Source organism: Aythya ferina (genome assembly GCF_964211825.1).
Source record: "Aythya ferina genome assembly, chromosome: 24".
NCBI lineage: Eukaryota > Metazoa > Chordata > Aves > Anseriformes > Anatidae > Aythya > Aythya ferina.
Genome location: NC_140322.1, coordinates 6762666 through 6834537, shown reverse-complemented (window position 1 = coordinate 6834537; position 71872 = coordinate 6762666). Strand labels below are relative to the sequence as shown.

Here is a 71872-nt window from a genome sequence, read left to right as displayed (position 1 = left end):
TTCCTCTGGACTCAGCTTGTCTTCATCTTGTCCTAATATTTACACCACAGTCTGCTAAGGCCAGATTGCATTTTTTCCCTTAAGCAGATCTCTTGCAAACAAAGAAGGACACAAACTACTTGGTTGTGCCAGGTGGTGTTGCAAGGCATGTTGGCTGAAAGTTGCAACTTAGGATGTTCATATTGGGTGTTCTCCAGGAGGGTGATGTGGACTGGGCCACCAGACAGGACGGAGATTCTCTGTTCCTGGAATTTTTAAGGGCTTGACCAGACTAAGCCATAGTGCTAGTAAGTCCTTTATATGCCCTGTGTTAAAAGCCCCAAGCCAATCAACTGGGTGACCCTCTTGGTCTTTTCAGATACCAAGTAGCCATCAGTCAAGCTAGAAGACTGTCAGCCTTCCTAAAATATTCCTGATCTCATGTCTCCACATGTGGATAGGTAACTTGCATGAGCTGCCAGCTGTGGGCAAAGGTGTAGGATACAAAGACAAAATCAGGTGGGATGAATTCCTGTTTCACTTAAAAAGTTGGTGATGTGGGCTTAGTCTGTGTATATGGCAGCAAATCAGAGCTAGACAAGCATAAAGATCTTAAAGGGGAAAAAATAACTTTTCATTGTGGAACTTCTCCCCCAAATGTATTGATTAAATATAAAAATTAAAGTTACTAAAACAAATATTTCAGAAAAGTACATTTATAGTATTGTGCTTTCTTTTAAAATTAATATCCATTTTATTTCTAAGCTTTTTGGTAATTCTGAAAATAAACATTTCTTTTCAGTTTGAGTTTGATATTTCCTGGTCTCCCTTAGGACTTCATTTAAGGTTTAAACATGTTGAGGTTTCTTGAAACCTATTTCCTTCCAGGGTATCAGAAATTACATATTTTCTCCTCCAAACTGTGACCTGCCTAAGAATTCAGATACCTGCACAGATATATTCAGATGCGAGTCTCCCACACAGACTTTGAAACATGGCAGAAACTGTTTTAATTTAAATCTTTGCTTTACATCAGCCACTTGCACATGATATTGGTATCACAGAATCACAGAATCACAGAATTTCTAGGTTGGAAGAGACCTCAAGATCATCGAGTCCAACCTCTGACCTAACGCTAGCAGTCCCCACTAAACCATATCCCTAAGCTCTACATCTAAACGTCTTTCGAAGACTTCCAGGGATGGTGACTCCACCACTTCCCTGGGCAGCCTGTTCCAATGCCTCACAACCCTTTCAGTAAAGAAGTTCTTCCTAACATCTAACCTAAAACTCCCCTGGCTCAACTTAAGCCCATTCCCCCTCGTCCTGTCACCAGGCACGTGGGAGAACAGACCAACCCCCACCTCGCTACAGCCTCCCTTGAGGTACCTATAGAGAGCGATAAGGTCGCCCCTGAGCCTCCTCTTCTCCAGGCTGAACAAGCCCAGCTCCCTCAGCCGCTCCTCGTAGGACTTGTTCTCCAGGCCCCTCACCAGCTTCGTCGCCCTTCTCTGCACCCGCTCAAGCACCTCGATGTCCTTCTTGTAGCGAGGGGCCCAAAACTGAACACAGTACTCGAGGTGTGGCCTCACCAGAGCCAAGTACAGGGGGACGATCACCTCCCTAGCCCTGCTGGTCACACTGTTCCTGATACAAGCCAGGATGCCGTTGGCCTTCTTGGCCACCTGAGCACACTGCTGACTCATATTCAGTCGACTATCCACCATCACTCCCAGGTCCTGAGGTGCAGTGCCTGAGGTAGTCTGTACAATGCCCTCAGCAGAACAGCAGATGTGGGGACAACATGACTGCACTTCAAGCTGGGATGGGTACCACGAAGCCAGGGAGGAGATCAAGATTTTAGGGGCTGTCTCCTGTTCCCTGGAGCTCTGGGCAACTTGGTCTTCCCACCACATGGAGATGTAGTCCCCATGGGAGTGGTTTTCTTTGGGTGCCTGGAGGGTGGCTTTCAGTCCAAGCCTATCATATGCAAAAAGTGATGTATGTTATCCCTGTGTCTGTGGGAACATGAGAGATGCTGGACCTGAAACCAGCTCCTTCCCATTGCCATTTAAAAGGTACCAATACCACCCTGCAGCCCAGGATGTGGGACTGCAGGTTTAGGGAAGACAGCCCAAGAACACTTTCCTGATGTGTGGGACTCTCACCACTGTCTTGGCACATTCTCTCTGCCTGGATATGAGGGGAGTCAGTTAATTCATGTGTTCAGAGCTGGTGGCAGTTACATCAAAATTAGGAAATACTCTTGGGCTTGCCAACTGACATCTGCACAGTAAATGCAGTACTTGATCTACCCTCACATCTTCTGGTGTGGAGACCTCTGGATTCAGATCTGCATGTATAGTTATTAACATAACTTTAAATGCAGCTATTATCTCTCATTTGGAATTTATGATGTAGAATAACCTCAATAAATGGGTGATAGAAGGTGGGTGAAACTTTATTGGACACATGGTATATTAACTGCCTTATTAAATATAAATTATATGTATATTTGCATTTCCAGTTCAAGGCTTTTAACTCATTATCTGGTTGTAGGTACCAAAAGTTACCCTCTGCAAGTCAATACAGCCCTGCAGCTGAGAAGTGATTCAAAGCTCTGCTTTGTTGGTGATTCAGCTGGCAGATTGATGGCATAAGGCTTGGTGCAAACAGTTCTGTGTGGCCACATGTATATGCACGCACCCACGTGTGCAAATGTATGTGTGTAATACTGTCTGCACAGTGTGGACACCCTGGGCTAGGGACCTGCTCATAGGAGTGAAGAGCCAGCTCATTGCTAAAGCAGACCATGATATCAGAGCTGAGTCTAGAGCTGTGTCCCCAGGGCAAAGCTCTCAGGGAAGGCCCAGAAAGGAAAGAGGCATTCCCACAAGGTGCCGGAGATACTGAGGTGGGAAAAGGGTTGCTCAGGGTGACCCCAGGTTGTGTGGAAGGGGGTTGAACAGTGCTCTCTTGTAGGAGGTCTGGAGGATGGAGGTGATGCATGGGATGGTGCATATTCATCTGCCATATTTAGGGTAAAGTGTAAGGCTGGTAACTCAGTTTGGAGTGCTTGTGGTACCACTGGCTTATGCTCAAGGCAGAATGAACAGAAGTACCAAAGTGGGATCCTTATAGCTGAGTTGTTTGCATCTTCCCAGCACTTATGGGTGCAGCGTGGTCACATGCAATCCCAGAAGGTGTCACAGGTGATTGTGCTGCACTGCATCTCCCTGCTCCCCTGAGAGATGCAGAAGCTCCTTGCTGGTGCATGCATGCTCAGGTTCCATTGCAAGGATGGTCTGGGGTCAGACACTGCCTTGGCTAGTGGATTAACTGAATGCCATTATACAGTGCCTTCAGAACACTGAGTTTTATGTAAAACTATGTGCTGAGCACATATGTGCAGTATATACAACCATATACTGTAATGAGAAGTGACTGAAATGGACTATAAAAAGAGTCCTGTGTAACACCTCCCAGTAAACAAAACTCTATCCTCTTTCCTCTGGCAACAGGGGAGTGGGTGAGGGATGCTGTGTTTGCTACAGAGAGAGACAACGGAGTGCTGCCTCTGAGGGATGCTGTGGAGGTGGGGCAGTGGCGCAGCCCCTTCCCCTAGCAAGATAAGGTGAAGGCAGGGACCTGAATCAGTGCAGAGTCAGGGCTACGGCCATAACTCCTAGGGGCCAAATAGCATGTTGTGAGTAATATGAGGCTGCTGAGCCCTGCTGAAAATCCCACTGAGAGAAATACCTCCTCCACTTTGTCAATGTAAGAGGAAACTCCGATCACCACCCACACGACACTGGGTGCAATAGGAGAAATTCTGCTTGCCAGCACTGTGCCCTCTTACCTTTGCTGGTTGGAAACCCCAGGAAGAAGCATCTGCTGTGCAGAACTCAGATGACTAAAGCATGTGGCGCGGAGAGATCTGGAAGTGAAAGTGCCATTCATAGTATGGGCTGCCAGCCTTTGTGACATTGTCTCTACCCTGGAAATCATTCCTGACTCCTGGCAAGGGAAAGCCCCAAAGGCATTTGGGATTTTTTGGGGTTTTAGCAATTTTTCCTGCTCAGTTGACATAATGGGGAAAAAAAATTGGGGTGAAGCAAGGGTTTCTCTAGCCCAGACAGTCCAGACAGTCCCTTCTGTGCAGGTTCTTCGTGTCTAACATCTCAGTGGTGCAGCTTTTTTTCCCTCATACTTACAGCACACTTGCCAGGGTCCTCCCTGCCATGATTCCACTAATGACAGCTGCCTTTTCTCTTCACCTTACCAGCATCACACTTGCACCCTCTGAGATCACTGCTCCAAGGACCATGCCATCGTGCTTCTTTCCTGCATCATCCTCTTTTCACATCCCTCCTTGCACCTCCATCCTTGCTCTGCCAGGCACAAGGTACTTGCCTTCATGTTCAAGCCTTCCATGAGCTGTCTCCCTTGCACCTATCACAGTTAATTGCCAGTGCCAGTCATTCATGCACTGGTTTAATTCAGCTGCCTTTTATGCTTTGGGCATTTCAGTGTGCTGTTGTCCATGTGCTGGTAGGTAAATAACAGAAAAGCAATCCTGTTTCCTCTGCCAAACCCTCCTTTCATGCTCTACTTTGTCCTACTGCCAGTGAAAACCTTGAACATGCCTAAGGCTGAGCTCACCCCCTATCAGTACATCAGCAGCATCTTGTGGTTTCTGTGGGCTTCTCTTCTGTACAGATAAATGCATGCTTCATCAAGGAACCAGACCATGAGTGTCCACAGTGACTGCACAGCTCCTGATACAGAAAAACTCTGCCTTACTGCCCAGGGTCATTGGCATCTCCAGTACCATGAGGCACTGTGCCCATCTCCAGTGCAGTCTGCACTGCACAGCCCTGGAGAAAAGGGGGAGTTGCTCTAGAAACAAGCCCTTAGCCTTCATCTGCAGGAGAGGTGGCTGGTTCTTCCTCTCTTCCCATTTATGACTTCATCTCTAGATTTCTTGTTGTGGGAGACCTTCAAAGCCTACCAAAGGCTACAGCTAGACAAAGATGTAGGTGACATCCTTTCAAGTGGGAGGCTGGACTAGGGAGCTCCAGAGCTTCCTTCCAGCTAATACTTCTGTGCTTCTGTGACTTGCAGACTGTGCCATGTGCCTTTGCCATGGCACACACTGTTTCTTCTTGCTGCCATGACATTCATCTCTTCCATGCAATCTCAGAAGTTTCAGGCAGAGTTGTATCAAAAAGAGGAGACTGGTCCATGCATTGACAGAGGCTTGGGGTCAGCCACACTGCAGGGACTGTGGGACCCATGCTGCTGCCCTCTGTTCCTCTTACTGTGAGTTTCTCCTGAAAGCATTCAGCTAGTTGTGTGCTGCTTCCTGATGTGTCTGTCAGTTACTTATTGATCTGTCTGCAAATATTGTACAGTGTCTTCACTATTGGAATGAACTCAGGACAGTGAGAAAAAGTATTAAACACAGGAACTAACATCTGAATAAACTGAGAAATTCTAAAGCCTTCCACTCCATCCCCTCTGAGACTCGTTGAGATCTGTCTGAAGCAGCCTGGGGTCATCCCAGTGTCCTCTGAACACTTCATGTATGCCCCAAGTGACTTGGTGGGTTTGGTCCCACTGTCATGTAAAACACACAGCACTATGACTCCATGCCCAGAACAACACAGACCAGGGTCCAGGCAGTATTTCGTCATGCCAAACCTGATTATTTGGAGGTTTTCTCCCAGACATCCAGCCATGCTCCTCATTCATGACTCGACTGCCACAACAAACATCTGTCTAGTGTCCTGATAAAAAATTAATTGGTTCCAACCTCCTGTTAGCCCAAAAAGTACTTTTTCTGTCTTCATTCATGCAGATGAGAGCACTGCTGCAGAACCCAATGCTGTATTTAAAAAAAAATAAAATTATTTTTTTTTTGGCCAGGCACCTGGGGAGAGTGGGCATCCTGTGCTTTTCCTGGAAATAGCCTACATTTTTTTTCTTTCTTTTTTTTTTTCTCCCCGCACCCCCAGGAAACCAGTTACAAATGTGAAAATCTGAGACCTGGCCTGGAAAACAGCAAAGTGGTTACTTGCCAGTTTTGAGATCATCCACCTGCAGTGTGCAAAATGCCTTGAGCCTGTCATCCCTAGGCAGCTGTTTCGTGGCAATAATGCAGGCACTTCTGCAAGAAGTTCACCTAGAAGCACTTTTCCATTATCACCCAATCTTTTAATCTCCTCAAGAAGCACCACAATAGTCTGACAAAATATGTTTCCATAAAACCATGTAATTGGGCTTAATTATATTGTTCTATATTAATTCCTCACGAAGAGTGGTTTATCTCTTGTTCCTCCGCCTGGGATCACAGGCAGACTGGTGAACCTGCAAGTACATTTGAGTCATTATTCCTTCCCTTTCTAAACATTTGGCCCAGTGTTCACTTCACCTGGTCTTTGGAAATTACACTGGGCTTCAGGAGTTACTGGCAATGAACAGTAACAGGCTGTAGAGCTGCTTGCCCAATCTTTTACAGAGTAAACAGAAAATGAGGTGACATAAAAATATTTGGTGCCTGTGACTCTTGAGGTGACACACTCAAACAGGTCAGGGGACATCAAATTTTCTACCTGTCAACCTCAGGTTTTACAAACCTTTTTGTGCATATTTGTTGGCAGTATAAGTTGCAGGTCAAACCACACCATGTGTTTGCTCTTACCCAATGTCCCTGCCTTTGGAGCTGCCCTCAGTGACGTGAATGCAGCCTGTTTGTCTTCAGCTGACCATGCAGCTTTGATTGCTCCTTGAGCACGTCACAGTGCGAAGCTGTAGACCGAGGAGGAGGAGGAAGCCACCCATGCCCCTGTGACAGTGAACCCCACTGGGCTGGCACAGAACGGGGAGGGAGGCTGAAGGCAGGAGGGGCACGGGTCTGTGGGCAGGAATGGGCCAGGCTTGCCCTCTCCCTGGCTCGTACTCTGATATGCTGTGGTTTGGTGCTTGCAGTTGAGCCAATGCCAGCACCCAGGCTGTGTAAGTGCAGCTTCAATTATAACCTGGGTTATAAACTGCTGAATCACTGTCCTGTGGAGCTAAAGTTTTATTTCCTTGGCCTCAGTCCAGGTATGATCTTTTTTAAATGGAAAATTGGAGGGAAGTCTCATTAGCCATGAGTTATGCAAAATGATGTCTATGACTGGAAGCGGCTGGCACATAGGCATTCCTGGGTGCTGGTGCCAGCAGTGCTGACTTTTCCACCACCCTGTTGTAGGAGAAACAGATGCAAAATAACAGGGAATGGACTCTGCCTGTGGACACTGTGACCTTTGCAAGGCCTGTGACAGAGGGGACACAGCCCATCTCCAGTGCTCAGGCTGGCTGGTGGTATCTGTATGAGTCGTGAGCTGAACAACCCCCCAGTGACCTTTGCAAAGTAGCTACTGACTGTGAAGTTGCCTTGTGTGTCCCTCTTTTGGAGGGATATAGTAAGAGTTTCCTGTGACTTGGGAGACTCCTGTGGGGCTGAGCAGTGCAAAGGTCCCTATCCAAACAAAAACTGCCCCACCTGTGCCTGCTGTTTCCGGGTCAGGATAGGTCTGGGATCATGCCCAGGTAACCCAGGCTGTTTTGGATTCAAGGTTGAGTACCGAGTCTGACAGGGCTACTAGAAAATTTGGGGGCATCAGTAACAGCATGAGCATGAACTTCCCTGGAGGGATGGCTGATGGACACAGGCTCTGCTTGGAGTTTCCTGTGTTGCCATGACACAGACAGTTTCTGCCTGCTATTGTCACTGGCAATAATCATAACTGTTTTTACAAAGCCCACATTCCAGAACAGAGCTGCTAAGCTGACCCAAACCTCAACTGTGCTTTGCTTGGGTTTGTAGTCCCCAGCCTGGTGGGTGGGTTGGGGCCCTTGGCTTTGGGAATGTCACAAAGCAGCATGTTTGGAAGGAGTGAAGGAGAAGTTAATCTGCAGTGAGAAAGCTTGTTTTAGGCACTGGCCAGACCTGGTGACCTAGGCTGCACAGGCCTCTTGCAATATGTGTGATCCCCTCTGGTCGCCCCACTCCTGATTCAGACCTGGAGCCTCGTCCCTACAACAGTGGCAGTGCTGACTCCAACTCTGTCCCAGCTGTGGGGTAGGTGGATACTGAAAGCATTCTGGAATAAACATGGCTGGAGGACCTGGGAGGGGAGGAGGCTGGTCCAGCTGACTCTGCTAAACATGCTGGAGGAGGTGGGATGGGAGGGTGGGAAGAGTGGACCTGTGGGCTCTGCCCTCCCCTGGGCCACTGCTATACAGTAGGGTGGGGATGCTGGCTGTGCTCCCTTTGGCCATGTCACCCAGCTGGTGGCAGGAGGACGGCAGGGACCAGCACTTCCCCTAACACAGGGGACAATTCCAATGCTCATCCTGTGGCTGTCCCTGTAGTTTGTGACCTTTGCTGAAAATTTACTTGCAGCTTAATGGTGAATTTTCAAAACAGAGTGAAAACATCAGTGGAGAGTATGCCTGCGTGCTCTTGTCCTGATTTTGCAGAAGGAGACTAATGTGCTGAGTGCACGGCTTGGCTGGCAGCAAAAAGTAAGGCCATGTGCTGCAGCTGCCTGTATTTCTGTAGATGAAAGCACTCTGTGCTTTCTGCATGATCCTGATCTTCAGGTCAAGCTTGCTTGGTGCTCTGGCTTCAGTGACATTGGGGTAAGCCATGTGCTGCCCCCCCCCCGCCCCAAAACAGCCTTGCTCCTGCTGTTTCACAGAAGCCTCAAGGAGTGCCTGGGACATACAGACAAAGGATAGGGGAGGGAGAAGATCTAACCCACTGGAGGCTGGCATCACTGTTCTCCATCTGCAGGGCAGAGATTGTGCTGTGTTGTTGGCCCTGTGGAAGTTGTATGCCATCAGTGTGGAACACCTGGGCAGCCCCAGTTCAGCCCTTTTGTGTATTTGTATTGTGTTCCCATCTATTCTGTGCTGGGCAGTGTGCAATGAGGCAAGTAACAAATCCACACTTCATTTCATTGCTGCTTCTTCAGCAGTGCTCCTAGACAGACTTTCTCAATGCCCATTGGGTTTTCTCTGCTATGTCTCACAAAGCAGCAGTCCTGCCAGGAGCATAATCCAAGCTTAACGTCCCTTCCCTCCAGACCCCTCCAGAGGCAGGGTTCCCCATGTGGCAGGGGCTAACTCTTGTTTGCCCCACATAAGCCCTACTGAGCACAGGATGGGGAGCACAAGGGGAGGCCGAGGCAAGCTACACCTCTGGTACACCCTTCAGGGATGTTATGAGGCTATTTCTCTAATCTGTAGCTGTGAAGATTCCACAGATTAGTGATGCACAATTGCTAGAGAGCAACTCTAGAGAGTCCCTGGTGGCTAGTGGCTGGATGGCTCATACTGGGGAGACTACCAGCCTCCAATGTTGGGTGAAAGGTGCCTTTGGGAGCTTTTAAACCCTTCTTGATGAATACATTATTTGTTGACCTATTCCTGGCAGAAGGAATTGTTGTGTCCTGAATGAAGACCCTTGCACAGCTGGTGCAGGCAGAGCTGCTTGGTGTGCCACCGTGAGCCAAGGACCAGCCCACAGTGGTGAGATTCATGGAGCTCCATCTTAATAGAGATGAAGGAAGGAGGTCCCAAATGTGGTGGGATGTTGGTGGAGAATGTGGGAGATAACCTCTACCTCTGTTTGTCAGTTCATTCCCTGTGGCACGTTTTGAGGCTGGAGATGTCATGTGAGTGCCTTCAATGTTTTCTGGTTTTCTGCACACTCCTTCCCCGCTCTAGAGGCTGTTTCAGCTTTCACATGTTATTCTCCATGGAGGGATCCTGGTTTGCAATCCCAGCCTCAGACCTGGCAGCAAGGCACCCAGGGGCCCATGGTGGACCTCAGCCCATCACACCAACCAGGGAGGTTGCATTGTTGTGAGGCTGTGCTGTCTACCTTGTGCAACTGCATTTATCCATCTGTGGTGCCTGCCCCTTCCTTGACTCATCGAGATACCAGGAGCCTCGCTTTTCTTCTGTTATTGAAATAGCTTTGGCCCCTGCTTGCCCCCTCCCCTCAACTCTCCTAGAGCTCAGCATTACCATAGCCCTTTGTCGAGAGCCACACTTCTGTTTGTCTGGGTGAGCAGCTGAGGCACGAGAAATGTGCCTATACCATTCAGGGGCTTACTCTGGGAGGCATTGTACCTCTGAAAGGGATGGTTAGAGCATTTACATTAAAATGTGCTTGATACAGATAATATGAGTGCTTGTGGGGGTGTGCATAAGGGGCAGGGCTGGGAGGAGCCACCCAGTCTTTCCTTTTCAGCCTCATTAATCAGCAACAGAAGGTGTGGTGCAATAGCAGTGTCTGGCTTCCCAGCACTGCTGGTGCTTGCCTACAGACTCATGGCTGCTCATTTGGGGACAGACAAGTAATTCCTTCACCTGGCACAACCAGTGAGCCAGCTGCTCTGGGTGGCAAGGGTTTGTCTTCAAGGAAGCTGCTCTGTCCCTGTCCCTGTCCCTGTCCCTGTCCCTGTCCCTGTCCCTGTCCCTGTCCCTGTCCCTGTCCCTGTCCCCCTCCCTGCAAGCTCAGCTCTGATCCAAGCAGATCTGGCTGGGATGCCCATGTCTGCTCCATGGGTACGTGTCTGGCAGAGCTCAGCGTATGGACCAATGCGTGCTGTGACTGCTCTGGGACCTGGGAAAGGTCCCCCAGCATGTCCTCTGTGTCCCACAGCCATGGCGTGCTGAGCGCGCTCTGCCCCTTGCCTGTCCGTATGGCAGCTGGGCCCCCCCACCCACACAGGCTGGTGCTGCCTTTGCTCTCTTGCTTCTCAGCCTTTCCCGAGGGACCTGGCACTGGCCATATTTCATCTGCAATGACTCAGTTGGTGGGTGGGATTTAAGAAACAAACTGAATTTTGACCATGCTCTCTTCCAACACTGGCCCTAAATTCATCCTGGGGTTGAAGCTGACTCCACCAGGAGCCCAGGTCACAGGAGGAAGTAGACAATGCAGCTTGGCTTCGCCTCTTTGCTGCCAGTTTTATTGCACTGGTGCATGTGTGGGTGGTGTGCCCTGGCCTTCTCAAGGCCACGATGTATCCTGAGTCCAAGCACCTTCTCAACACTCAAAAACTGTCCTCTGAGCTTATGACTCAAAGATTAAAAGTAAATCTTAGGAGTGACAACATATGCACACTGTCAACTCCAACATTTTGGAGTTGAAAGCATTGAACTGAATTGAAATCCTTAAGCATTTGAATATGTATAAATATATTTGTTTTTCCACATGTAAAATGCAACCTAACAAAATCAAGACCTTGTACAGAAACTCTGTCCCTAAGGACAGTTTTTCATAAAGCTTATTTGATGGGCCCTGAGTTACTCTCAGGCTGCAGCATCATTAAGTGTTGTGGTGGTGCCCAGAGGCTATGATGTTAATAAGCACCTAATTTTAGCAGTAATTTAGCTTCTGTTATAATTACTAGGTCGTTTTGCTAGGTGCTATAAAGACACATGTTAACAGACAGGGCCAGTCCCAAAGGGCCGTGACCGCCTGTGGCATTGCTGAGCTCCCATGGCTTCCCTGGCATTTTCTCCATAAGTGTTCGGTGGGACCTATGAGCACCAGTGAGGTTTGCAGACATCCTTTGGGGAATATGCAGGCTTCACAAAACAACACATAATTCACTGCAAGTCACCTTTGAAACATCCAGAATAGTGTCCAGGAAAACGGGTCAGTGGGAACCTGCTTTCAAGACAGCTCTTCTCAGGGCCTGAAGAGGCTTTCTTCCCAGGTCAATAAATAAGTCAAATCTGAGTTCCGTATTTAAATAGACTCTCTTGCATGCCTTAAAATTTCATAGAATATGAACCATGATTTGTTGTACCAGGGTAAATATATGTGCTGGGCATGTTACCCCTGGAGAAGAACTGAATCCCAGGTAAATCTTGCAAATGCTGCTAATCCAAGATGCTCATTGAGTGATTCAACCTCAAGTATCTTTTGGTGGGACTTTAGCATAGATCCTATCAGACAAGGCTGCTTCAGCCATGAGGAAATGCATGTGAGTTCACATCAGTGCACAAATTGGAAAGTGTCACCTAGTAAAAATGTAGTTGCAAAAGGGAAGAGAATGCAGAATGCAGTAATTTGGTAATGGTAGCTCATTTCAACTAAACTTACTTGGTAAATATCTAATGTGGATGCACATATATTATTCTGGAGCAAAAAGTTATTTAGCTATAAAGGTTTAATTGTAATGAATCATGATCAGGCAAAACTTTCTACCTCACTGAAAGGAGAAGAGAAAAATTATATGATTCATTTTGACTTTTTTTTTTTTTTTTTTTCCATAGAAAATGTGATCTAAATTGACACAATCCAAACACAAATTTCTATTTTGGCCCAACTGTATTTCCAGTGGAACCTCATCTAGACTAACAGGCCTAGATTTGCAGACAGGAAGTTACTGCTGACCATGTTCTGGCATGGCCTAAAGTTTCTGTGAAACTGGCCTTTAGTTCAGGTAGCACTTAGTGAAATGCATCACTGCCACCCTTACACCATTTTCTTGTTTTCATTTTGTCCTCTGGAATTGATTGTTTTTCTCCTAATTCTTTTTTCTTATTTATTTATTTTCTCTAACCCTTTCCCTTCCTGGGTGTTGATGTTTTTGTCTATGAGGTGGACAAAAGATGAAATGATCTCCCCTGCTCTCCCCCAGTTTCAAGTGCATCAAGTTACAGCTCTGTAGCTGTAATCCTAGATCCTAGCTCCTTATTCAGAGCAGGACGATGGCAAAGAAAGATGGGTCTCAGCGGCCTGTTTTACTCTTGCTTATTGGAAATGTTCTTCTAGGCTATAATCATGATATAGGATTTTTGAGATCCTTCAGTGTTTTGTCTGGCTGGACAGTAAAGAGAGCAAAAAGAGCGCATGGTCCCACCTGTACCTGGGAAAAAAGACTTTGAGCATTGGGAAAGAAAGGGAAACTTGTGTGGTGCTTCTGTGGCATGGGACGTGGGCGGAGATGCTCTGTGTCTCATTGGGGGTGGCTCTGCACTGGCACCGAAATCCTGTCTTTCTCCTATCCTGGTTTCTTCCAAAGGGTCTCTGGAGCATTGCAGACTTGGGACAACTGATACAATATCTGAAAGCATTTGAGATCGAATTGCTGCTCTTTATTCAGTGCTGAGCAAGAGCAGAAATTACTCCTAGCTCTTCCTTTGACACTGGGTCAGCATGGGCTGCATTTTACACTGCTTTGGAGAAAATGAACTCAATTGTAAAACTACAGGACTTAGAACTGGCTCCTCTGCAATAGGTCCCTCAGGTCCTCTTTTCCTTCTTTCATGCAGGCATTCCAGAGCAGAAACTCTGTAGGAAAGACAGTGATCCCCTTCACAACAACAACTGTGAACATAATGTAATCCTTATAACACCTGTACACAGCAGGGCAAATTCAGGGCTGAGCCATGGAAGAGCACATTAGTGTGTCACCATGACACCATTTAAAAGCCTCAGGAGATGTGCATGGAGTTGATGTACAAGGCTGTGTCCACATGCAGCTCACACAGGTGAGCTCACAGGAGGTGAGGTAGATCCTGTTCTGTGTTCGAAGCTCACTAAAGCAGTAATTCTTGTATTTTCTTGTATTGCACTATGGGACATTATGTGTTTTCCATTCTGTTAGGACAATTTCCACTCTTTGATGCCTTAATCCAAATTTCTTGTTTTGACAGTAAAGTCAATGTCTGGCTCTTGTACTGCATGGCTTGTGCCTGTGCCAGGAGACCCATCTGGATGGTCACCACTGTCCTTGACCTGCAGGCTCTGCTTGCTCTCCCTCAGACCCCAAAAAGAGGAGAGGGAAAGCACACAGCTAAGTGATGGATGGCCCACACCCAAGCCTCTCTGCTCTCATCCTCCAAAGAGGTGATGTTCCTACGTTCCTACCCAGGCAAGATAATATCCATGCAGCAGACAGCTCAGGTGAGTTCAAGCAGTCTTCAGTGAAACATGGACTGGGGCCACAGGTGGTCCCTCTCAGGAGAGCTTAATATAAACATGGTCAGTCCTGCTTTGCCTTGCCTGGGGAAATCTCAGTGCCTGTATAGAGGGGGACAACCCCACACAAGCATTACACCCCCTCTCCAGCTGGAAGGGTGAGAACTAGCTTCAGGCCAGTCCCATTCCCAAGTTGGGCTGGGAACAACCCAGAGCCACTGGCCCTTCATATGTCCCTGTCCTATGACGACTTTTTGCTGTTGCTCTGTGGATTAAAGATTTAAATGCTGAGTGAGGCAGAAAGCAAGGGAGAGGGAATGCCTTTGTACATTGCTGAGTCAGGCTCACCTGGAAGTGAGATGCTAGATTCCAGAGGTTTGCCCATGAATAGGTGAGTGGAAAAGCATAAGCAGGAGTGAATAAGCCCTGTTGTGTGGGTTATTCAGCTGAAAAATGAAGAAAAGGGGGCTTTGAAACAAGGCCCAAATCTCCTGATGTGGGCTTTCAGCTTCCTAGGTGCGTGGGTAGGTAAAAGATAACTGTCACTTGTCCTCTGGCACTGCAAGCCTACATAATAAAACCTTTTTCAGCAACTTCATGCAGCAAGTTAAACCCCAATATTGAACTTTAAAGGGACTAAAATCACATTTTTTAGCAAATAAACTATTTGCCAAATCAACATTTAATTGCCCAGTCCTGTCCCTATTAGCTGCTGAGCCCTTTAGAATATGGCTAGGGAACACCTCCATGTACCTTGCACCAAGTCAGCCCCTTCAGAGCAGAGGTGAAGAAAAACACACCCCTGAGTTGACAGACTCTAAACACTGGAAAATAGTCCCAGTGCCAAGGCTGCTTTTCCAACTGGGAATTACCCTTCAGTTAACAATTATGAGAATCTATGTGGAACCTATGAGAACCTAAAAAAACCCAAGCCCAATAGTCCTTTCATGGGAGTTCTGAAATAAGGTGTTGGTACCTGGAGTCCACATATGTGGGTTTTACTAGCCTGCCATTAGGAGAACAACTCAAGATCCCTGTCTGGCCTTCATGGGTTCAGCACATCTTGCCCAAGGCTTCCCAAGGGTGTCTGTGCATTGACCTTAGGTTTGCCTCCAGCCTAAAACCTTTGGGACCAAGAAATTAGGCTCACCATGCCTATGCACCCAAAAGAAGATCAGTCTCCTTGTGAACTTTGAGCACATGTAGTCATGGACAACACAAGCATTTCTGGATGGGAACTTCACAAATTATTCAATTTCAGCTAGAGCCTGTCATTTTGCTAATGGGATAGGAGACAAGTGGGAAGTCACACCAGTGCCTGCACATGACTTCCACAGGCCTCTTGCATTGGATGCCTAGACCATCAGAGGAGACCAACCTACGTATCTTCAACATAAGTAACAGCCTGGGAGCTGCCTTCAATAAGAACAGCAGATAGCCTGTCCTATGCATCCTTGACCATGTCCTGCTGCTTGTTGGTTGTAATGTTCTGAAGGGGCCCTAGCTAAAGGTGAGTGCATCCAACAGGGGAATATCTTGCCACAGGCCAGCATGGTCCACTGCCATGAAGTGCCATCACAGAAGGGATTTCTGCTCAGACCCCACAGTGAAGGTCTGTGTGTGCTTCATGACGGAACCTTGGTATGGTATTCACAGGCTCCTGGATCGTTCTGTGCAGTGTAGCATTGCAACCCAGCACAGTTGGGCAATGGCTGGCAGCAAGGAGAGGGTTGCACAATCTTCACTTGCACAAGTCCACGCTGCTTCAGGGGAGTGTTTGTCTGTGAACAGCATTGGACAAATTGAAGTTGCATAACTCCAACCCATGCTACTTTGGACTCTTTCATTTTATATTTTTTTCTTTTCCATTTTTCTTATTGTTTTTCCTCTTTCCTTTTCTCTGTGTTGTTTCTACTTAAGAAACCCTGGCACAGACTGGACACATTGTCCCTCTCATACCCCAGCATCATGCCTGAGTGTGATCCTCAAACCTGTCCACTTCTCAAGGCTGTTTCTTTCCATGCCTGTTGCAAGACTGGTCATTGCTTCCAGCTGAGGGTTTTGGGACTCCTTCTGTTCTGTCTTGACTTTGACACAGAGGACTGCAAAGGTCAATTTGTCACTAATGGCCACAGAGTAGTTGGGTCCATACCACAAAAGCTGAACCTGCAAAAGAGGCCTAAAATGCATCTGCACTCTGTGGTCACCCATATGCAAATTGCAAAGTGCAGGACAACCTAGGAAGATTTCCTAGGAAATGTGATATTATGTGTTCACAAACACAGCTTTGCACTTTTTTTTTTTTTTTTTTTTTTTTTTTCTCTCCACTGCATAATGTGCATCAAGTTGGAAGGCTCAGGTGGGGGGAAAAACATTGCCTCACCAAACCTCTCCCATTACCTGAGCCACAGCAAGGGAAACAGAAAATGCCTTTGTTGCTAAAATGGCAGCTGACTTTGGTGCTCTATCAGCCCAGCTGAGGGAGGAGGGGCTGGGGCAGAGGATGGATGAAGACTAAAAAGGGTAACAAAAATGCAGCTTATAATAGATCTCTAGGTTTTCTGTCACTGCAGAGGACAAGGTATTTACCACACAGCTATTGTTCTCAGAGATTCCTGCAGGACAGAAGCACATCTATATTCATACATGGGGATGGTCATATACACCTTCTATGTCTGAAAAGGTTCCTTGCTGCAATATTTAAATTCCCATTGCACTATCACTGTTAGATCTGAGCGAATAATCCACAATGAATAATGTATCCAATGAATCCATCCCTGCTAATTGTGGAATATTCACGAGCAGATGGCAATTCTAGGCAGGTTTTTTCACATTTCTTTTTTCTCTGCTCTGTGGACGGAGCTTTGCTGTAAGTAGGTGATATTTGAAATTCAAGCTGTGTTTCTAAGTTACGATTGGCCAGTTGTGACATGATGGTGTCCCTCTTTCTGCATTGGCCGAGCGTACAAAGTACTTTGGATACAAATACTCGCATGTGCAAATTTAAAATTCAGTTTCCATGGTTACTCATGCATGCAGCTTTGAACTTCACTTTTCTCCAACATTTGTGCTAGTAAAACTCATTCAGTCGAAGGTTCATGGAAAGTGAACACAAAAGATGCATGAGGCTATATTTGCATGCTCTAATATAGATGATTTCTCTTCAAAAATCTCAGCCTGGATATTCATTGGGCTTTTCTGCCACCTTCTCTGGTGTCTGCTTTCATGGATTTCAGCCTACAGGAATTTTCTTTCCCAGTATTATCAACCTTTGTGACTTCAGTTTTAGCATCACAAATACATGCACAGCTGGTTGATATCTCTATCTGCAGGTAGATACAAACGTCTTGTAATCAGTTCTGCATTGGGCAAAGCAATTTATTTTTTCTTGCAATTTAAACCTAAATTAGTTTTGCAAAATCAGATTTCTCTCCTTCTTGTTAATCCAATGTCATTCAGAAATAACAAGGAATTAGAACAGGTTCATCTTTGTTTTGTAGCAATGATAGAGAGAGAGAAGAGAAAGAAAATTAGCAAGAATTTTAAAGTCAGGGTAGCTGGAAAGAGCTGAGCTGATGGGAAAGTGAGTTTGTTTTGGTTTTGAAAAGAGCAAACAAGACGTCAAAGTCAGAGTCAGAGTGCAAAGCCCTACTGTACGTGAGTCATGAGGGTGTGTATCTGTCCCTTTCAAGATCTGAACACATACCTTTAACTGCTGATAAAATACCTGGTTTGCATTATTTTCACAAACACCTTCCTTTATTGTGAAAAGAACTGTTTCCAAAAACTCCCCCTTCCCTCCCACTCTGGGACAGTTTAATAAAAGTTATTTTTGTTTCTCTGGCTATCACGTGTCTTGTGCAATATTTCTGTAGCCTCTGGACAAACACATGAGAGAGAGCAAAGGTTAACCGCGATTTATGTCTGGGTTTGTAATCGCACTCTGGGAGCAGCATGGTGGGGAACATGCCTGGCTGGCTGCGGGTGCCTGTCATGCACAGTGCTTCCAGCACGCAGCCCATGACAAAAAAGCTCAGGCAAGAGAAAGCAGCGCCACTTTCACAGCCAACCAATAACCAGTGTTTCATTAGCATGTTCTGGCTCTACTTCAGACTGACAAAAAATTAAAGACATTGGTTACAGGGTCAGACCATGGCCGAGCCCTGCCTCTGAGCCCTCGGGTCCTCCCAGAGTTCATCTACAAGCGGCTCTGCTATTTGCCTTTGCGATGGTGCTGGCTTTAACCCTGCTGCACAGCAACAAGTTGCAGGTCTGGAGGGTGAATGGGGACAGGGAACAACGTGCACCCGGGCTCAGCTGGGGAACAGATCAAAGCTGCAGGACTGGGAAGGCAGCGAATGTTCAGACAACTATTTGCACCTGGGAATATTCACATCACGCTCCAGTGCTGGGAAAACACCCCACTGCCCATGCTCAGTGCCTGACCTTTTTAACTATTCAGAGTGCAAAACCAAATGGCTTTAAAGTGCTATCTGCTCTGAAATGGGTGACAAAGCATAACAATGACCCCTTCTTATTCAGCAGATGTGATCGCTAGTCACTTTGTGCCCAGCTGTGTGTATTCAGGCTCAGAGCTGTTGACTTTAGCAAGAAAATGACTGCTGTTGCCCTGCAGTTTGCCAAGCTGCCCCTTGGAAAGCCCTGGGCTGTGCTCCATGTGCTCCATGTGCAGCTCCATGTGCTGCAGCACTGGAGCTGTTCCCAAGGGCTAGCATCTCCCATCTGTCCTAAGGTGGGGAGACACAGGGTGTCCCTTGCAGGTGGATTTCCTCTGAAGCACCTTGGGCTGTTTGGAGGAATGGAGGCGGGCACCACCGTGCTGAGGACCTGGTGGTTTAATACCCGAGTTGAGCTCAACTGTCCTGGAGCATTGAGTGAAGTCCTACAAATGTGGTGTCATTCCTGCCCAACTTTAGATATTTAGAAATCATATGGGCAGTCCTGAATGGCAGAGGACCAACTGAAAAATCAGATGAATGCCAAGGTGGCAACAGATAAATTAGCTTGAGGAGAAGAACAGCAAGGAGCAGGGTGCTTGTGATGAGCTTGTGTGCAGCTGGAGCACAGTGGAGTCTAAGTTGGGGTGTCCTCTCCCTCCACACTCCTCCTTGGGCAGGGGTTGCTGTTACAGTGGAACTGGTGGGTTTTGGTAATAGTTGCTGACAAAATTGTCATCAGTTGCCTTGTGGGTTGAAAATCACTTTAAACCCCTGGTTGCACAATCTAGGTTTCTCAAGACTTTCCCGAAATTGCCTCTTTGGCACTAGGGAAAAGTCTGAGAATTTCAGTGTGAGAGGAAATTCCCTCCAAAAACCCAGAGAGATTCAAAGAAAAGAGAGCTCTCAGCTTTGCTGCTTGCACTTCTGCTGTTTGTTGCTAGCAGATGGTGGAGCAGCTTTGCCCTTTGGCCAGGACGGTGGGAGACAAAAGTCCCTGGCTTGGGACACGGCAGCAGGAGACAGGAGCAGAGTTTGGAGTGGACACGTGGTGTGTGCCCTGAAGCCTCTCACCCCCTTTCCTTTCTTCATGTGGTGGCATCACCTGGTGAAGGGGGACAATACACTCCTCATTTTGGTTTCCCATCTTCCCCTGGAGATCTACTGCTGAAGCCATCTGCCCGAAGGAGAAGAGAACATAGGACTGCTCCAGGCTCACGCTCACTCTTCTTCCTCTGTCCCTTGGGGCTAAAAGCACCAGCCGTGTGGCTGCCTTTGTTTGCCAAGGCACTGCTGGCCTCACTCAGTCTTGGCTGGGGTTGTGGGAGGAGGGGCTTCCCAGCAGCAGATGGTCCTGATGGAGGGGCTTGGCTGGGTGGGCTGGGAGTGCCTGCCTGGGGGGACCCCTTTCAGTGCTCAGATGGGGGAGGTTGCCTGCCCCTCAGACAGTCAGCTCCCAGCGGAGCACTGGATGGGATTACACTGCTATTCATCTAATTGCGATTGTATTGGGAGCAAAGAGACAGTACCTCTGTCCTCCGAGGATGTTTGGCCATGCACAAAGGCAGCCTCCTGCTGCCTGCAGACCCGCTTGGCTGTGTCCCGCTGCGCACACCGCATGGCCAGCCTCAGCTCTCACTCCCCACAGGGAGTGCGTGGAAGCTGCACTCCCTCACCCTGCATTGTTTGGTGCTGCATGCTGGCAGCACCGTGAAACCCACAGCTTGCTTGAAGCCTCCAGCAGGAGTGTCCCACATCACCAGCACCGTGCCAGCCCAGCCATCATACCCACATCAGGCACAACTTCCCAGCAGAGTGCGAAAAAACTGCAGTGTCATTCTGGGCTATCTCTCTGAGGTTAAAGCAATTCACGGCTCCCACCCTGCTGAGGATGGCCCGCCTGTACTTGCAGCCTGGAAGTCATGTTTGCAGGTGAACCTCCCTCAGGAGGTGTAAACCCACTGAAGCCCAGGGAATCTGTAAATCAGTGCAAGTGAGTAAATGGAGAATGAGGAGGGTAAAAAAAAATATATATATAAAAAAATCACACCCCACCCATGAGGACTTTATGGCTGAAATCACCATGCACACGCCCTCCTCGAAGATCTGCCAGAGTTCATCTGCTATCAGCAAACACCTGCAGATAAGAACTAGACCCATTTCTCTGAGCTCTGTGGGAGCAGGATAGCTTCTAAAGAAAATGAAAGGAAAGCTTCTAAGGAAAAGGAAAATCTTTAGAAAAAGAAAAAAAAAAATAAAAAAATTGGATGACTGTGCAAAGAACCTGATGAGCATCTGGCATTAAGCAAAGAGCTTTTCTCTTTGGCAGGAAGGAAGCATGGCACCCTTAAGCCCCTTCATAGGGGTTGTGGCTGGGGGAGCAGAGGCCAGCGTGGGACCGTCCTGAGTGAGACAGACCCTTCAGAGACTGCACGCGGTAGGACTAGAGCAGGTGATGGTCCCTTGACTGTACGGTGGCTGCTTTGGGAGTTCCTGCTGGCAGAGTTCATTTGCAAGCATAATCCCCTTGAGAACCACTCATGAAAGGTGCCAGAGGCTCTTCTTGCAACCCGGGAATGCTGGCCTGTCTGTTCAGGGCTTGTCCTGTCAGCTGCAGATTTGCAACCTGGACTGGCCTGCTGGGCCAGCTCTGGCAGCTTTGTTGCAGTCTGTAGGTGTGGGAGTTACTCGGGCACTCAGCAGCTTTTCCAGCAGCAGCTCTCTATGGCAGGGAGACCCTGAGGTCACAGACATGGTGGCTCAACCAGGGACAATGCTGGCTGGGCCAGCAGAGATGCCTCAGCTGTGCAGTGAGAGCACACACAGAGCCTAGGGCCAGCACCAGGGCAGGAGATGGCCCTTCTCTGCAGTTTTGCGTGAAGCATCCTGCATTGTGCCACTGACAGTTGTCACTCTTCTGTTTTCAAAAAACAGAGAGGGAGGAACATGCTATTCCTCCCAAAGCCTCATTCTCGTGGTGTGTCCTGTGAGACAGCTCTGTCCTCATGGCTCCTTCTCATCTCTCCTCTGGAAAATCCCCTTCCTCTGCTAATAATCCTATCCCTTCTTTTCTAGCACCCTGTTATAGGAGATCTGATAAAAGTGTTCAGCTTCTTCAGGCACCTCATTACTTCTCATGCTGGTCTGAGGTATTTTGGACAGATTGTGAGCTCCTGTGTGTGCAGACACCAGCATGTCTGCTTTTGGCTTCCTAGCATGGAACAGCCTGTCTTTTTGAGAGATCTGTGGCTCCAGGCAGGGTACACATGAAGGGGAGGACTGCAATGTAGTGCTAGAGCCTGTGGCTTGCTTGGCTTTTGTTCCTGAATGGATACACTGATGGAGACACTGGGACAGGCAGCAGCATCTGGGTAGTGAGAGGTGAGATACATGTGACTGATCTTGTGCTGCTGGAATTCCTTTCCAGTAGGATCCATGGGCCTTTCTTGAGGTTCATCTGTGTTGCACTGAAAATCTTGGTGTTCTCCTTCATCCTGCTCTTGTGTCTCTCTTCTTTCTTTGCCCCTTTACCTTTTGTTGGTCATTTTTCACTGTATTTTGTAACTATTGGAAGTGCATCTCCACGTGGCTGGTTGGTTACCTGAGGCCATTCTACTGCACTGTGACAAATGGCTTAACACTCTTTGACCCGTCTTAGTTTTCTGCTTTTGGTCTTTTATGTACAAACTCTTTGGAGGTGGTTTAAGAGAGGCTAGACATGTGGTGGTTTTACTCAGCTGGGCAGCTGATCTCTACCACAACCACTCTCTCACTCCCCCTCCTCAAAGGGAAAGGAGGAGAAAATATGATGCAAAGGGCTCAAGGGTTGTGATAAGGATGGGGAGATCGCTCAACAATTATTGTGACAGGCAAAACAGACTCAGCGTAGGGAGATAGTAAAATTTATTGCCTACTGCTAACAAGCTAGAGAAGTGAGAAACAATGGAAAGAAACCCAAATCACCTTCCCCCTAACCGCCCTCTTCCACCTCCTCCCCCTGAGCAGCGCAGTGGAACAGGGGAATGGGAGCTGTGGTCAGTTAATAGCACTTCATCTCCGCCGCTCCTTCTCGGTCACTCTCTGCCCCTGCTCCCCATGGGGTCCCTCCCACGGGATGCCATCCTTCCCAAACTGATCCTGTGGGGGCTGCCCACAGGCAGCAACTCTTCAAGAACTGCTTCCACATGGCTCCGTACCACGGGGTCCATCCCCCAGAAGCAAACTGCTCCAGCACAGGCCCCTCACGGGCAGCAGCTCCCCCCAGGCCCCCTCCTCCTGTGTGGGCTCCTCTCCAAGGGCTGCGGCTCTGGCCCGGGGCCTGCTCCTGCGGGGGCTCTCCGTGGGCTGCAGCCTCCTCCAGGCCACATCCACCTGCTCCACTGGGGGCTCCTCCATGGGCTGCAGCATGGAGATCTGCTCCATGTGGGACCCATGGGCTGCAGTGGGACAGCCTGCTCCACCAGGGGCCTCTCCACAGGCTGCATAGGATTTTTTTTTTTTTTTTCCCTTCCTTAAATCTGCTCTCACAGGGCTGCAAACAACATCGCGTATTGGCCCAGCTCTGGCCAGCGGTGGGCCCCTTATCTAACATGGGGCAGTCTCTGGATTCTTCTCACAGAAGCCACCCCTATGGCCCCTGCTACCCAAATCTCCTTGCACGTAAACCCACTACAACACAGGAAATGAACAGGCAGGAATAATCCAAAACTTGAATGTCAAGTGGGAGAGAAGAAGCTACACGGAAAGAAGCTCCACCTAATCAGTGCCTGTGTATGAGTTTGCAGAACCCAGAACCTTTCCTGATAACATATTTTAGGCCAAACCTAATCTCCTTTAGATGAACCAGATGTTCATCTATCCTATACATCTCTATATCTCTGTATATCTAATATATATATAGAGAGAGAGATAAATATTTCTGCATGTGAATCTGACTAAACATGAAAGAGCTCCAGTCTAAAAGCTACAGGCGATTTTTCAGGAATCTACTGAACTGATGAAACAATGGATTTCAAAGGAGACAAGAGGGCAAACCAAACCGTGGTGTTATATACTCTCCTGATCTCCCTCCATCATTCTGCAGAAAGAATGAATGGCTAAATCCAGCTTCACTGCTGATGTTGATACTTTTCCAAAGATCTGGTAAGTAGGAAGTGTATTGTCATTGTTTTTGTGCTAAGCAAGAAACTGAAGTCAATTGTGCTTTTACTTTTTTGGGGTACTGTGGTGTCAGGAATTTGGAGTTCATCTCAAACTGTGGAGTAGGAACTTAAGATTGACCTGAATGGTGATATCTGGGTGTGAACACAGCAGGAAAAACTGTGAGAAGAAGGGTTAAAAGAATGGCACGTGCTGATCTACTAGATCAGCAGGTCTTCAACAACAGAGCAATCCACATGCAACTTCTCAAGACATCTGGAGCAGTAAAACAAAGGACAGCTTGAAACAAAGGAGAGATTACACCCAGAAAGGAGCCCAACCAGAGTGAGTAAATCAGCAGTGCTCCTAATGACTCACAGAGGCGGGCCAGAATGAAAAAGCAAAAGATCACAATCACTATGAGTTCCTAAAGGGTACAGAAAGCATGTCCAAGATCTAGTGCATGGCCACCCACCTAAGAAGAACTCAGGACCAGAAACGAGGAATTGAGAGATGTTATCCCTTATTTTCCATGCCACCACAAGTCCTGACTGGGCTAGCTGGGCTGTGAGTTTGAAAGAATGAGTGAGTGAAACCTGGGAGAAACTGAGTGTGAGTTGAATCACCTTTGACAAAAATAAAAATCACCTTCCTTTCCTAGATGATCTTGCACTGAGCTTTGTGCCGCAGCTGGCATTTTTGCATTCCTCAGTGTCCTCCACAGCCACTTCTAATTGCTGTTGTTTGCATTTTTTTGTTTCCATAGATGATAATACAGGCAAGTTTCTGTCCTCTGGATGCTGCTGGAGTCTGACTTCTAGTAGGCAGATGGTGTTTGGATACCTACCTCAGATGAGAGTAGGGCACAGCAGGGATTAGTAGAGATAACAGCTAAAGCCAAACAGCACTGCACACTACTTAAACATGTGCACACAGGCACACTGTAGCATGGACTTTTCCATGCCTTGCAGTGTCAGCTCTGTTGGTCTGGGCTGGATCTCTGCAGCCACAAATGACATCTGCATCTTCTAGCAGCTCAAGGGGGCATGGTAAGTTACAAAGGATTTGTGCAATGGGGATGTTTTCCACTGTCCCAGAACTCCCAGGATAGAGGCATTAACCCTTGAGCATAGAAATTAAATGGCTTATAGCCAGTTTCAATTGGCCATGGCTTCCTGTAATAAAACATGTGCATGTGTATGTAAGTCAGAACCTAGCTATGTGCATGAACTCTCCTCTGCTAGCATGGAGCTGGTGCTAGCCACTAGTCTGTGAGCTGTGGTACACTATGGGGACACTGAACCAAGACAATCCACCTGCAGTGTCCATCTGTTCTTGCTGTTGGGGTGCTTCAGGTTGGGGGCCTTCAGGGTCCCCCCTCCCAGCTTCACCCCTTTGGTTTGCCCCCACTGCCAGTCTCAAGTTCCTGGGCTGGTTGGCTGCATTTTTCTGCAGTCCAAGTCACCTCCGTACCCTCTTTAGTCCAAGAGCAGCTCTTATCCACATGTGACCGCTCTGCACCTTTTGCTGACTTGACATTAGCAAATGTTATAGTCATTATAAGGCTGTTACTGTTTGAGTTGTTTAACTTTAACTCAGAGCTGCCTGGAGTCTCTTGGCCAGCTTCTGCTGTTATTAACTAGACAAAATGTGATCTGCTTACACATTAGTAGCCTCAACAACATAAAAAGGAGTTTCACTTTCCTGCTGGGTCCTAAACACAGCTTGATAACAGTCTTAAGAGTGCACAAACACGGGCTTTGTTTTTCTAAGTGCACCTGCCCCAACTCCCAGTGACGCACCAGACACAGAAAAATATTTGGTACTGGCTGTGCCCCACAGCCCTCTCTCTGTGACCAAAATCCTACATTTATTATGCATTTATTTAATCTTTTGAGTCATATGCAATGCTTGAAATAGAGGAAAGGGCAAGGCCAGCAGGAGATGTAGCAGCATTAGCAGGATCACTGATGCATGGAGCCAGGCTGTCCCTGTATGCCAGCAGTGGGGAGATGAGTCCTAATTAGTTCTTGGAACTTGTTTGAAATCAAGCTTTTTTTTTTTTTTTTTTTTTTTTTTTTTTTTTTTTTTTTCAAAGTATCGGGTGACTCGTTGCTTTCTTGTCTTTCTGTAACTTCTCCATCCTGAGGAAAACCTCCTGAACCTCTGCATGTGCTGGTCCCCAGCTTCTCATGGAGGGGTACTATGCCATGGGTTTTCTTGGTACCAACACAGTGTGTTTCCTAACCAGGCACATCGTAGACCCAGAAACTTAGTTTTCATCCTCCTTTTACAGTGACAACTTGCCCCTCTAACCCTGAGTCAGGCCTTCTGGCCAGTGCTGCTGGTTATGGAGCCACCCAGCTCCAGCATCCACATCCACCTGAAACATGAGATGGTCTCAGCTCTCCAGCCAACAGTATTTTCCCCTCCTGCAGTGCCGAGGCCAGTTGTTCTCAGGGGTGTCTGTGCACTGATGGTGCTGCTAGCATTTTCTTTGTGCCATGCATGCTCCATTGGCAGTTGCAAACTGTTGCAAAGCAATGTCATCTGCTGTGGTTCCTGCAGCTGTTTCCAAGTGCAGAGCTTGATCTTGTCTTGTTTGTCTTATACAGTACAGCTCATTATGTTCTGATCTGAGCTGCCTTCCTCTTTTGACTCCTATCTCCCTGTAACACAGTGGATACTCTTCACAGGGCAGGCTAAGCAGTTTCTCCTTTGCTGGTTGCTTGCTTACAGCGTTTCCCTCTGTCCATTAGTAACTTGCAGTGATATGGTAAAATAACATGGCGCTGCCTGACTTGAGCTTCCCCTTTCCTTCTGACTGATTTGCCTACCCAGGAGGACTGAAAACTTCCTTGGCAGAACATAGAAGAGGTTCCCTACCCAAGGTTGCTTAATGCAGAAAAAAGAAAGGCACTACTCATCCCATCAGTTAGTGCAGTGCAGGAGAGTCTGTCCCAGCATGGATGATGACAAATGCAGGTTTATTTTATACCTATGGCCTTGGGCTGTCAGTGACAGAAAGGACTACATGTTCATCCAGAAGTGGTCCAGTGCATCACTGGTGCCAACAATCAGTAGCAAACCACCAGCCCAGGCTATTTGAGAAGACAGTGGAGGGTAAGGCTGTCTCTCCTTGAAAGACTGGACGACTTCATGAGCATCCACCAGCTGGGAATGATCTGGGATCACTTGGTGCTGGCATGTGTGTTAGGGCCTCCAGAGCTTCTTGTCCAGGTCTGCATCCCCCAGCATGGGGGTTGCTGGATGCCAGCCAGCATCTCTGGTCTCCTTGGGTGTCAGTGTTGTAAGATTGGCTCCTCAGACTCAAAGGAGTGGCAAGCTATTTTGTTTTCACCCTCTGTTTGTAGGCTAAAAAAAAAAAAAAAAAAAAGCCAATTAGTTTCATTTTTACGTGGAATATAGTAATATAGTGCTCAGATGTCTCTACAGTTTCATACCCTCTCCTGCCAGAGCTAACTGAAAAAACATTGAAACCATGAGGTGCACAGGAATAATCCCCTCTGGGTTTTGTTCATCTTCATTGCTCTCAGCCATGATATCAGCACTCCTGATGGTCCTTCAGCTGTGCTCTGGCCCTCTTACCTGGAGATGCTGTCAGCCTCTTTTTAAGCTCTTGCTGTGGTTGGTTTTACTTAGAATGAAAGTATTTGAGGGAGGTCAGTCTCAGTGTTAGAGAAACCTACATTGTCCAGCTCCTGCTGGCCAATGCCTCTGAATGGTTCCTGCATCCCTCCCCTGAGCCAGCACCTGGCATTGTTTAAAATGTCATTGCAGAGCTCCAGCGAAGAGGTAGGGAATGAAATTTCTTCTGCAGGAGCTGACAGGCTGTAGTGAAGACCCCAACACCCACTGCGGCTCCCTTTCTGCTTTGTTTTGAATTAAGGTAGACAAGGGCATCTAGCATGCTGCTTTGCCTGCCTGGCACAGACACTGCCTCTGGGGACAAGTGTTCTGCTGGAATAGCTGGGCTGAGAACACAGCACAGAGTTGGAGGGGTCCCAGCAATTAGGAAAGAGATTTATCCTGCAAGGGATATCAAAAACGGGGCAACAGTTACAGCATTGCAGGCTACTGGGTAACCTTGTCAGGGGAATTTCTAAAGCATTTGTTCATTGGCTGCAGGGAAGTTATCTGGGTTTCTGGGATATCTGGGAAATGTTGCTCCCAAGGTGTTGCATTGGGCAATTTATTTTAGAGGCAATTCATCCCCAATCTGCCCTCCAAAATGTGTGTGAAAGCAATTGCAGGCTGCTGGTGGCTTTGGCAAATGGTGAAAGTAGCCATGGGTATCCCAGGATTATGAAGGGCCAACCATGCTGCAAAGTGGGCGGGATGAGCAGAGGTGGCCCTGTCAGCCAGGAGCCTCCTGGCTCCGAGCAGACCACCAGCGGTTGCCTGTGCCCCAACAGCACCATGTACTGCTTGAGGAGACATAGGAGGAAAATGGCAGCACAAGTGTCCCCTGCCCCCATCTCTTCCTGTTTGTGTGCTTCAGCTTTCTAAGTCTTACCTGTGTCTGCTGCCAGCATCTGCCTCAGAGCTCCTTCTGGTCTGCAGAGTGTGAGACATCTGAGAGGAGCACTGCAGAGCTGCCACTGTGCGCAGACAGGACTTCCAGAAAGCAAACTGTAGGCTGGGGAAAGGCACACAGGCTGTATTTGCATGAATCAAAAAAGGGGAGACAAGGAAGAAAACACCCTCTTTCAGAAAAGCCCATGACTCACTAAAGCCTCTGGCCTGTGCAGACCAGGCAGTTCTGTACTAGCTGAGCTCATTGGTATGCATTTAGCTTGCTTTACCCTCTTGATTCTCTTTGGCATGAGTTGTTTTTTCATGAACACTTGCCAAGTGATTTAGGCGAGTGATTATCAGCTGATTTTCAGTAGATCTCACTTCTCATCCCATGTGGTTATGAGTATCTGAAAGCATTTCCTGATTGGATTAGGACAAATTGTGGAAAATTTCATGGAAGAGACCATTTAAAAATTACTTGATTTGAATTAATCACACATTTAATTTGAATGATCTAGAAAAAAAAAAAAAAAACTTAAAAATTGCCAGAAATTTCTATTTGAAAAGTCATTTTTGAACCACGGAACAGTTTATTTTCTTACGGTAGGTTTTTTTTTTTTTTTTTTTTTTTTAATAGCCCCCCTGAATGAGGATTGGGTTGTTTCCCAACAGCAGTTGTAATTTTTGTTCGTGCCCATTCGCAGCAACACATTTCTGCTGGGCAACATCTATCCAGGTTCAGTGCGCACAGACAGACACACTCCTGGGGTTTCTTGGGACAGCTACTGGCTTATTGTTATTTGTGATGTGATTGACTGCTAAATGATAGAGTGTGGCTGCTTGTCTCCATGACAGTGAAAGTTTGCTGAGGAGAGTCTTAACATGAAGCAAATGGGATTTTCTTTATGGATAAACACCCACACGTGTATGGGAGCCCAGGCAAGGCTGCCCTGTCCAAAGCCATGAGCACATGGGCTGGCCTGGCCAGGTGAGGCCAGCAGCCACCCATAGCTGAGTGAGACATTTCCAGGAGAAGCACTCTCCTGCTGCACAGAGGGAAGGATGCTGCTGCATCTTGCTCCTTGGATCCTCCCTCCCCACGAGCTCCCAGCCAGCCCAGCTTCCTGTGCACACCAGCACGGCTCAGTTGTTCTTCTCCTTCATTATACATGATCTGGTTTTGTCAGAGAGAATAAACGGAGAACTGAATAGTGCCTGCTCACAGCTCACGTGTGAATGAGAGCAGATGGCAGTGACTGGGAGCTGCCTCTTGTGCTCTTGCAGAGAGAGAATTTAACTCTTCACTCTGCAGTGGCAGTGGTGAAAAACGTTGCTGGGCTTCTGCTGGCAGCTCTTGACATCCCCTCTGGCAATAGGGGAGCTATGTCTTGGCTTGGCTTAGTATGGGTTGGCTCCTGCTGGAAAATATGGCCATGGTCACAGGAAGAAGAGGTAGCTCTTCTGTGGTGTAAGAAAAACCCTCAATGTCATCTGCTGGATCTCAGAGCACCGTTGTCACTGCCCTATCTTTTCCTTCTATTTGGCCATTTATGGTTTGTATTTAATCAGCCTGGACAGCAAACAGGATACCATTTGTTTCCCATTAGCGATCCAAACCTTTCCATGGTGGAGCTTCATGTCCATGGTGCACCTGTTGCAGCTTTCTGGTCCCCTTGAATTGAGCCATGTGAATATTGCTACTGCTTGTCCATCGCAACAGCCTCTCCAATTGTAAGAATTCTAGTTTCAGTCCTCACAGATGTTCTTACTAAGCACCAACACTGGAGAAAATGGGACCAACACTTGGAGAATTCAAGAGGGCAAATGAAGGTGACTGTGCCATGGCCACCCTACAGCCTGGCAGCAAAGGCTGTGTGCAGGTCACACAAGGCATGAAGTTCACTTGCAAAGTGAGGATCATTTTAAGTTTCTGTAGGCCTTTCCACACTGACCTGATCAACAGGGAAGTCCTGGACACACTCTATCTTTTCCTAGCTAGATCCCTCTTTTTGGTCTGGCAAGCAATGAATAAAGCCCACACTATCTTGTGACAAGTAACCACTGAGATACAGGCACCAGTGTTGAGATTCCAGATGTCCTCCATGACCAACTTGCTTTGGCTGTGCTCTGTGGTTCATGCAGGTGACTCAGACATGCCCTTCTGGATTTCTCTTCTGGGATGGATCTCGCACACCTTGGATTAGCAGATAGAAGCCCATAAAACATGACATGGCTCAATGTGTTGGAGGGCCTTTGGAAGGGAACATGCCCTAGAAGGTGAGACAATGTGAACAGTTTCCAGGGCATATATTTTCATACCTCTCTACACTTGTTTGCTGGAAACTGGATCCTCATCAAGGAGAGCATTAAGAAACCTCTGGCTTCTTTGAGCACAGCTGGGCTTTTTTCTCGGTTCAGCTCCTGGGATTTGCTGGGAACGCTGCCTTTCAGGTCTGAACGAGGCTAGGAAAAGGAGGGTGTGATTACCTGCTCAGACTCCCCATCACAGCTAACCACAGTGCAGGTTCATCACTTGTCTTCCAAGGCTCTGCTCCTCCTCTGGGTGAATTTAGACCTACACAGGAATAATACTGCAGAGTGCCAGAAATAAACTCAGCTATCAGCCAAACTGAGATGTAGTTTACAAGAGTACAATGACCTCAGAGAGGGTCTGCTGAGGAAAAATAAATGGGCTGTGCCCTCTTTCACTTCCTTAAAAAGCCTGCCTAGTGTGGCTTCCTTGTTTTTCACATTTGATTTGCCAGGAAGGTCACAACTGACATTTCTTGGTTTTCCTGCAGAACTTGTTAGAAGACCCATGTGCAGAGTATGAGCTTCATCTGACCCTCACTGCTGAGCACTGAAACTTTCAGGACTAAACATTTTCTCCCTGCTGTGCTTTTTGTTGTTGTTGTTGTTGTTTTTAACTGATTGAATTGAAACAAACATCTTTAACTTTTAACTATTTTGATGCAACTATGCTTTCTTGGTGCATCTGATGACACAGAACCACCTGCTATTTTCCCTTCAAACATACCGCAAGTGAGGCATACAAGATCTGACTTTCTGATGTTGAAAGAAAACAAGCAAGACTCTAATTTCCCCTTCAGGAAAACAAATGGTCTTTGTTATTCCAGCATGGTCCTCTTTGGCCAGCTCGAGACTAGAAATTCAGAATTAGCATTTAAGGAAGAAAAAAAAAAAACATAACCCAGGCATGGATTTTGCAATCTTGCTGTTGCACTGCAATCCTCACCAAAACGGAAGAGCAATGAATGGAAAGTCTTTTACTATCATTTATAGCAACTCCTCCCTTTCTTCCCTAGCCAGTCTTTTCTTGGCCACTTGGCACTTCCATAAGAGGAGATTTTGGGGAACATCGGGGAGCTATCTGTGACCATACCATGAAGTAGCTCTGCTCTGCTTCCTATCCTCAGCCTGAGAAATGGGGTCAGGCTGCCCTGGCTTCCTTCTTCACCTCTGCAGGTTCCTGCTGGTGCTGCCCCAGGCTGGGTGAAGAGGACAAAGCATCTCTCTGGAACTGGGTTGTGTCCATGGAGGGTGAATGAGGATGAGGCAGTGATGGGGGAAGCCCTGAGGCAGGACAGAGACCTGTGGTTGCTTGCCCAGGCTGTAACCACTCACCTTTCAGAGCCAATGCATGCACCAGCCAGACCTGCTGCTCAGCAGAGCTGTGGGGAAGGCAGGGCAAGTAGAAGTGGTGGTTAAAGGTTGAGGAAGGGGTAGGCTTTATGGGAAGGTGTAAAGTCCCCATCCCTGGCAGGGGCATGGAGCACAGCACGGAAAACACTTCCTCAGGGTCTGGCATCCCTATGTCCTCTCAGCACTGGTATAAAGAGCACAACAGTGACTCACCCATGAAGCGGGGCTGAGCTGGCTCTGCTTGCCCTGTCCCATGTCTCCTGACCCCATGTTCCTACTAGCGATGCATATTTTCCATGCAAGTCCCACACAGTGGCTGTGAACACCCCAGAGGGGATTTTTGAATGGATGTGGCCAAAGGGCTGCGACCTGGGAGCAAGTCAAAGCACCCTGGGAGAGAGAGAGCAACTGGCTCCCAGCGCTTCCTGCTCTCAGACCAGCCGATCCCATGGGACCTGCGCTGTGAGGTGTGGGACCTGCTTGCAGAAAGCACCCAGGACAAGGCCAGCAGTTGCTACAGCATAGTTTCCTGCATGCTGGCCCATGCCCCAAAGACAGAGACAATGGCTCTGCTCTGTGCCCCTGCGTGGAAGACATCTCTGGAGCCTGCTGGCAGGGTCTAGCCTGGGCCCACTGCCAAAAGGGAATACCAGGTGATACCATCTCTTTGCTGGGAAGATGCTGCAGAGGCCTCCCCTCAGGGTGCCTGGTAAATGCCAGAGAGGGCAGTTACTAGGACATCTTCCAGCAGACTCTGGACCACGTCTGTGCCCTGTAAATGCATTTGCTTGTAGCCTGTCTTTTTCTATGACACCTGAGTCCTGCCACTATTCAATCCCCACATCGTGCGCCCTTTGGGTCAAGTAAATAGTTGAACAGGAATGTACCCAAGCCCTGTGTATCTGTGTTTGTGCAAAGATTGTTTGGTCTGGCAGGTCATGGATCTTCTCCCATGGTGGTTTTGTGTTGCCACAGTCCTTTCAAGAATAACTTTCCAGGTACCATCTGCAGGTGGGTAGCACTATTTCTACAATGTCTTTGGGCCAGATTTGCAATGCATTAAGTACAGCTGTCGGTGAAGTGTCCCCATCATTTTAATGCTCTGAGTAGCACAACATTAGAGCTGGGTCACAGCTACCTCCCAGGGAATAGATGACCTGAAAAGTGTCCTCAATCCAACAGATCCTCTGTATTAAGCCCTGCAAAAAGAGACCAGTAACAAGGCCAATAAAGGGACACAGTGTTGTGCAAATTTTACAGGCTTATCTACTTATCTGGATTATGCAACAGGCCTAGAAGAAATGCTTCTATCCTGTGAACTTCTATAATGCGTCTTCTGAGCTTGTAGGAGGTGTTGCAACACAGTGGCATACTCCACTCCAAGGTGTGAGGCATGTTCTGAGGAAATTCTTGATTTACAAGCTGGCTCCCAGACAGACGCAGTCAGTATGTGTTGCTCAACCCTCACATAGCACTTGCTCATAGGTCAGCGTGTGACTTTCCTGCTTCCTGAGAGGCAAGGTAGGAAATGGATCCAGTGCTTTCAGGAGGTGGAAGGGGCACACAGCCATCCTGCTACGCTCTGATTGCGGCAGCCCTTGGAGAAAACAGCATCATGAGGCCATTTTGCTCTCTGAGCTCCCACATTGCTTTTCTAACTTTACTCTGCCAGCAGGGAGCCTAGCAGGACAGCTGTCCTGGGATGAACTGGATCAGGACACATAAGCTTCAAAGTGTTAGCATCAGCAAAGCCATTTATGTCATAGAGGATGAGTGGCAGAGGCAGTGTCTTATGTGCAGGTCTTCAAAAAAAGGAAGAGGGATGTGTTGTAAGAAACCACCATCCTTTGCCTTTCTCCAACCATTTCCACCACTGCCTCTCCCCACCATTAAAAGGGGGGGGGGGGGGGGGGGGGCGGTGCTCATAGAATCATAGAATGGCTAGGGTTGGAAGGGATAGGATCCTCATAGATCACCTAGTTCTAATTCCCCTGCCATAGGCAGGGATGCCACCCGCTAGATCAGGTTGCTCAGGGTCTCATTCAACCTGGTCTTGAACACCTCCAGGGATGGGGCATCCACAACCTCTCTGGGCAACCAGTTCCAGTGCCTCACCACCCTCTGAGTGAAAAATTTCCTTCTAACCTCTAATCAGTCTCCCCTCTTTTAGTATAAAACCATCCCCCCTCATCCTGTCAACATCTTATTGAGCAAAGAGTCACTCTCCATCTCTTTCATAAGCCCCCTTCAAGTACTGAAAAACCACAATGAGGTCACCCCAGACCCCCAGCTCTCTCAGCCTTTCTGCATAGGAGAGGTGCTCCAGCACCTTGATCATCTTTGTGGCCCTCCTTTGGACCCGCTCTAACAGCTCCACATCCTTCAATGTGGTGATTGTGGGAGGGCCCCAGGGACATTTATTTCTAAGACTAGGTGATGGTCCAGTCCTCTCTGATTTGGCTGAGACTGGTAAGGAGCATTCAGAGAGGTGCAGCACCATGCATACCCTATGTTCTCTGTGGGGTTTAGGAGCACTCAGACTTGAGGCAGAGCCCATTCCCACTGCTTTGCAGGGTGCAGGCTTCTCCACCAGCCTTTCCCAGGAGCAGACGTAACAGCAAACCACACCCCACACTGCCAGAGCTGTGAGCAGCCAGCACTGTCTTGTTATTTCTTGTTATTTATAAGTCTCTGGGCTCAGTGCTTACTGCATGCTTGCAAGGCTCAGCTGCTGGTGCAGAAGCCCTGTTTATTCTTGCCCTCCTGGTTATCTCCCATTCTCTCTTCTAGTTTCTTCTCCCTGGAGCAGGTTTGCTTCTCCTGACCTCTCATGTCAGAGTTCTTCATGTCCCATTCTAGCCTTTTTCTTCCCTAGAGGAGCTTTGGACAAGAGCTCCCACAGGAGCAGGGTCCACTTGTCCCTGGATTGTCTCCCAGCAGATGCACAAGGGCAGGAATTGGGACTTCCAGCTCTTTCCCTGTTTGTCTTTCTCTAATTGACATATTTCTGGAAGCTCAAATTGAGCTCTTCTCTGTGTCAAACTGCACAAATCCCCCCGAAATAAGCCCTTGGCACTAGAAGCTCTGATTGTCCCTGATCATAAGCTAAATAGGATTTTCTTCAGGTTTACCTTAATACAAGGACCAACTGCATACTGTCAAGCTGGATGGGCTTCGCTTTGAAAGCCTTGAAGAAAAGAGTGAGAAAGAACAAAATTAAAATGTTCTTGAGAGAGGAGAGGATGTGTGAATAGCCCATGTGAAATGGCTTGAAATGAAATCACGGCAACAAACACAGCCTCCACTAACCACTTGTAAACCTGTGTTGTTTCCTTTAATCAGATACTTTATTTAAGCAAAGATTAAAATGCAAATTTGAGTGGACAGGATTTTTTTGTTGTAATTTTTGTAGAATATCACATTTCTCTAACTAGATGAAAAAGAAATGAAAGATGATAATGTTCTGGAGAAACTACAAGAGTTTTGTTTTAGGCTTTTGATTTATTTTGCTCAGTCTAATAAGTTATTCTCTTTTTGAATTTGATACACATGGATTTTATTATTGCTTGTGGAGAGCTGCCTGCTTGCACCTGAAAACTAATCCAGGAAGTAATTCTTAGAGAGAAGGCTCCAAAATTTTGACTTCTAGAGAGTCTGAATGCCCTTTTTTTTTTTTTTAGTGTTTTAGTTTTGGTTGTTTTTCTGTGTTTTGAGTGATTATCCCATTACTAAGGGTAGCTTTGACCTGCTTTACTTCAAATGGAGCTGTCAGAATGGCCACAACCAGGTTGTGTCTGTGTTGTTCCCTGACCTGCCCCTTCCCCCCCCCCCCCCCCCCAGCTTCTGTGCTTTCTATATTTTGGAAAGTTATTTTCATTAGTGGCACAAATTCTGCATGAATTCTGGTGGGAAAAACAAACAAACAAAAAACCGCAGGATTTGATGGGGCTGTCCCTGTTGCCATTGTGGTCTGTAGTGGGGCTGTGACAATGGCTGTTGGATGCCAGTGTGGTGCCTTGCTCCAGGGAGCCCTTTCCTATCCACCTGCAGCAATGGGGGGTTTGCAGGATGGCGGAACCCTCCATGGGGCAGCATGCTCCAGAACTGTGCAGTGCAGAGCTGCTTTACATTTGCTTCTCCTGAAAAATGCAGGGGAAGTGACACTATTGTATTTTTTCTTAAGCACATCAAGATGTGAGCCATGAGGGTATTGTCTCAGCTCCATCAGAGGAGCAAATTGAATGACAAGCCCAAGTGGGTACAGAGCACATACAAAGGAGAAGGATCAATATTTAAGTGGACTACAGACCTGGGAAGCTGAAGCGGAGTTTCCCAAGATAACATCCTGATAGCACAGAGAACTGGGATTCCTCCTGTTCCAGCAGAAAGCATTCTGTGAGTGGGGGCTTTTCTCCAGCTTTTTTTTTTTTTTTTTTTTTTTTTCCACAGGCTCAGCACCCACCTGCCACTTCCCTGCAGTGGCAGTGCTTGACATGATGTCTTTGGTGAACAGCATCACCCAAGGCTGGGTGATTCAGAGACCCTGCATCAGATAAAGAACTTCCAAATTCTATGGGCGTGGAAAGCCGCAGTGTCACCTAGCCACGCTGTCCTCCATTGGCCTTTGCCAGCTCCGCCCTGCTGGTGGGTGCAGGTGGCCAGGAGGGAGGGTATTTTCAGACAGGCAGGATAAAGAAACTGAGTATGGATTAACCAGACAGGCCTGGGACCAGGTAATCTGCCTGTGCTCTGTGGGCTTTGCAGCCTGCGCAGCTCTGGTCAAGTGGGGGATAAAGCTTCAATACTTGTCATAGAGAAGACTTGGAGATGCCTCGGGCACTCAGTATGTTCTTATGGTGAGCCTGGGTTTTCTTTTTATCTTCATGTGACATTTGGTCCCTGTGAGTGGGAAGCGCTGTGACCCTTGTGTGGGGAGCCCTTCTGGCAGGGGACCTTGGGAGTGCCCTGTCTGTGCCCAGCCAGACTGTGGATGTGGAGCTCTGGGTGAGCATCCCTGCTCCAGTCTGGAGATGCTAGTCACAGAATCACAGAATCACAGAATTTCTAGGTTGGAAGAGACCTCAAGATCATCGAGTCCAACCTCTGACCTAACGCTAGCAGTCCCCACTAAACCATATCCCTAAGCTCTACATCTAAACGTCTTTTAAAGACTTCCAGGGATGGTGACTCCACCACTTCCCTGGGCAGCCTGTTCCAATGTCTAACAACCCTTTCAGTAAAGAAGTTCTTCCTAACATCCAACCTAAAACTCCCCTGGCTCAACTTAAGCCCATTCCCCCTCGTCTTGTCACCAGGCACGTGAGAGAACAGACCAACCCCCACCTCGCTACAGCCTCCCTTGAGGTACCTATAGAGAGCAATAAGGTCGCCCCTGAGCCTCCTCTTCTCCAGGCTGAACAAGCCCAGCTCCCTCAGCCGCTCCTCGTAGGACTTGTTCTCCAGGCCCCTCACCAGCTTCGTCGCCCTTCTCTGCACCCGCTCAAGCACCTCGATGTCCTTCTTGTAGCGAGGGGCCCAAAACTGAACACAGTACTCGAGGTGCGGCCTCACCAGAGCCGAGTACAGGGGGACGATCACCTCCCTAGCCCTGCTGGCCACACCGTTCCTGATACAAGCCAGGATGCCGTTGGCCTTCTTGGCCACCTGAGCACACTGCTGGCTCATATTCAGCCGACTATCCACCATCACTCCCAGGTCCTTCTCTGCCTGGCAGCTCTCCAACCATTCCTCTCCCAGCCTGTAGCTCTGCTTGGGGTTATTGCACCCCAGGTGCAGGACCTGGCACTTGGCCTTGTTGAACTTCATGAACTTCATAGTCAAATGAAGGGGAGCAAACAGCCAAAAGTCTTGGTGGATGGCAGCAGTGGGATTGTACCTTTATTCTAAACTTACGCCTCATGGTGTGAGTAGGAGCTTTGCGGTGAATAATGTCTGTGCAAGACAGAAGTGTAGAAGAGGCAGTAGAGCTCATAGCTTGGGAAGGGAGACTGTGCACTCAAGAGCTTTCCTCTCCCTTAACATCTGGGATTGAACCAGTTTGTGATCCAGACATCTGCCTCCAGGAGCCAGGTAGGTCTCTCCCCACCAGCCAGTCCTGGCTCCAGATGTAGCTGTGGGATAGCTGTTTGATTCAGATCCAGCAGAGACACAAGAGCAGGTCAGTTCACCCTGAAGTAGGCACCTTGAGCCTCCCCCTAAACACCACTGACTGGTGATGACACCTCAGACTGAGTCCCAGCCCTACATACAGGTGAGTTGGACCCTACTGTGGTTTGTAGAGGGACGCTCAGGTGACTGTGTCCCCCCATGGCCAGATGAATCTCACAACAGGGGTCTCCAGGGGAAGTTGGGATCAAATCAGAAGCAGAATATGTTTAATTTGGGGTGTAGCAGGTGCAACTGTCAATCAGGTGTGCTCTAATTAGCATGGCATGCACTGCACAGTCCTGCATGTGGCACTTGGGCTGGAGCAGGATCAAATGTGTCCCAGAGCTCCTCAGCCCAGAGGGGAGCTGACTTGCTGAATACCAGAGAAGCTGTTTGTGCAGCCTTTCTTCTTCCCCCTGGTGCTTTAATAGAGCCTTTGCTGACCCTGTCTAATGGATTACCCCTTTTGCTGTAATCAGCAGATTTCATAATTGCCACATTTCTTAATCAATTACAGTTGTTTGGAAATTCTTTCAACAAGCAACTCCAAGTGTTTGGACCTCCTGTCCAAACCCAGTTCCTTCCCTGAAATTTTCTTGGCCTGAGCTGTCAGGCAGCTCAGTGCCAGTGGGTCCCATGTACATTAAAGCAGAGCTGAAAATACACTGAATGCCCTTCAGAGAGTTTGCTGTTTGTGAGCTGTTGCTTCCAAGTCTGATTTGCCTTGTCCCTGTTTCTTGAATTTCCTTTCACTCTCATACAAACAGAGAAGTTCTGGCACTGGATGGCAACAATGGCAAGCCATGAGGAGTTGTGGCCCCTGTAGACTTCTCACTGATGCCTTCAGCCAAGGAGTCCTGCAAAGCCAATATTCAGCTTAACTGCTTGAGAGCACTGGGAACACCCATTGCTCCTCCGTTTTGAAGCTGTTAAGTAGCGATGGGTTAATGCTCAGGGTGACAGTGCAGCACCCAAGCTGATGGAAGGAAGAGGGAAGTTGGTTGAAGAAAGGCTCATGGCTGGTATAGCTACCCTTGATATTATTTTGTGAATGCAGATAAAAGCCGTGAAGAAAACTGCAGATGTGTTAAGAGCAATGTGGGCTTCTTCACAGTAACTAAATGCTATGACTATCCTGCAAACAACAGGAAAGCATTTCAAGCTCAAAAAGGAGTGAGCTCAACAAAGAAGACAGGAGTTCTGGAAGTGCAGGGGGCCTTGGGTGGGGACAAAAACTTGCACACTTGCACCAAATACCAACATGAGCCAGAGGGAGAAAAAAATAGATGAAAGAGAGGTGGTAGTAAAACAGGAGATATACAAGATATATGAGGCACTAGTGCACAGCCTAGCCTTGGTCATGTAGCTCCTAGCACAGCCAGTTAAAGATCCTGCAGCCAGCATCCAGTCTGTGACTGTAGATATCCCCCAGAAAGCAGTCTAGGCAGTAACCAGGAATAATCTTTGCTCTAGGCCTGCATTGTGTCCATTGTGTCATTCCCTCCCCCGACCCCCCCCATCCACCCTACCTCCCCTTCTCAACTCTGTAATCAAGGCTTGGCTTTGTACAACACTGTGATCAACTTGCTTGCTCTCAGATTCGTTGTGCAGTGGGAGAAGGGAAGACAGATTGAAGCTGAAAATACGAGGCTTCATCTTTCTTCAAAAGGAATGGATCAATGCAGAGGGAAATGTGCAGGAACACCCAGAGCTTGCGCCTACTCTCTGTGACTCAATTACAATGGCTAAATGACACTTCTGGTTGCTGCCAGCTGAAGTTGCATCAGGCGGCACATGGATGGAACACCTTGCTCCAGGTCTCCAGACTGGCTCTGAGCATGCACAGCGTGCTCCATAATTAGACTGCTAGGGTGAGATCCTTGTCTCCTCAGACTTGTGGTTTCCTTTATGATCACAGCTTTCCTGGCAAGTTACTATCACATGATAAAATCAGAAAGTATATAACACGAAGAACTCCGGGATACCATAAGCTGGGAACTTTCAGCTTGAGGTTTAAAATACTTTGCAAGAATCAAATTGGAACTTTATTCTGAGAAATTCTAGGGCAGACATGCCTAGCCTGTGACTTTGCAGGTTTTCTCCACTGTGATAGATATCCAGAAACAGATCTACTAAATGAAGTGACAAAATATAAGACTTCAACTGTTTTTGACTCTAGTCTGCCTAGCTGACTCAACACAGCTACCAAGGTGGGTGCCAGATTATATTATTGCACATACTAAAGCGATGCAGTTATGACCTAAATTCTGACTGCAGAGCTCCTGTCATTGACTGTGGATGATTCAAAGCCTACTTTTTTGATTTGTTATTAGTAATTTACCTTTTACTCCTTAGCTTAAGCAGTGCACTCACCTAATTTGGGCTTGGAAAATGCCCTTTGGCAAGGACTTTTCAGACAGACAGTGAAATGTGTCTGCCTTCATTTTTAGGTGCTCAGCTGTTTTTTTTTTTGTTAGCTTGTGTTTATTTTGTTGTTGTTGTTGTTGTTTTGTTTTGTTTTGGTGGGCATGAAGAGTTAAGGATTTCCAGTCACTTCCAAAGCTCCTGGTCCACATGGCATCTCAGCTGAACAGAAGGCAGAGTCTAGGTAAATCCATCTGCAACTCAGTCATGAACAGCCTTTTTCCAGAGAAGGCTTGTCCAGACATTGTGGGGAAGTGCTATTGACTCACCAGCCTTCCTAAACATTGGGAATAGATTAGTAAGGCTTTGAAAAAAACAACAGAAGAAAGACCAAATTGATCATATTTTGGAGGTGGGTTGTGAAGCTTCCAGGGCAACTTTATCCTTGAAGTGTTACAGTCTGGGTCTGATTTGTGTGTGTGTGTGTGTTTTTTGGGAGCTGGATACTGAGTAGCTGGGCATTTTCAGACGTCCAGGTCCTGTGGATGGAGGTGATGATTCCCCGGAAATACTTTAAATATTTTTCTTCATCTCTCTTCTGGAAAGGGAGAAGCCACAGAAGCATCAGCCACACACACAACCTAGTACAGCTGACTGGGCAAACAATGTATCTGAGAATCCACAGCTCCTGACTGCCCCTCTGGGTACCAGTCCCAGCAGGTGGTCCTGGGGCACAACCAGTGTTGGTGATTTTGCACACCAGTGACCTCAGAAACCAGCCGTGCTGGCAGGTGGCCCCTCCATCACCACTCTCCCCAGAAACAACCAGCCCAAAATGAATCATATCTGCCCTTTCACTCAGCAGCAGCATTGGCTTTTGCAGATTAAGGGCAAGACATTACATACAGAGAGGTGAGACAGAGGCTCAGTACAGCTTGCAGACAGTCAGCACCCACTGTCTTCAGGGTAGAGATCCATGTCCTGGACCTGTTGTCACTGTAAGCTTCCGCATATTTCAGGTGCCACATTTATGCCCACAGTGGTGTTGCAAAGACTTTGTGACAGTGGAAAGATGCATTTTGCTATGAAAAAATTAAGACTGGCCATAACTGTCTGGGTGGCAGAGAAGGAGCAGATGCTAGAGCTTGTTTTGCTATCATCCATTCCAACCAGCAGACCACATCAACTAGGTATGTGTCTGCTCCTGATCCGTAGCTAAAATTTGTATTGAATCACCCTGGTCAGACAAAGCTGCCCTGGGAGGCTTAGTAAAGGATCACATTTCTTTGCTGCTTTGCTGTTGCTTCGTCCCTGGCCATACAGTGCCACAGTGTGTAGGAGGAGTGGTGAAAGTGGCTCCTGGGAACATGCTGTGTGTGCGTGTAGCTTTTGGGATGTGGAGGTGGAGACAACTTGTTCTGCTTTTTTCCATTGTGCATGGGTATGTAACCCAGCTCTCAGCCTCCTCTACAATAACGCTTTGTTTCCCTTAACCAGAACCACTCTTTCAGTGATGCAAATAATTTTAGTGCATCCAAACAGGAAGTGGCTGAGTGTCTGAGTGTCTGAATCAACATCCTGGAGGCTGGGCCTTTGCCACCAGCACAATTACTAAATAGAGGAGTTGCCTATGGATGGAAGCACAGGTCTTGGAAATGGCAGAGCCAGTAAGACCATGCCAGAATGTGACCATTGCCAAATAATACTGTTGCTTGGCCAGTTCAGCCCTGTTTGTGTGGCCACAAGCTGCTCCATCTCAGCTTCTCTATGCTGATGCAATCACATTTCTTCTCTGTGGCACTGGGTTGGAAAGAGCAGAATAGAGGGATCATCACTATTGCTTTGATGAGGGTGAGCAGCTCTCAAAGGTTCCCAGCATTGCAAGCTCAATGGGCTTGCTAACAGGGAAGCCATGTACAGAACAGGTTTCAGAGTTACTCGTCCTTCCTGGGATATCTCTAAAGGGGATGGTGCTTACGTGGAACTTCTGGAGTCACTTACAGATCTGGAGAAGAGCCACAAGAAGCAGCAAATCGTCAGCTGCTTGGCAGAGGTTACCATTTCAAATTATGTTTTGTTTTTTTTTTTTTTTTTTTTTCTTTTTTTTTTTTTTTCTGTCATATAAAGAACAAAAGATATCTTTCAGACTTTTGCTGCAGGTTTTCCAGGAAATCTAACAATCCCAGTAGATTACTAATCTGCCCCCTTTGTGTGTGTGTGTATTTGTGTGTGTGTGTGTGTAGGGTAAAAACTGTAACTGGCAGTACTGTCCCTGACTGCTGTCTACAAAACTGAAATACCTCCCTAAACCCACTTGATTTCCTGCTGATAAAAATGTTTATGTCTCCTGATCTAAACCTAGAAGATCTTCAGTAGGTATTTTACTCATTGTTCTCCTCTTTTCTCTCTCGTGAAGTGATTGAGGAAGGAAGGAGAAAACGGATAATTTGAGCTATTGAATACCCAAAAAGATTCCTGTGGCTTTTCTTTTGCTGCATGTATAGTCATGTTTGACTGTGAATCCAGGGCCTGTATGTTGCTTCATGCCAGGCATCTGTAAAGACTGAGCTGGATTTGGGTTTGGTAGCTGGGCACTACCCCAATGTTGGAGGTCACCATGCCTGGAGACATGAAGGTATCCCCAAGGAAAGCAAGACAAGGAGCCCCAAAGCCAGTCCCTGGGGCACTCACCTCGATCACTGATATGGTTAAACAGCTAATCTGATCTTGAACTTGCCTTTCTGGCTACTGTAGATGGAGTCAGCCCTACCAAACACATTTTTGGTTGTGACATGTCCACACACACCAGTGTGAGGGAGATCTGAGCTGTGAGACACAGGGTACTAAGCTTCACTAAACACTGAAGAAGCTCTTCAGAAAAGAGTATTTCTTCAGTAATCCCAATTCTGGACATCCAAACTTAGCCTTTCAATCACATAGCTGAGATGGAGGAGAGTCATGCCATGGTAGAATGGTGAGAGGCTGACTTAAACCTTTTGAAGGGACATCACTGGTCCCCAGGGGTCCAGTCCTGACTTCAGCCAATGGAGAAGGGAGGAGAGGCAGAACTGCCACGCTGACCACATCAGTAGGAAGAAGACCTTCTTGCTTTGATGATGTTCTTCATCAACACCTTTGATTCCTTTTCCTGAGATTGGGAAACATGGATTTAAAAATAAGCATATTCTTTGATGCTTGGAGCTTTCATACTGTGCACTGCTCAGGGATGGTACCATTGTTTGTTCATGGAAATTTAGAAAACCAGTGGTGGCAAAATTAAATGCATTGAGTACTAGCAAAGTGTTAGCCATTATACAGTGGAATTCTGCTGCAGTCTGGGAGGAGTGAGTTGGAAGTTTAATTTTAAAGGCCAGGAAAAATGCTTTTCTGAGCAAGTTCTCTTTTGAGTTAATTACTTAAAAAAAATAAATTAAAAAGCCAAAGAGTGAACTAAAGAGCATAAGAGCATATAATCTCATTTTAACATTATTATCATTAATAAAAAACAAAGAGATGCAGAGGGAACAATACACTGTACTAGTATTGTGTTCTCACCTTTCACAAACATGTTTTAGACAGAGATGCTAATCTCACAGGAGCACTTCTGCTTCCTGAATCTGACACTTTAAGGCAGATGTGGATAGTGTTTTGTGCTGTGTTGAAAGCATCAATTAATTTTCTGTCATTTCACTAAAGAAAGTGGAAGTATTTAATGATGGGCTGGTGTGTGGGAGCTGTGACATTTCTGTGTTCCTATTCATCAGGAGCATTTTGGGCCCACTGGGCTTCTCAATTTGTCCCAGTGCCCTATTTCAGAGAAGACTAACAAATCTACTCTGGTTATTTGTAACACAGCAAAAATATGGCATTTAAAATGCTGCTGGCAATTTCATGGGGGATCAAACTCTGCCTTATATCAACAAATTTCTGAAAACTAACCAGGTCACCCTGGGGGTTGGAAGCTTCAGAGGAGAAACAGATCAGATTTGGGATAGAAAATACAAAACAAACAAATAAACAAACAAACAAGAACAAAACAGTTCCAAAATTTTGAAGAATAAAATTAAAAGAAAATCTTGATTCAGATCAAAACAAAATGTTGTTTCATCTCATGTGGGGAAAAACTCCCAGGGTTTTCCACCAACTCAAGTATCATTATTAACAGAGTGGCTTTTCTCATAGTGAATATGGTATTCGTCAAATGCCAATGATGGCCATAGGAAATTGGACAAGAGTTTTTGGTCTGAATAAAATGTTTGGGGGCTGGTACTCCCACAGCTGCAGAGCTGTGGAGTCCCATTGTCCTATTGTGAGTGTACACAGTCAGGGGGTGAAAGTCTGTCTCAGTCCTCTCTGCTTTGTGAAGAATAATTAAATATTTGTCGGTCCAATGAGTAAGAACATCTTGCTAGCCTGGGGTTTATGGTCTTTCTCATAGGGCAGGACAGGGGTCTTTCTCCTGTGTGTGACAGTTGACCTGTAGGGAAAGGTGTGAGGGACCCAGGGAGATCTTCTAACCTGCTGGTATGGGAGATGTCCACTGATGGATGCAGGACTTGGGCCAAGCACTTGATGTCCTGGTTGGGACTGGGTGCTGGGGCCTGAGATAGAAGTGAACCATTCCTCCCAGGGGACCTGGTTGTGGTGCAGAGGGCTATGATAAAAGATACTTTGTTTCAGTGGGAACTAAATGGTCCTACTAATCCCAAACATAATGCGTGGATGGTGGAGAAAGAAGGAAAATAAAGGTGTCTTGACCCGAACTGATTATAAAATAAATTTCTGGTTCAGCGATTTAATTGAAAATTCAGTTCTTGCAGCAGAAATTGTTATCTGGGTTTCTCAGAGTCAGAAAACTGATAACAGCATGGTGTCTTGACCAGACTCTGGCTGCAAGACCTTGGCACAAGTGAGCTGAAAGGTGGGCCTGGATCTTGCACCCACTTCTACACCCAAGAGCCAGCAGCCTCCTCTGCGAGCAGAGGCCACCACACAACATTTCTTCATATGCCCCATTTGGCTGTGTTTGTGGCAGAACCAGCTTCAAGATAAGCTCATCACTTCCTGAAGGACTTACTAAAGCCTAAGAGGGTTGTTAGCAGGAGATGACAAAGCCCACACCAAGGTCATGGGAGCGGTGACCACTTACATGCAGGGGACATGTGTAACCTGCATGCAGTAACAAGGGGCAACATGCTGTCTCAACGACCTGCTCTTGGACGTGAGCAAGGGGTAGGTAAAGTGATGATGGGTTTTGGAATGAGAATGGCCCAGCCTGGAGTGCACAATGGATGGTGGATCTCCACTCTTAGCACCAAGCAGAGGAGCTTGCATGGAGCTGGAGGAGCCATCTACACATGCAGTCAACAATCCTTGCTACTGATGGCTCTGTCGTGCAGGGTCCACAGGCCATGGCAGGAGGCAGATGGTCAGGTCATTTAGGTAGGTTTGATCATGCCTAACTGGGAAGGGTGGCCTCCTGAGGTCTTTCTCATCTCAGCTGTCTGTGGGAATTACTGGCATTCTGTTGATCTCATTTTCACTGGCTCATCCTGCCCTGTGTTACAGGGAGCTGAGGCACAGAGATGTGCTGGTGATCCCGCAGGAGCTTGGGATGTGCTCTAGCTGTGGCTGCAGCCAGGCAGCCCCGTGCTGTGCTGAGACTCCTCCCCAGCTACAGGGTCCCACCAGCTCTGCTGCAGGGCTCTCTGCTCTGGGCTGCCCCTGCAGAGGGCTGAGCAAGGGACTGAGTCAGGCTTCTGCTATAATCATCCTTACAGATCAACTCTTTCCTCAGGCCTGTGGGGATTTAATGCAGCAAGGCTGAGCATTTAAACACCCCTTAAAGTGCATCTGCTCATGTTTTCCTGCTCCCTCATGGTCTAGAGATGGGCTTTCTGTCTCTGTGCTGGACCTTAAGCACGGAGCTACAAGAGAGCAGAGAGCAGCAGTGAGGATGCTCTTGCCACACTGAGTGCAAGATGGACCCATAACACAGCTCTTACACAACTACATGCTTAATTGCTTACACAGAATAAAGCAAATTCAGCTTCAGTTTTGTTTTCTCTCAGCTGAAGCCTGGCTTTCTTACCTTTGAGCACCCAAACCTTCACAAGTCAGTTGACCTTCAGAGCCCTGTACATGCAAAAAGGAAACACTTGTATGGCCATAGTCTAGCACAGGCACCAGCACAGAGCTAGCCTGGGCTGTCCCATCCCTGTTGCTGGGGACTGTGTAGGGAAACAAAGAGCCTGGCTTGGTGCCCAGGTCCTCTGCGGAGGTGGAGCTGGCAGCATGGACATGGGGCTGCCTTGTGAACAACGTGCTTTTGTCCTGGAGTTGTGACTCCTATGTAGAGTACTGCAGCACTGCCACTCCCTCCAGACAAAGAGGGATGAAATGAGTCTAGCTGGAGCTTGAGAGAGAGCATGAAAGAGGCTCCAGGAGCCGGCTGCTGTGGCCTGGTCTGCTGCTCAGCTAGCGGGCTTGCCAGTGCTTTCAAGAGTCCATATTGTACCTGCCAAGCTCTACTAGGCATGAAAGCCTTAAAGAGGTTACAAAACTATCTAAGAAAAATTGTGTCTGGAAAGGATCTCTGGAGGTCTTTAGTCTAACCTCCAAATGTCAAAGCTAGAACAGGTTGCTCAAGTCCAGCTGAGTTTTGAAAATCTCCAGTGATGGAGACTCGACCACCTGCTCCACTGCTCAACCACTTGACCAAATGACCTGAAACTGTGGGGCAGGTAAACAGAGAGCCTGGAAGGAAGGATGTGCTTTCCTCATGGATGGTATAGTGCTGAAGGCAGTAATGCACTTCCCCACATGAAGTGCTCTTCTTTTTTTTTTTTTTTCTTTTTCCCATCAGGAGCCTCAGCTTTCAGACCACTGTCACCTGTGGCACGGCTGAAACCTGAGTGGTGCTGGCTGGTGCCCGTGAGCTGTGGGAAGAGCAGAGGGATTTAAAAGACTAAAAGATCTCTGCCCTGTGGGTGTTTATCAAGGCCAACTGGTGGATAAGGTTTCTTCATATAGAGTTAGAGCTCTCTGGTACATTTACTGTATTTCCCACAAAAGTTTCAGAGGACTTGCATATCTTTCACTTGCACTACCATTCCATGGGCTCTCACAAGTCTCCAAGAAAGAGCTTAGCAGACAAATAGTTTGGTGTGGTTTGCCAACTAGAATTAAAGAAAAGAAAAAAAAAAGAGTAATACATTTGTGGCCAAGACCTCTTCTAAACTCAGACAAAAAGAGAAGTCTTCCCAGCAGATTTGGTGATGAGAGATGGTGTTTGTTTTTTTGGCTGGCTTGTTTTTCAAAAAGCCGTTTTGTGTCAAAACAAAGTTTTAGATGAAAACTTTTCAATCAGCTCAAGGGACAGCCAAGCACAGAGCCTGCGGGTTTCCCTTCTGCATCTCTGAGTCATTGCGAGAGTGGTGGGCCTCTATTTTTAGTCTCTGCACACACTAACTGATACCAGCTACAGGACCAAGCTGCTCTTCAGCACCGGATTACTGTTGCGAAACCTTGACACCAACATGGAGTGAGTCCAGGTCTGGGTGCATGGAGTGGCACAGTCATAGAAAGGAGGACACAGCTGTGCTGACCCGTCTTGCCCACCCTGGGAGTGGAGCAGCACAGCCTCTCACATTCCCTTGGTGACAGCCACTGTGGCTGTGAAGGCAGTTGTCCCTTCCTGACATGACCTCTGTGCCAGAGCAGGAAGGTGGCTAGGAAAGGAGGGCCAGTACTGCAGAGGGATTAACAGTGACGTTAGGCTCGTGTCATTTTACCATGGAAATGTTAGGGTTTTATTTTATTGTGTGTGTTTATTTACTTATTTATTATTTTTTAAGGCAACTGTTTGTAGTAGTAAGCTTGGAGTAGAAAGTAGAAAGCTTTTAAGTATCTCTGCTAAAAGCCAATGAGCACAGGTGATTGGAGGTGACCTGTCTTGGGCCTGACATGACTTTGCAGACACTTGGGTTGGAGTGGCCAAATTCCTGGAAAGATGGCTGGGAGATGTTGTGTCTTGTAGTCTGGAGAAGAAAAGCTAGTTCACAAGCAGCAACAGTCTACAGGAACTCGACATTATTATTTGTGTGTGTGTGTGTGTGTGTGTGTGAGAGAGAGAGAGAGAGAGAGAGCTAATCTGTATGGAAAAAAAATGACTTTCTTGGTAAAACTTTTGGATTTGCCCATAGTTATCAATCAGGCAGGAGAGAGACTTCCACAGCCTAGCAGGGTGGTTGTGTATGGGGAAACAAGATGCCGCGTAGATGTGTCTCTGTAGGCTGTATGATGCGTGGGTTAGCACAAAGAGGAAGGCAGCAGGTATGTGGTCAACCCAAATGATTAAAGAAAAAATGCTGTAAAAATAGCTTGCCAGTGAAGTGAGTTGAGCTGTAGGCAACCTGTCTGGAACACGCAGCTTTTGTTGTATGATGAGGTTAGTTACAGTCTGTCTGAGAGACACGTAAATCTCCCTTTCTTCGGCTAGCTATGAATTACTATATGAAAGACACTGCATACTATCGGCTACACAGCAGTGTGCTAATTAAACACTGCTAAAATCACCACAAGAACATTTCCAGCCCTAAAAGAGGCATGAGAGATGGATGAGATGGAAATACATTAGATGGAAAAAAAAAGCCAGGCATGTTCTGACCAAAGAGGTGCTGTATCTGTGCTTGAGAGAGAGAGGAAAAAAAAAAAAAAAAAGCAAGCAGAAAGACAAAGCAGGGCCTGGAGGAACTCAGTTCCTCTCTAACTCATATATATTCACTTTCTTCCCTGAACCATTTTAAGAAACAGCGGTATTCGTTCACCTTACGTAACTCTGGTGTTCACTCTTCAATAGCGAATGCAGCATATTACTTTCTAAACACAGTCTCTGTGTAGAAGGCAAAGTGTTTTTCAAAGCACATTAGCTGCTAGGATTCAGTGTCAAGAAGTCCACAATGCTACAGCAGCCCCAGGCTGGTGGACTTGCACAGGCTTCAGAACCACTCTGCCTATGGGCAGGACACAGCCTGATGCTGAGGTATGCCAGCACAAATGACTTCCCACTGGACTACGTCTCCATTTTCATCTTCCTGGGGAAAACAAAATGTGAAAAATATTTCTTCTATCTCCTCCGCTGTCTCCTATTGCTCCTTAGTTTGAACTTTCAGTGGGACACAGGACAATGGAAAAATCTTTGTAAAAGATCTAGAATAAAACTTCGATTTGTTTTTCCAAGTACAGAAATAGTACTTTTATTTAGACATTTTTACTTCAAACAGAACAAAATGACATTTTACAATGGAAAATCCCATTGGCTACCATAAAGGATATTTTGTCTGATTCTGGTAGTTGGTAAGGCATGTGAACTTATGCCTAGGCAAATGAGCTTCCCTGCTGCTGATGACAGATTGTAGTATGATAGGGACCTGCTTCTGGGCTGTGTTTGGTTTAGGTGTTGCTGCCTTGGTGCACAGAGTAACTGAAAACCAAACGAAGTAGCTGGACGATAACTCTTTTCAAACTGAAGATCCCTCCAGCCTGCAACTCTGCTCACTTTGAGGAAGTCATGGTGTTATACTTCATGGTGTTTGAAAGTGGTTGTGATTATACAGAAATTACCTCAAAGATCTGTGTCTCAGGTCCAGACCAGTGTGTGCACTGCAGCCGTGTCCGCAATGACAAATCTCATGAGGAAGTTTGCAAACAGACGATCCCTCAGACTGTCTGCTTGGAAACCGTGGGTGTCTCATGTCCTCTGGGGACACACTTGCATTTCCCATATAGACTTTGCTACAACTGTGACACTATCTTGTGAGGATATATGGTATGAAGTCCATTTTCAGTGGTCAGGACGGAGTTGCCAGGAGGGATGCTGCACTGACCCATGTTCTTTCCCATTGTGTAAGCGGTGTGAGGAGGTGGGCAGTAAACAAGCACCAAGAGGGCCTCTGCCAAAGAAATGTGACACCCTGTTTGCTCTGCTGTTCAGGCTGTTGGTCAGTCCTTGCAGCTCATACAGAAATGTGCAGCCATCCAGGCAGCTGACAGGGCACAAGACCATATCTAGAGTCTTTGGGAGCAACAGGAGGACCAGAAGCCCTTGAGCCTTCAATGTGACTGCTGCATGAACTGAGATGGTTTCCTAGCACATGAAGGATAGGTCCATTTCCCATTTCTCAGTGGATCTGTTTGTTCTGCCCCATCTCAAGGCTTATCTAGCTCTTTCCTGGCCCTGGCACAAATTGAGTCACCATTACACCAAAAAAAGAGCAAATTTCTCTTGGCTTCCCTGATAGTGTTTTGCACAGGCAACAGAGGTCTTCTCAGGGGAATTGCTCCCAATATGTTCCAGAGGTCTCTCAGCTCCATTCACCTGGTTTTCCAGCTCTGAGCAATGACGTAGAACCTGAAAAGAGATTCAAGACCTTTCTCCGAAGGAAAGCAGAACACTGCACACAGTTCTGTGAATACCTGAGATTCTGTGAAACACTTGACTCTGGGAACAGCTTCCCATCTTGGAAACCCCAAACCACAGACAACAGCCCAAGAAATGAAAGCCTACCAAGGGAGGTAATAACTACCAAGTTATTTCTGTGTTTCTAGGGAGAATTTCTGTTTCCCAGGATCAGAAATGTGCTTTCCTGTGGTTGTGAGAGTGAGCCCCAGGCAGTCGTTGACACTTTCACACCATCCCACTGCCCTATGGCACATTTGTTAATCCACAAAAGAAGACAAAATCAGGAAACCTAAGTTTAGTTTTCAGTTGTAGGCAATGCAGCTGGGACAGGGGTAGGCCCCAAACTCATCTGTTGCTAACCTTTGCTACTTTATAATTAAATTCCAAAGCAGCACAAAGAGATGTGAGGCTGCCCAGTGTCAAAGTTCCCCAATTGCTAGGTGAAGATGTTCCACCACTGTCACTCCAGCAATTAACAACCAGGAACATGTCACTCTTTTAGGAGGCTGTACTGTTGTCATCTTTATCAGATATTTGGGAGCAGAATTTAATTAGCTCTTGCTGCATGTGTGTGCAGTGTTATCTTTTGGGATATTTGCATAGATCAATGCTAGTTATTTGTATCTGTCTCAGAGGGTGTTTTGCCTGCTAACGGCTCGGCTCAGACCTGCTCAAGTTGTTTAGAATGGATTTTGTGTTAAGTGCGCCAGGTGTGTTTCTCCCAAGCTTACTGGAGTAACGGTCGCAAAGACTTAGACCTCTGGCTTCCAACAAGAGAAAATTTCCTCATTCTTTACTGGCCTGTTTTAGTTGGTTGCATTCTTATTTTGGAAGAAGCCATTCTTTTCCCTCTTGCTATTCCTGTTTCAGAGCTGTTTGTGCTTCTTCTAGGCTAGCCCAATGAGTCACTTTTTTTTTTTTTTTTAAATTTTTTTTATTTTTTTTAGAGTTTGTTTTACAGTATAAACTCAACAGGGATTCTTAACTGCTCTTTCCAGCTTGCATCAATTCATGATTGTTAGAGCCATTTGCCCTTCTGCTTTATTAATGCCAGAGATTTCTGAACTGCAGGTACGTTTATTAAGCCCCATAGCCAATGTAAACTGCCTTTTACAAAAGCTAATTGCTGAAGACTGCATGTCCATGATCTCCTAGGCAGTCCCTGTGATACTTTCTTTGCTACATGCGTTTATGGAGTTCCACTGAAGTGAGGTGGGATCTAGCATTGAGAGACACAATGGATGGGGACCCTGGAGGAAAGATCTCCTTCACAAAAGCCTCAGTATCCATGTAAAGAGAGATCTTTTGCTCTGGAAGACTTCCCCTTACTGAGGTCAGGAAATGTGATTCCTTGTTACCCCAGGGCATAAGGAGGGGATTTCCACTCTGGGTAACTATAGCTTTTGAAAAGGCTCAGTACAACTCCTGCAGAAGCCTGTGGGACCTTTCTTTTGGCAAGGGACTGAGAAGACCTGAGCTCACGCGTGGTTGTTTTTGCTTTCTCTTGGAGCAGGTCTACGGTGTCTCACATTGGGGTCTTTGGAAACTGCATTTTCCTTCCATATAGAACTACCTATGCACCTACTGCCTTCTGGAAGTTGGGAGATAACGTGGGTCAGTAAACTCCTGTTTGTAAGCTCTGTGTATATAAGGTGTCCTTTGTTCACACCATCCTTTTCTGATGGTGAATGGCACGTCTGCCATTCACCAGCACTCAGTGGCAGTTACATGTTTTGCTGTAGACCTTTGGATTGCGCTTCATTTGTGAATGTATTAACAAAACTCTTTGACAATAATAAGCTTTAAGTAATGAGTGGCAACTGGTGAATGGAGCCTCCATCTGTTCTCACCCACAATGTGCAAAGTCTACCAAAGTCAATGGACTTCTCTGATGAATTCAGTGGGCCTTTTGCCAAAATCTCTGTGAATAGAAGATGCTTGTGCATATATTTATGAATGGTGAGGAATGGAATATGTGCAAATCCAGTATCCACTAAGTGCTCATGAAACTGCTCCTAATGCACTTTTTTTCAGACTCCCAGCAACTGTCTGTCTGAAAACTTCATGCGTTCTCGTTGCAGAAAGAGGAACATTTCCTATAGAGCTGGGGTCAGTGGTGTTGCTTTATCTGTTTGCTTGAAGTCGAACAAGCCAGTACTACCAGTACTGGAAAGGGGACTGGGACTCATGTGGGGTTTGTGAAGAGCCTGCCTGGCTTGTTCGGTCCTGCTACATTTAGGCTGTCTTCACCACAGACTCATAGTCCCTCTTGGTGGATAAAGCCATGGGCCAAAGAACTGCAAGAATATTCTGGGGCAAACACATCTGTCTGTCACTGCAAGACAATCATGCAAGGAGCCAGTGGTGACTGGGGTTTTGTTCAAATGTTGGCTTCTCTCTGCTAAGAGAAAGCCAAGAGAAAGAGATGAGCACAGCTCTTGCCGGAGTGAAGGAGCAGGTGCCTCTCTGCAGCCCTGGGACAGCATCTGTTTTGATTCAGAAGAGGATCACATTAGAAGGCAAATGACACTGCTTCCCTGGTGCAGAAGAGATTTTGAAGACTTCAGCACTGTACCTCTGATTAATCTAATTTGCCTTGGGATTGTTTTTTATTATTATTTTTTAAATCGCAGACAATTGCTGCAGTCACAGTGTTTATCTAGTAATAAAAATTCCAGAGATGTTGTGACTCCTATGGAGGAAAACGAGACTTGGGAAAGAATTCTATATGTGTGTGTGCAATGTACATTGCTCTAAATTCATTAATTTCTCTTAAGGGGCTCAAGAACTGTTGAAAAGGCACATATGGAGTCAGCACATAATGAGCCCAATTAGGAATGACTTGAACCCATTTGGACATGCTGAGTTGCCACAGCCAGTTGAAGAAAACTGAAGAGTTAGTCTGGACATTTTTTTTTTTTTTTTTCTGTTATAACCACCCAGAATTATCTCTCAAATTGTGTTTTGACATTTCAGGATAAGTGTATAAGTATTCAAGCCCCCATACAATATTGCCCACCTGAACACTCGCATTTTCCTCTATTCCACCCCTTCATTTTTTATTTTTTTTTTCTATTTTAGGAACTGGTGTCTAGAGTGAGAAAAAAAAATACTGAGAGATAGAACAGGAGGAAGGTCGAGATAATGGTGTCACAGTCTCTCCTCCAGCAGAGCTGAGACATGGGTAGGGACAAGAGCCCTTGTCATCATAGCACGTTGCCTGAAGGTGTCTGACCCCTAGCCCACTTCACAGAGGCTATCAGTGCAAAACAAGTTTCATTTGCTGGCTGTCCTGATCCCTTCTGCCTCCCTTTTGCATGTGTCCCTGAGGCTGAATGACAAAGATAAAATTCTCTTTCACATCTGCTGTAAAACCTTTGTGATTGTCTCAGTTTCACTTTCCAAGCTGGGGTGCAGTGAAGGGACATCTGCAAACGGAGCCTGAGGGCCCCTACCTCTGCACACTGTTTGTCTCCTTCCTGCTGCCCCAGTTCACAGTGGTCAGCACTTGATTGTCCTCTGACAATCCCCGCTGTCCTCTGGGCAGCACATTTCACTCATCAATAGAGGGGGGAAAGTTTCCTTAAAGCTGTAGAATATAGTTGAAAGCTACAAGAATGGGGATGGATGGGAAGAGGTCTTACTCCACCTTACAATTTTAGGTTGATGATGCCTCCCAAAGTAAGCACAAGTGATGTACAGCCACTGCCTCAACCCTTCTCCTGGCAGCTCTTTGGAGGGTTGCAGTTGTGGTTAGTGTGGAGTTAAATATGTTATTTATTTACTTGTGTGTGGAATTGCTGAATTGCGCATTTGAGCTTTTCAAGATCTTGTGCACGAAGCAATCATCTTGGCATGCTGGGAGACATCTGGAGCCTAACAAACCTCACTCCTGCCCCTGAGTGCTGCAGAGGGCAGAGATGAATGTGGGCATGCCTGACAGCACCTTGCATGAGCAGCACTGGCTCATTTCTTTTTCCCTGGCCCTTGGTAGTGGTTGTCTCATCAAATGCAAACATCTTAATGACTTGAGCTATTCAGTGGATTTCCTCTCTATTATCCTGACTAAGCTATTTGCTCTACTTACAAGCTGGCAGGCATTCCAGGTCATCTGAAAATGCTTTGTAAAGTTTTGCACATCATTAGATCTAAGTAGGACGGTTATAAAGCAGTGGAGAGAAGTTAAAAGGCAATTTACATTTTATGAGAAATGCAGGTACCCTGGTGATAAGCTTTCCAGCAGAGGATCTGCAAATCAGTGAGCCAAGAAGTCTAACATTGGTAGAAATCCCAGGCTTTGTTCCCAAGGGACATTTTCCTATTTCTCTTCTTGTGGGTGATATCATAATACCCACAATAATACCCACACCCCTCCCCACAGTGTCATTTGAGCTGGCAGTCTGCAAACTGTCACCAAAAGGTCAATTGCTCTGTGTTTCACACTCGGAAGCAAAGCTTTGCTGTTGATATCAGTCACCATTTCATGGTGGAGGGGCTCAGGGTCAGCTCTGTGGCAGACAGCAGCTTTTTGCTGCTGCCCTTTCTCCTTTTCAAACAGGTTACCACTTCTCTGTGTGCAGCACTAGTGTGGCAGTAATGGTGCTGAGCATCGACTGGGAGACTGGCTGACATTGTCCTCGGGCTCTGTACAGACTTGGTGCCGTGCTTTTATTTGTATAAATCTCTGTTTATACTAAGAAATGAAGATTCCTTTGGCATTTGAATAAGGAATCTGGCAACTGCAGTTCATTCAGCAGAGAGACAAGCAATACTGCTCTTTGGTTCACTTTCCATGTTCAAATGTGCTGCATCTGTGCCCTCTCCAGAGCAGCTTATTGTGCACTAAGCCTGTCCACAGGGTGAGTGATTTTCCTAGTGCTGACAACAATTTTGTACTAACTGACGTGTTCAGTGCTGTGATAATCCAGACCAGACAAAACCAACTGCTGGACAGGGGGTAGAAGGTAGACAGAACTTTTATGTGCAGTCACAACTCGTAGTGCCTCCAGGAACAAAATTTGAGGATCTTCTGGCTACATTTGCATAAAGGCAGCCTTCTTCACTGTGCTAAAGGCTTAACATTATTATTATTTTTTTCTTTTAAAAAATATAACATAAATATAAATATAGTGAGCTGTATGAGATCACTAAAGTTATGTAGGTATTGGAGATCACTGTGCTCCAGCAAGCACTCCAGAAGGTTTCTGAAGGCAGCAGGCTCTACTATTCCTGTCTGCTGCAGCAGTCTTACATGGATGAAATCAGTGCATGATGAGCTGCTGTTAATAATAAAAAAACATTTCTGCACCATTATGGTGGTGCAGTAACAGTGCCAAGAAACAGCCCATGCCACTGTGGGCATGGCTTGCTTGGGCCAGCTGATGATTTTCCAAATTATTTCTGGGCATAGTTCAAGACTCCTTGTAGTGCAGATTCCAGTCTTGTTATTCAGGCTGGATCTACCATGCTGTTCTGGAGTCTCAGAGAGTTTAATAGTATGGATGTGGGAACATCCGGAGTGCAAACCTCTTGCCAGTGGTTTGGTGAACATTTAGTTCAGTCATAGAGACCTGAAAAGATTGCACATGTGAATATCTTTTGCACTAACAGATTGCAAGGATTGTATTGTCTATGTAAAGCTAAAGTACTTGAAAAGAAGTAGCAGAGCTCGAAAACTCCATCAGCAAAAGTAAGACTGTGGCTCACTAATAAATTGGAGCAAGATGCTTCAACTGGCAGGACAGTGTTTCACTGAAGTGTGGCTTTTGGGACAGGAATTCACAACTGGACAGCTGAGACATGTTTGTGTTCACAGTTTGAGTCCTGGTTAGTTTTCTCTGTCCTTGTGGCAGAGCACGAGGATGTGCTGGATATTGACTTGGCAAAGAGCACTTTCTGCCTCCAGTTTTGGCACCATGGCTGGTTCCTGATAGTATCAATAAATGAAGCAGATGTCCAGAAAGCAGCAGTGTCCATCTGCCTGTGTTTGTTGATCTGTTATTTGGACTCGAGCTACTTACAAAATCTGCTTTTTAAATGCTCATTCTGGGGGGCTACTCTGAAAGTCTCAGAAGCAATTCTGGCTGGCTGACTGGTCCTGTGCACTGTCTTCCCATGGCAGATTACCCCTGACATTTTGTTCCTATTTATTGCTCAGCCCAAACACTGTCTGCACATCTGCTCTTATTCCAAGCACCCTGAGTATCCACAATCCAAATCGTCCCAAGCTGTACAGAAGGTGAATCCTGCATGGCCAGGACCTTGGATGGTCATGACCTTGCATGCTGCTTCTCAGCCTTGCTGTAGAATAGGAAAGGCAAACCTCTAGAACAGCCCTGAGCCCCTTGTCTGAAGAAAGTAACCACTGGGACATTACTGGCCAGTGCATACTGCTGGGTCATTCCCCCAGCCTCTGTTTTTTGGGTAGCAAGTGTTACTCCTGGAAAAGGTCTTGTTGAAATCATGCTTGAGGGTCTCTCTTTTCCAAAGGTGCAACCCTGCCTGGCTGGAATCCAGGCCATGCTTCCATCTCACTTAATCCATGTTTCTAAGCTTTTCCTGCCAATCAGGATGGGGTTAAGCCTGCTCATTAGTGAATGAAATGAGATTATCTGGCTCCAAGAGCCTGTGCCTGGTGTCTGCTCTGCTCTGTGTTCATGCAGGTGCTTCAAACACCAGTAACTAAGAACTGACACAGGACTTGACATCATAAACTCACACATTTTGAATCTACAGAAAAGAAATTGCCAACATTCAGCCATGAAAGGCTGATAGACAAAGTCGCTGCCCCAGCACTGAGCCATGGGGAGCAGAGACACAGCAGCCAATTGCAAGATCAGGACAAAAGCAGGAAGAAGTTCCCCATTCCCCAAGAGACAGCATGGTGTAGGTGGCTCTGGCACAGCCTACTCGTACATCCTTTCATCTCTCTCCTCCCCTTCACCCCTCCCCCCCCAGCACCGTGTTAGCCCCACCAGGAGAAGTCCTGCCAGACTCTGGTCTGAGCGAAACAGCTTTTGAGAACAGGAACTCAGCCTGGACACATCCTGAAGCAGACCCCGCTACCTTGGGGTATGGCTCTCTTAGTCTTGATGGGTCCTTGCCTGAGAACAGCTCTGGTGTTTGCTGGGCAGTGTAGACTGGCCCACAATCCTGATTAAAAATTTATTCTGAGGAATTGCCCAGCCCCGTGGACCATTGATTAAACATTGGAGTGGCCAAAGAATGGGGGAACAGAGCCCAAGGGATTTTCCTGCTGGATCATGGCCTCAGCTTGGACATGGAGATGATTCCTCACAAGGCAGATTCCTGGACAGTTGTCTCAATTCTGTGAGAGCAACTGTGAGAGACTACCAGGACAGGCTAATGCTGGAGAAATTGTCTGAGGAAAATCTTGTGTCTCCAGCATGAGAGGATTTTAAATTCAGGTCAGACACATTCTTCTCATAAATGACAGAAGCACCACTGTGCTAAAAAGTGGATTAGCTGGCATCTTGTGGTGTCTTCCAGCCCTGTTTTCTTATCATCCATTTGCCTTTTTATGGGCATACCTTGTAAGGAATTTGTAATCATTTTGTAACTAATGCAGCCAGATCTTCTTCCTTCACCATCACTCATAGCCAGCGAGCTCCTATAATGCAAAATGAACAGTAATTCCTTTTTGAGTGTCTTTACACTTGGAAATATGGTACCACCTCTGAAAACATAGCTATAGTTGTCAGCATCATACAGAGCATCCTCTTCAATGCCTTCATCTCCTTCAAGCTGTTATTTCCCAGCCTTCTGCCTATTGGCCTGCTGCTGGCTCTGCTCTGCCACAACTATTATGGATCCTGGTATGTCTCCACACTGCAGCAACTCCCACTTTTCAGGTCCGGTTGGTTTCAGGAAAATTCTCAGTGGGGAAGGGCAGGTGGAGAATAGGGCTAGGAAAAAGATATGTTTACGGTAAGAGGGGAAGTGCCAGGTGCTGGGCACTGAATGTCTGCAAGGAGGCAAGGTATTTCCTCACCTTCCAAGGTCAGATATAAAAGGTCTGTCTCAGCAAGGTGGCGACCATATCTCTTAGAACAAAGATGTCACCAATGCAACTCAAAGTGTGTTCAAATAAGAACTGAGTATCTGTCATTTGCCTGTGGGATTCATGAGGCTGGGGTTAGCAGTTTAGGGAGCTTTGAAATCACATTGGCTATGTATAGAATAACATTAGTATCCACAGTCCCAATAAGTAACACCAAGGAAAATTTGGGTTAAATTTTGTGTTCCTTGGCTGAACGATGTTTATATTGGGTTAGGGACCAATATAAGGCCTAGATAAGAGCCAATTTTTCATAGAATCATAGAATATCCTCAGCTGGAAGGGACCCACAAGGATCTCTGAGCCCAAATCTTGGCATCATCATATGCTCTGTCAGTCTGGTCTGGGTGTATCAGAAATGGCTGATCCTGCCTGACTCTCCTGTTTGCTGGCAAGACTTGTTTTGCTTCAGTTCAGCTTACCCTCATCTGTTCACCACTTTGGATTCACTAATGAGGTTTTTCAGACTGAAATTTCCCTTTAAACAATGTTCTCATCTTGCTTGCTTTCTGTTGAGAAATTGTCCTTCTGTAGTGATGAATATTCCCACTGACTGAGTTATGCTCAGCCCAGGAAAAGGTGAAGGTGTCTTTGGTGTCTTGCAGCTGTCTTTCTGACCTATCAGAGAACCTGGGAATCTGTGAGACCCAAAGCCAAAGCACTCACTAAGCTTTTGTGAACATGTGTGTATTTCTGTTTGTGCACACACCTGTGTGTCTATGTCCATGTGTGCTTTTGTCTGTTTATGTGTGATATAAGCATGATATGAGTTTGAATCCATTCTTGCAGGCTGAGCTATAAAGATGCAGATGGACCTGCAGTGTCTTGTGCTTCTTTAAAGCAGACAATACTGCTGAAAACCAGCCACATCCATATCACAGGTTATTTAGGAATCAGCTTATTTATATGCAATGTGCACTCTGGTACTTAGGCTCAAGGCTCGTTGCAAAGTCACTGGACTCAGCATGTGAATGTTTCACATTCTCTACTGCAGCACGCTAAGCCCTGTGCCATGTAGATGTTCTCAGAGTGTAGTACTTGGCTGGATTCTTGAAATGCTCTGCATAAGCAAGGTTAGGGGAGTTTCTCTCACTAACAGTTCTTGAATTTTTCCATTTCCTGTCTTTTAGGCATTCATATCAGCAAAGAGATGCCTCACAGAGAGACCCTGGTGGACTAGAGGGCTGGACAATCACCACTGTATGAAGTTTAACAAGAGCTGGATTCTACACCTGGGAAGGGGCAACCCTGGCTATACATAAAGACTGGGGGATGTGAGGCTGGAGAGTATACATTATAATAATAATAATTATTAGAGAGTATACAAGAGATAGCTACAAAGATAGTGAAGGGTCTGGAGGACAAGACATGTGAGGAGCAGCTGAGGTCCCTTGGTTTGCTCAGCCCAGAGCAGAGCAGGCTGAGGGGAGGCTTCATGACGGCCTGCAGCTTCCTCATGAGGGGAGCGGAGGGGCAGGTGCTGAGCTCTGCTCTCTGGAGACAGCAACAGGACACGAGGGAACGGCATGGAGCCAAGGGAGGGTCAGGCTGGATATCAAGAAAAGGCTCTTCACCAAGAGGGTGGATGGGCACTGGCACAGGCTCCCCAGTAATGTGGTCACAGCACCAAGCCTGCCATGAGTTCAGGAAGTGTTTGGACAATGCTCTCAGAGACAGGATTTGATTTTTGGGTGGTTCTGTGTGGAGTCAGGAGTTGAACTTGGTGATCCTGGTGGGTCCCTTCTACCTCAGGATATTCTATGATCTTGTGAAAAAAGCAAGGTCTAGAAAAGAGAAGGTGTGGCCAAAGTGCCTGTGTGTGCCTGACCTGAAGGGAGAAAGTCATGCAGTCAAGGACTCTCTGAGGGGGGAACCAGGTGCTTTCTTCCCACCTCATGCAGCTCACAGGCAGCAGATAAATCTGAGGGGGGATGAATGGACCTTTATTGTCTAGATGATATGAAACAAATAGTTGCAAGACTCAAGTTGTCATAGGAGTCCCAGGGACAAGTGTCAAGGAAGGTGGTTTTCAGGACACATGGACATTGTGGTAGAGAACCTACATGGTCTATGGATATAATCTTTGCTACACAATGAAGAACAGATGTATGTGAAAATGATCTGAAAGCCTTCCTGCTCACTATGGCAACAAAGAACCTGACCTATGCCTTGGCCAAGTGACCCAACCCTAGCACTAAATATGAGAGCTTCCAAATTCTCCTGCAATGATTTCACTTGGGAAGGGTGCTGCTATGCACCTGGTAGCCCAGCTCCTCTCTGGCACACTGTGGTGGCCACACACTGACAGGCTCCAGGGACCATTCAGGAGCCATGTGGCAGCTTGCCTTTTTCTGGGCTTTTGATGGAGCAACCAGACACCATTGGAAAGGCCACTTGTTTCTAGAGGTATTTTAGGTTCCCCAGCTGCCGTATGTCCTCTCTTTCTGTTTTCTTTAGTACTGACTGGAACATCCACACATACGGTCATGGGGAAAAGTTTCCAACTCTCATGATGCAGCGTGAGGATGACCAAGGACATTACAACCAAGTGTGTGTACTCCCCCCAGAAGGGCCTGTGTTTTTGCCAAGGAAAGAAAGAGAAGCACCCACAGCAGCAAGCAACTCTGAAAAGACACATTGTCATCACTGTTGCTGAAATTCACCAAATAAATGGGAATTCAGCTTTTGCTATATCTGTCTCAATCTCTGGATTTTGTTCTTTGCCATCAGGGTCATACTGGCCCATATGGTACTGGCCCATAACAGAGCATTTCTGTAAACCCCTGATAACAACAATAGTAACTGAATATTGGTGAGAAATGTGTGGAGATGCTCTCTGTTCCTTTTGAGGCTTTTACGGAAGGAGCAAACAGGTTAAGCTCAGCTGATCCATAGAGTTAGAGGAGCAAAGCCATCCTGCTTGTCAGTATTACGTTGCTGGTGTCCCAGTTCTGTAAACATCCTCTCACCAGGGCCTAAATCAGTCTGTCACATGTCACTGCACCATGCCTGTTATAGCCCCATGGAAAATAAGAGTGTTGCAGACCACAGAAAATAGCTCCAGTCACACTGGGGAAGCTTAGACAAGGCTGTTGTTGACACCCATGTGAATGGGGAATATGCACCATGGCACAGGATGGGTGCAAACACACTTACCGGCTTTGTGCCCATGTAAAGACTAACTGTTTTAATGTCTTTTGAGAAATCAAACAACAACAACAACAAACAAAACAAAACAACAAACCTTCCTGCTAGGTTTTATTTCCAAATGAAGAAACTGCACTCTCAACCTAAGGTGGACCCTGGGTGATGGATGAGCAACTGCTCTTTGACAAACCCAGATTTCCAACATAACCTAAAGAAGTGGGAGCCAGGCACACAGACAGTAAGCATGTTATTCTTCTCCCTGTAGGTGCCTACCTGCAGCCAGTGGGAGAGCTGGGGCTATATCCTTACAGAGGGCAGGGAACTGCATGGAGAACAGAGAATGTGGGTACCTACAGGTTTCCCATCACAAAACCCCATGGGGAGGCCAACTAAGCCTTTTTATTTTCAGCTTAGCTGAAGTAGACAAAATCTTGAAAACAAAGACAAGGTCAGAATGCAGTAGGTAAGAAACTAATGGGATTCGATGTGCATTTTTAATGCTAAAGTCTCCTTCTTTTAACCTGATTTCATATTTTTGAGGTTTGACAGTGACTAGCAGCAGTGAAACTCATTGATAAATAAACTGTCCTTTCTGTACTCCTAGCAAAACAATCCTGAAGGTGCATACCTGCCCAAAATCTAGGCAAAAGCAACAAAATAATTATAAAAGCAGATTCAAACCCTGTAAGTGTCCTGAAAAACAAAACCAAGCAAAACAGAAACACAACCATCCATTTTTGAGGTTTCAGTTATATGCTTTTGGTACAACTGTTTTCTTCACTGTTTTATTGTTTAAACAGCCACAAGAGTAACAGCAATTACAGGACTGCTGTATCTGAGAAACCCTCAACTCACTGCACTCTAAATCTGTGGAAATTTACTGTGCAATCACCACGACACAGGGAAAAAGCTCTTCCTCCTAATCCCTCATACCGTAGGATTACTGCTACTAACAATAGCATATAAAACACTCAGGAAGAAGTGTGATTTTTCCGATACTGGGCACTGTGATGTTCCATGCTGCAAAAGATCCTCTTGGTTCAGTTACACATCTCTTTGCTGGCTTTGTGTGGTGGCACGTGATGGCCACTTGGGCACTTCTGTGTTGCTCCAGCTGGTATTTGGTGATGTCTTGCTGAAAACAGAAACCAGAAATGCAAAGACATTCTCAGTAGGCTTGAATGGCCAAACTTGTTCTCTCTGCTTATAGGAAATGAAAGTTCAGTTTTATGAAAAGGTGGCAAAAGATGGAGCTTCCCAAAATGACTGATTTTTTAGACAGAAAGAAACAAAGTCCTCTGAAATCATCCTTGTGAAGATGTGAGTTGGGTCCTGGCAGCCTAAAACAGCCCTGTGGTTAGTACGTCACCTTGGGAAAAGAAACAGCTCAGGTACTTGAATGAGTTTTCTGCACCACATAGCACTCATGAGAGACAGCCTTCTGGCCCAAGGAACATTTAATTACATGCCCTGGATGAAAGTGGTTGTTTCTCCAGTCTGAGCCCAGGGCATGCACTGGGATTGAGAGGTATGAGCCAAGCTTCTGACTTCACTCAAACAAAGACGATGCTTGAATCTCTGTTTTATACACCTAACCCTGAAAAGCATCTGTCAAACCAGGCACTTTTTTTCTGCCAGAAGTTCTGATAAAATTGTTTCTTGGGAACATGCCTGGCCAATCTGCAGTTTGTACTTGATTTCCCTGGATATTCAAACAATCCAGCTACTGACAGGATGTTTGCTACAAAAGAGTCCTGCGGTTCTTCAGAAAGCACTCTGGCACCCTCCCAGCTAAGGAGTAGGAGCATATCAGGTAGATCATCTGAGCAATTTAGGCAGAGGAGCATGGCACCACTGCAAAACACTTGTGCTTGGTGCATTGGAAAAAATAGGTGCAGATGGAAAATATAAGGGAGAGAGGGGAGAGAGCTGATTAATGTACTCCTGGGCAAAAGAAAGCCAGGTACCTTGTATCTAGGGACCTGCACAGCCCTATCCACAAGCAAGATAAATTCAGGTTGTACATGTAACTGTCCAGGCTGAAAGAGAGGCTTAGTGTAGGTTAATCACTGCCTAGCTTTCTAGGATGGATGGCAGTCTGGGTGATGGTCCTGGTCCAAATACCCAAAGAATCCTGCTGTGCACCAGCCTCTGGGAAGCTCAGATTCTGTGCATGGACACAGGGCATCAAGGCATCTTTCCTGGGAGGAGAGAGCTTGCATCTGTGCTGAGGCTCCTTCCATGTTCTTTGCCTTAGGATGGGGCATGTCACTCAGAGTAGAGCTTAACCTTGGGCCGGTTCATCCAGTGGCAGGAGCTGGGCAAACTGTCCCACTGGGACAGCTCAGCTCCACGATTCCTCGCTGCCAGGGAAAATGCCCTTTACGTGACCTTGCTGGAGCCTGCAGTGCTGTTGTCATCAGCAGGAGGAAGAGCAGTGAAGCCACAGCTCCTGAACCTTCCCTGTCCTGCTGCCCTGTGTTTGCCACATATGCACAAGTACTCTGCCTTTCCACCTCATTGGCACTGAGAACCCTGGTGCGGATCTTAGGGCAGAAAAACCCACCAGTGCTGAAGAGAGCTTTGAACAATAGCAGGGTTCTTCAGAGAAATGTACAGACTTGCCAGTGACTTTTGTGTTGCAGAAGCCCTAACTTCACCCCTTCATGTGAAATCTGTTGTGACTGCCTCCTGAGCAGGCAGAGCCAAGCAATGCTGCTTGCCTATGGTGAGGAGCTGGGGTGGGAGGTAGCCTTGTGTCCCACCCCTTGTGCCTTTTCTGATGCCAGCTAGCTTAGAGCACAGCTCATGCTCCTGTCTTCATCTGCTTTTAAACACTCATGTCCCATTGCATCTCTCCCACATAGTTTCAGCAAAAGTTTTGTCTCCCCTTTCTGTCTATTTATTCCCTCCACACTGTGCACAGCCCATACACAGGCACTGGTGGATATGGCCAGAGACAGACACACCAAAACCAAATACTCTTCAAGCAGCTGGGTCCGTGACAGCACTGGAAAGGAAAATACTTGTGCTACCTCATGTCCCTGACCAGGCTGGGGCATCAGCAATGTGCTGCAGGTAAGAGCAACGCAAAGAAAGCTGCAGGTCTCTGCTGGTGGGATACACAACACCCACTGGTTCAGGGCAGTGAAAATTCAAGGGCTGAGCAGACCGGCATGCAACTTCATCCAGATATATCTGCTCTGTGCTATCCAGGTAAGTATTTGCAAGCCACTGCTTCCTGCTGGGGATGTCTATCCTGACACAACCTGCACCAGATGTGCCATATCCAGGGATGACAGAGGGCTGCACTAGAGGGACCTGGGCTAGAAGGCTATGAGGAATATTCCCAAGTCTCATGGTGGTTGCTCAGGCTGGCCTCTGACATGATTTTGGGGCAAGCCAGATAGTGCTCTTTGAAACAATTCCTGGAAAAAGTTTGAGGGCAGAATGGACTGCTGGGATTATTGCCCTATGTGTTTAGATGCAGACAAACTTGGCTTGGAGGATAAGCAAGTTTAATAGATTATTCTGTGTTGGTGGCTTCAGGGCCAGAAAACAGTACCAGGCATGTTTAAATTACCAGTACAAATGCAAGCACTGTGGCTGCTGGTAAATCTCTGAGCTTCTCCTGTGCAGCAAAGCAGCTATGAGGTTATGAGTGGGGTGAGGGAGGGTCAGGGCTGCCCAGCAAGACCCTTTCCTCTCCAGCTGGGAATTTCAAAGGCTGCTTTACCCAGCTTCTCATCACCTGCCAGCAAGAGCACTGCACATGGCAGGGTTGCACAATGCTTTGCTTAAGGAGCAGGCAATAAGACATCAGCTTTCTCAGACATTCTCTGGACAAAAGACTCAGCCAGTTCTTAGAATACCTGAATGCATAATTCCTTTCATAATCACTTCAGAACTGCATCCTGGGTGCAGGGAATGAGCGTCCCAGGGCAGCGCAGAGCAAGCCAACGGTCTGAAGGAACTGGGCTGGCAGTGCTAGCTGGAGCCAGAGGTCGGGATCAGATTTCATCTTGCTGGGCTTTTTTTCCTCCCTGTTCCCTTTCATCAGATCACAAAACCTCCCCGTCTGACCTTGGGGATGGTGGGAGGAGTGGGCAACACTGTGTAATTTTTGCAGTGGGGAAAATCCTGAAATCCAGCTGTTTCAGTGAGCTCTGTCCAGGGGCAACCTTAGACCTCTGTGATCCAGAGATCAGAGCTGGAGGAGACCTGTAGAACCTGGGGACCATGAATGCCCTCCTCCCCTGGCTGAAGTATTTTGCAAATTCAGCAAAATCTCCATACTGGGAAGGGCTGCCTGGAAGTCCCATGGGGCTTCACACAAATTAACTCAGTGTTAGCCTGGAACAAAATTGTTTGAACATGACTCTGCATGGCAGAGACAGGCAGCAGAGCAGGGGATTGTGTTACCAGGCAGGGATCAATTCTAGATAGCACTGGAGGGAGGATCTGCCTTTGTTCTTGTTCCGCTGAAGACTCTGCATGGCATTTACTCTCCTCTATAGGGCAGTGTATGTGGTGAACAACAGTTGACAGCCACAGGCTGATGTTTGTGCTGGGCCTGGTCCTCCCACTCATTCTCAAGGAGATAAAAGTGGGAGGATGGCAATGAAATTAAGTGCACTGCCCTAGCAGGAACAGTGCACTGGAGGGTTGCTGTGGTCCCACTGCCACCGTGGGTCCCCAGCCAGCTTATGGCTGCTTGTCAGTGGCCCATCATCAGCTGGCAGGGCTCTAACACACATCCCTTGCCCCATTTTCCTGCATGTTTATATTGTGCCATAGAAAAAACTATGGAACAAAGGAAGAGGGATGTCAACCTTAGCACAGGGGCTGTGAGTGAATTATGGGCACATTAAAGAGCATGCCCAAGCAAGGAGAACCAGTTCTGCCTCAGCAGCATGAAGGGCGTGAATCAGAGGCTGGAAAAAACCCAGACACAGGAAAATGAAGAAATGAGGCACCAACATTTTCCTTTAAGCAGTCAGTGTGAGTCAGAGGCACAGGCAGCCTGGGTCTTGGAGAGAAGCAGCAGAGCATGCTCCGCAGGGCACAGTCTGCCCAGGTGAAAGAGGCCCTGCAGATGGCAGGTGAGAGCTCAGCAGAGCTTGTCCCTGAGCATCATCCAGGAGAACCTGTGCTGGAGCTGCCCAGGGCAAGGGAAACTGACCAGCAAATGCGTCCTAGGTAGCTGGGCTCAACCTTATCAACCAGGACTGGGATGTACCTTTCTCTAGTCACACAGAAGTTCTTGGCTTGAAACTGCAGTGTCAACATCAGAGTAAGCTGTAACCTTGTCCTGACAGTGGGCTGCACCCTGTCACATATGGTTTCTGGTCTGCTTCTTCTAGTTCTTTGATGGCAGAGTTGAGGTAGGTCACTCTGTCAGTGGGTTTCCTCCAAAAGGGACCTCTTGCAACACAAATCTTTTTTTTTTTTTTTTTTCTTTTTCTTTTGTCTTTGAAATGGTCTGTTACACTGAAAGGTTTCAGCTTCAAGAAATCATTGTCAGAAGAAAAAAATTGTATGAAATTTTGTAACTAGGTTCTGCAAGATTTGTGATATGGCAGAGGTCTTGGCAGGGCTGTGCAACTTTACAAGTAAGCAGCTATGCTCTCATCCCACTTCTTCCAAGACTGCATCAAAGGGCTACTGAAATAACCAGGCATTCAGCATCCAGCTTCCCCAGGAACTGCAACAGCCCTGCAGCTACTTGGGGCCTGAGGAGGTACTGAGGTCTTTGGTCAAGCACATCCCTGCAATCATTCATAGAGGTTTCTCAGTGGGATGGGTGGAAGAAACAGACCAGGAAGGAACTGTTGAAACTGCTAGTGATTAAAATGCAATAAAATGTTTGCCTTCTGCTGCTGAGCAAGAAGTGTGGCATGTGTTTTGCTGAGGTAGCAGAAGTGGTTGTGTTCACTGAATGAGCAGCTAATGAAAAGCATTTCAAGCAGGAAGCAACACTGATGAAGATTATGAGCCTGCTTAGATCTAGAAGAATTAAATGGCCCAGGCTGGATTCTCTTGTTTTACACCTGATTTTGTATTGATCAAAGAGGGTTTACTCTGTTCTACACCAGTGTGAAAAGGAGTAAAAACAACACTCCGTGCCAGAAGCTGCTTGGGGATGTCCTCCTGCCAGGGCTACCTGTCAGCAGAACAAATCCGTTCCGCAGCCACAGACAGGGCAGCTCATGCAGATCACAGCCCAGAGTGAAATTAATCCTGCAGCAGCCATTTGTGCTGAAGCCAGTCCTATAGGTGAGAGCTTCTGACTGAGATGATTTCTCCAAGGAGTCGAACTTGTGGGACTGTGAATTGTGCTGGACTGCAGCAGAAAGCTGACTGTGCTCAGTCCTGTGCCAGCTAGAGGGATGGCTTTGTCCACATCCTCCTTATTCAGGGTCCTTTGCGTCCTCTTCTCCTCCTCTTGCTGTTATGAGCCAATGACCATAGCCAGCCATGGGGCCATGTTGTGCTGAGACATTGCAACCATCGGCAGCAGGCAGCAGCTCCTGTGCTGGAGATGGTAGAAGAGAGCTACAAGCATGTGACAACACGCAGTGTGCAGTGACTTCTTCTCAAATTGTGTTATATAGAAAATGCTGATAAAGCTTGGAAAATCCATGTGAAGGTCTGAAAAGAGGGGAGAGGAAACCAAGCGGCCCCAGTGTGCCAGGGTAGAAATCAAGAAGCCTTCTGCTGTTGGGGAATAAAATAGGAATAGAGCTCAGAAATCACAGAGCAAGAGATCCTACTGTGAAGAAAATATAGTGAGAAGTTGTGGCTGAGGCTGTGACACCAACCAGATTCAGTTATACACATGTCTCTTGACCACCCCCATAGGCTGTCCTGTGGGGTCAGACAGGAGACACATCCAATATTCAAGGCTTTTTTCAGATTTACTTTCAGGTAGAACAGTCTCTGACCCAGTGGAGGGAACATTCCTGTGAGACTGGGCAGCCCTCACATTACTGCCTTTGGGCAGCTTGGCAGAAGATGGCATCTAGGAGACAAGAACTGACTTGTGGCTGAGCCAAGTCCCTGAGGATGACTCCAGAAAGCTCTGTGGTCTTTGCTGTGTGGAGCTGGTGCCCATGCAGGGCCCGAGGTTAAATCTGCTCAGGAGCTGAATATTGAGCCTGGAGTCAGGTACCTTCAGAAATTGTGCTTTCTCTTACAAATTATTTCTGATTACACAATCAACTCATTGCTTAGCTTCAATGAATTTGTCTCCCAATTTAAATATTAGTAACATTGTGGGGGTTCCCAGGAGAAGTTTATGGCATGTACAAGGCCAGGAGTCCTAGGAGCCAGCACGCTTTCCGTCAACCTGCAAGTCAGCTGGAAAGACCGGATAAAGGTGTTGCTGGAGGGCATGAGCCAGGGCCATGGTGGGGCAGAGCACATGATAGAGATACAGCTCATGACAACAAGGAAACTCATTTTGTCCTAGGGAACCCTTCGGACGCCAGTAGCAAGCCACTCCTTTAAGTGCCACCAGATGCAGGTGTTTTCCTGTCCTGTCCAGGGTGCTTGAGCAAGGATGCCTCAGTGTGAGAGGCGGAGGGAAGTGCTTGCCCACACCCTCTGGACTGCAGGCTCAATGCCCACCTTGAGTTTAACAGCCCTGGGTGTAAACACCATCAGTCAGCTTGTGTCTCCCTTCTCCAGGACTTACCTACTTTGTGGCTCTAGAGTGGATGTGTCAAGTAAACAAAGTGTGCCAGGATTGGTCAGGGAGAGTGAGATGCTTCAGGGAAGTTCTGCTGTGATTTCTGGTGAGATGTCTAGTACTTTGTTAATTTTTCCCCAGCATGATTCAGGAGCCAGTAGCGTATCTGAAATTAACATCCACTTGGGCCCTAACCATGATCATTACAAATATTTTGTTTATTCCTGGTGCTAGTAAAACCCACTGTTTCTCTTTTGGCAAAAGACCATTGGAACATGGAACCTTAAAACACTGTCTTCACTCTGAAATCATCTCTGATCTTGCTAGATATGTATGAAACAGCTTCCATGTGCAGTGCAGGTAGCTTCCTTGTTAACACATGAGGAATTTCCTGCAGAGCCAGGTAAACCAAGAGATACCAACTTGGCATGTTTGAACTGTACTGAGTCCTCATGGGACTGCATGGCTGTGCTGCCCTCAAAGCCATCCACAGAGCTAAACCAAGGGGTGCCTGTGGCCAAATGCTAGGAGAGCACGTTGCACATGCTTATCCCATCCTCTTGGAGGGACAGAGCTATGATCCCTACAATAGTCTCCACACTCTCCCAAACCATGGCTTCAAGTTTCTTCTAGGCAGCATATTACAAAATCATGTGTGTACAAACTTGTTTGGATAGATGTTCCCTGCCTCATCTCTTCCCGCTCCCTTCAGGGCAGGAGATGTAACTCATGCTTGACGGCTGGTTCGCATTGCAAACACTAATGTGCTGTTCAGCTTTGCTGAAGGTGGGCAAAGTGCCTTCACAGGCTAAACATTGGCAAAGATCCATTCATTGTAAAATCTCATCTCAGCCAAAGCCCCAGAAGGATTCCTGGTAAAACAAGAGCAGGCATGTCTGCTTAGGCTGACACTGAGAGATACTAACATCAAGACTGGGGCAGCAAAGCACAGCTAATGGCTCGAATAATAAATTCCAAGTGATACTCACATTCAAATCTTACAAGACATGGAAATGCAGTCCAAAACAACAGTTCCTCCATGGCTTCATTTCTTCAGCAGACAGTGTGCTTTGGTTATTACCAGGCTGCCAGCTAGAAGACATGTATGCTTTCTCATTCATGTTTACACACTAAGAAGGTCACTGCTAAGAAAACTGCTTGCTACATGCATGCCCTTGTACACTGCTGGGTGTGCCGGGACTCAGGCCTGGAGAGCTGTAGTACTGCCCATGCCAGATTCCACAGCTTGGCTGGGATTTGCTGCAGTGTGGTTGCACCCAGCATCCCATTAAGGCTTGTTGCCTGACTTCCTCTGTCTGCTTAATAGAAATGACTATTATCAGCCTGGATGCACCTGCATGTTCCAACACTGACATGCTGGGTGGTTTTGTTAAATGGGTTAAACCAACTTGTGCTGCAGAGCACACGCTAGGGGAAATTCAGCTCACTTGACTCTAGCTGTGAAGACATCAGGCAGCTGGTCCAAGATGGCTGTCTTTCATCCCTCTCTAATCAGTGGAGAAATACATGAGGGCAGCAAATTACAGGTATCAACTGCTAGCTTATCCCAGGCAATTTTCGATGCAAACCCTCCTGATGAGGCAGATGGGCACAGCAAATTCATGGGCAAGACTCTGGTGCTGCAGAACACTGCTGAGAACCTTTATCTGGACAGTAGCTGAAGTGTGACCTGAATTCTTCCCTTCCAGACACCATAAAGTTCCCTAGAAAACTGCAGTCCCTTGCAGTCTTTATTTTACCAGGCTAAACACGTCACACCCATATAGCATCTGCTCTAAGGAAAGGGTTTATTTCCCCATCACTAGAGTTGCTGTCCTTCTGTGCATCAGTTCTCTTGAGTTCATGTTTCACTGAGCAGATAAGGTCTTGCTGATGTCCTGTACAGCGCCTTTTGTATTTCCCTCTTTTATAGAAGGGATAATATAATAGTCTCAAAGGGGGGAACAGATTCTAGCCCAGGAGCTGGCAGGGCTCATCAAGAGGGCTTTAAACTAGGTATGAAGGGAGATGGGGATGAAATGACACTCAATAGAGATGAGTCTGGGGGAGTAGTCCCAGGGTTAGGGGTGAGGGAAATGGCACAACTGAAGTGCATCTACACCAATGCACACAGCATGGGCAACAAACAGAAGGAGCTGGAAGCCACTGTGTGGCAGGCAAACTGTGC

The 71872-nt window shown here is 46.9% G+C and overlaps 1 long non-coding RNA gene across 1 annotated transcript; it reads left to right on the top strand.

Annotated features, from left to right (window-relative positions):
* The first annotated feature begins 24538 nt into the window (after window positions 1–24538).
* On the top strand, window positions 24539–61392 carry LOC311423463. The gene is made up of 3 exons (XR_014685720.1): window positions 24539–24623; window positions 59978–60047; window positions 61305–61392. It is a non-coding gene; the product is annotated as an uncharacterized lncRNA (long non-coding RNA).
* Window positions 61393–71872: the final 10480 nt, after the last annotated feature.